A 71,259-nucleotide genomic window follows, 5' to 3' on the forward strand; every position below is an offset into this window, starting at 1 on the left:
AATCGATAATATATTTTTAATTATACTAAAAATGTCATCGGTTCCATATTTTTGCCTTTGGTTATACTTCTTCAATATTGATTACACAGTACTAATTTGTGGTTACATGAGTGTTCTATGTGGTTACAGGATAGTAGTTTGGTCTATTGAAAGTAGTATTGTTTCACGAATGTAAATTCGTGAGCTACTATTCAACCAAATGTTGGAAGATGATGTAACTTGATATATAAAAATCATTTAGGACAAAAATAATTGACTAACATTTTTAAATTCATTGAATTGTTATGTAGGTTATCAATGCATTAATGGGACTCTTTCAGGAGCGTCAGGAATCTGAACCAAATAAGTATTTTCTTTGTGTATTCATCAGGCCATGGCTGCTGGTGAGTTTTTGGTTGGAGTTTTTTTACTTTAAAATCATCATGTATATTATTATTGATCTTGTATTTTTTGTGTTTCCTATAGCAACATGCACAACAGAGACTCTGAGAATTTTCGGATAATATTCTCAGAGATTTTGAATTTGAAATTATTGCGGCAAAATTGGCCTTTATGCCCTTGTGTACAAATTGCCACTGGCACCTACTAGTGATGGATATAGAGAAGAAATGCTTCAAGTATTACTCCTCTCTCTTTCCATCCACCTACTATCTTGATGCACTTAATTTGGTATGCTTCCTTAACCCTGTACATATTGTTATGGTATAAATCATTGATAAATTACTGATTAATTGTAACAGAAAAATTAGATTTCTCAATATTTGGCTAAGCATCATAATCTGCCCCAAACTTTAGATTAGCCACTCCGATAAATTGATGATTGTCCTCAGCAAGACCCTACATAGATATCAGTTTAATATTAAATAAGCTCATTTGTACTTGTCATAAATTTTAATTTTGTGTTCGGTCACTATTTTAATTTTAGGAGCATTAATTGTGGAGTTTTTATGATATGCTATATGAAACTATTGCAACATGGAGTATAATTAGACATAGGATCGAGTGATATTATAAGGTTACGAGCTGAATATAGTGCACTCCTTATTCACAAAGATTCAAAAAGGGGGATTATCTGTGAGAAAATAATAGATGGAGGGCATGCAGCCAAAAGTGATAATGAAGTACAATTTTTAAGTGACAGTAAGTGTGCTTATCTAATTCGTGTGTTTAGTTATCTATATATTTGGTCCGATTATATATTTTTATTTTTCAGTTATATAATTATGTTTATGCATATATTGCATATTTTCAGTGGAGAAAAAGCCTGTTAATGATGAAGAATAGTTTGAGAAGTTTACTGCAGATGAAATGGAGAAAGGCCGTGAAGCTGCTAATTAGCATGGAGAGGGTGAGGAGACTGCAGCTAATGGGGATGGGGCTAGTACAATGGAGGATCGATTGTAATTTTTATTTGTGGATGGACAATCTTAATGTAACTTTTACTTGTGGATGAACAATTGAGATACAATTATGTAACTAATATTTATGTTTAATTATATATTACTTCTAAAAGAATTTATTGAAAGCTGTTCAGGTTACAAAGATTTATGTTAAGATAGTTTTTGTTGTTTTGTAAATTTGATAATTAGTTATGCAGGTCCATGTTTAGGTTACACAGATTTGTATTAAGGTTACATAAGTTTATATTTAGGTTACACAGGTTTATGCTCAGGCTATGTGCCGGGCCAACTGTTGAGTTGCTCTTCATGTCAATCGGTTGTCTGGTTATGTGTCGGGCCAACTGTTGAGCTGCAAGTTATGTGCCAGTCGGTTGTCTAGTTATCCATTTTTTATTATTGATTACACAGATTTATGTTAAGACAGTTTTTATGGTTAGGTAAACTGGTTACGCATGTTCATATTCAGGTTACACAAGTAGTATTAAAATTATACAAGTTTATATTCAGATTGCACAAGTCCCTATTTAGGTTACACAGATTTATGCTCAGGTTATGTGCCGAGCCAACTGTTGAGCTGCTCTTCGTGCCAGTCGCTTGTCTGGTTATGTGTCGGGCCAATTGTTGAGCTGTAGGTTATATACCAGTCGGTTGTCTAGTTATCCATTTTTAATTTTTAATTATACAAATTTATGTTAAGATAGTTTTTATGGTTAGGTAAATTGATTACGCATGTCCATGTTCCGGTTACACCAGTAGTATTAAAGTTACACAAGTGTATATTCAGATTACACAGGTCCCTGTTTAGGTTATACAGGTTTATGCTCAGGTTATATGCCGAGCCAACATGCCAGTTACTCTTCGTACCGGAGTCGGTGGTCTGATTATCCAATTTTTATTTTTAGTTATCCAGTTTTCATGTCTAGTTATCCGATTATTTTCTGGTTACATAATATAATTTTTGATTATATGGATACATGGTTTGGTTATACGAATTCAGTTCACCTGCAGGTTCAATTTTTAAGTTTTCATCTCTGGTTACATAGTAGCTGATTATTGTTTAAGCTATTTATATGTATAATCTACCTAGTTCACCTGCAGGTTATACAGGTTTATGCTCAGGTTATGTGCCGGGCCAACGTGCCAGTTGCTCTTCGTACCAAAGTCGGTGGTCTGGTTATCCAGTTTTGATTTTTGATTATCCAGTTTTGATTTCTGGTTATCTAGTTTTATTTTTTGGTTATACGAATCCAGTTCACCTGCAGGTTCAGTTTTCAGATTTTCATCTCGGGTTGCATAGTAGGTAACTATTATTCAAGCTATTTATATGTACAATCTACCTGCAAGTTCAATAAACTACTACAATCCATCGACAAAAGTGAATAAAGCACAAAAATATCAATAAACCATATGCAATTTGGTTACATTTGGATGAAAGGCTAAAAATTTGCAGTCTCAACAAAGTAATTGTATATACACTATATTTTTTTTATAAATATGTGAGTCTCAATAAAATAATTGTATATACATTATATTTTTTTCATAAATATATGAGTCTCAATAGAATATTTACACTTAGGCTTCAAAAATCAAGAAGGCAGCAAATATATAGATTCTTGATATATTGAAACCCTTCTTTGTTAAATGTTGAGGTGCATCCAAAAGAAAGTAAATCTGTAACAAATAAAAAATAATCAATTAGCTTCATAAAAATCTAACTTTTATAACTTCATCTTCTTCGTACATATGAGTATCAATAGAACATAACCATACAAACTTCAAGAATCAAAAGACAGCAAAAATATAGATTCTTGATATATTGAAACCCTTCTTTGTTTGGACAACTGTTGAGGTGCATCCAAAAGAGAGTAAATCTGTAACAAATAAAAAATAATCAATTAACTTCATAAAAAAACTAACTTTTATAACTTCATCTTCTCCGGGCATATGAGTGTCAACAGAACACAACCATACAAGCTTCAAGAATCAAAAAGACAATAAAAATATGGATTCTTGATATATTGAAATCCTTCTTTGTTTGGACAACTGTTGAGCTGCATCCAAAAGAGAGTAAATTTGTAACAAATAAGAAATAATCAATTAGCTTCATAAAAAATTAACTTTTATAACTTAATCTTCTCTGGACATATGAGTGACAACAGAACATAACCATACAAGCTTCAAAAATAAAAAAGATAGCAAAAATATAGATTCTTGATACATTGAAACCCTTCTTTGTTTGGACAACTGTTGAGCTGCATCTAAAAGAGAGTAAATCTGAAATAAATAAAAAATAATTAATTAGCTTCATAAAAAATTAACTTTTATAACTTCATTTTCTCCGTATATATGAGTGTCAACAGAACATAACCATACAGGCTTCAAGATATACTTATTCTTCAGCTATTGAGGCATTGCATGTCTTCCGATTATGCCCAACATTATGACATCTCCCACATTTAAGCAAATGAACTTCCTCTGGTTGGGATTCAATGCACTTCTTTTTAGGCCTTCCTACCTTTGGTTTGATTATAGGTGGTTTTATAATCAGATCCTCACGCTCTATCCCTGTAGGTTTAGAAATATCCACGATAGGAAAGATGGCATGCTCATACATTCTCCGATAAGCATCCACTGTGAAAAATTTAGATACATATGTATACACTGACTCATGCTTCCTAATTATCGTTGTACAATCATGTGAGCAAGGGTGACCATAGACCTGCCAATACCTATATGAACAAGTACGGGTGTTAAGATTAACTTCGTATAGGCAATCCTTGACTACTTCAAACCGCTCGCCATCCGAATATCAGACTGTAAGACCCCTTCCATCTTCAATGTTCATATTTATCAGCTCCTCAATCTTAGGAACTAGATATGTCTGCCATTTATGGGAGCGATCACGTCACTCATGCATCAACTCCATCATCTTATACCGTAGCATGTCTACCATAGGAGTTATTGAAAGCTGTCATGCCTCTTTCGCCGAATTGTTAAATGACCCCACAATATTAGAGTACATCTCCCCATATCGCTCTCCCTTAAATAGAGCATTTGATCAGTGATCAATATTTGAGCCACGTTCAATCCATTCACATGCCTTCGATGAAATCTCTCCTATGTCACTAATATAATCAATGAATTGTAATATCTGTAGTGCATAAGCTGCGCTATCAAGTAGGCTCAACACCTTTTCTCTTTGTGCTACTGACAACCCATCGAGCTTTTTCTTGAAATTCTCCTTTAGATGCCGCAAACAATAACCATGGGTAGCATCAGAAAATGAAGTCCTCACACCCTTTGTCAAGCCTTTTGCTCTGTTTGAAATAAAACATAATTGATGATAGTAAGGATCTTCATTGTTATAAATTACATCATGAAGTTTCTCACAAAATCAAACCCAATTGACATCATTCTCTACACTAACAATAGCAAAAGCTAGTGAAAACATCTCATTCTCAGCGTCAAGAGCCACTGCTGAAAGCATTACACCACCATATCTATTAAGAATATGGGTTCCATCCATGAACAATAAAGGACGGCATCCACTCTTGAATCCAACTAAACATGCATGAAAATATATAAACACCCTCTCAAAATGTCCATCTGGATACTCAAGTACAGATAAACTTTCTGGGTTAGTCTCAACCTGCTTCACCATACCATCGCAAGAGATCAAATGATGCATAATCTTCATCATGTAATGTGACTCTAACAACTTCTTTATCAATTCAAGCTTGCATGCAAGGAAGATGAATGTCAAAATCCTTTTGAATATCCTTCTTGATATCAATTGGTCTATACAATGGTCTGTTTCTAACTTTCTGAAGCACTATATCGACAACCTATATTTTTGATGCCTTTAGATGTCCGACCCTCCCAATGCCACTGCCGCAAGTATGCGTGTTACTGAATGTTTTGATTTTGAAAATCTCATGTTGCCCAACCCTTGATGCATGCAGTCGCCATAGATAACTTTCATTGATGCATTTGACAGTAACTCTTAGTTTATCATTCTTGATGAATTGATAATCTTTGTTATGGGCGATTGAATAATTTCTTAATACCTCCTTAAAATGAGTTGCATTTTTAAATAACTGACCTGCCTATTATGGCATTCTCCCATGATCTAGCTAATCGAAGACCGGATGTAGATGTAGAACCATGGGATGAAGCTGTGACTGTGAGAGCCATAGTCCCAACATCTTGTGGACCAAATATGTTATCAAAAATATGAAATAATTACAGTAGACAATAAACTTTAGATGAATCAATTAATAATAAAATAATTTAAAGAAAATATTTTTCTCCGACTTAATTAGACGAGTTGATTTTGATCTATTATTAAGGTTGATCTCCATATTGATCTCTATTGATGGAGACTTCGGTGCAATGTGAAAAGTAAGCATGCGTTGGACATCCTTATCATTCTTGAGTTTATACATAAAGTTTCTAAGGTGAAAAATGGATATTTCAGTATCAGAATATCTTTATCTATACCCCACCTACTGTATATCCCATCTATAATTTCATCGAATGTGCTCTCTTGGTTCATCCTCAATATGTTTCCTTCTTGTCCGTATTTTACCACCACTATATGATAATCCATCTACAATTACTTGCTTTATGAGTAATATGTAGTATAACATATTGATAAAGAGAATATGAAACAGGTATCAGTAATCCATCTACGTATCAAGCTATTAAATAACATAATAAATAAATACTTAAAAATATATTTAACTATTTATTTATATAATAAATAAAAAATACTATAAATAAAACAACGGAGATCATAACTTTTTTTTTTTTGTTAAAGATGAGTGGCATTATTTTGGAACCAACAAAACAAGGATAAAGATGAATCAGCTGAGACCGTGCCACGAATTCAAAGAATCATAGGATGAGGAAGAGATCGGAGGAAAAAGAAGAAAAACAGGAAGGAAAAGAGAGAGGAAAAAATAAAGGGCGTAAAAGAGCTATTATCACCTTAATTGCTAGTAGAGATAGAGTGAAAAGGGAGGGCGGCGGCGTAGGATTGGAGATATGGCGTTAAGAAAGGATTCTAGTTGAGGAAATTAGAGGGACGGTATTTGCAAATAAACAAAAAATCCATCACTAAGTAAGTCTCTGTAGGATTAATCTTTTCTTCTAAAACCGTCAAGGCCATTTCGATCATTTAAATGGACTTACATGACAGCATGTGGTAATAGTAAACGGTAGGAATCTAAAAATAAATTATTAGCAATCCAGAGATATTTTATTCTAATTAAAAATTTATTATTGAATTTTTTTTTTTTTTTTCCTGCACGACAAACAGGCGCTTGGTAACATCGGCAGGTGTCAAGTTGAATATGGCTTTACGGAGGTCGATAAAAGAGGCCGGAGAACTTCAATATTTGAACCTTTCTATGTATCTTGGCAAATATATAACATTCTTTCTGTCCACATATCAAACTACGAATTGAAGTGGCTTCAAGAATAATTATGAAGTGGATTGATAGAGAGAGAAAACCGTTTCGAGATATTCGCCACTTTCTTAGAACATTTTGGAAATGTCTAGCTCTTCAAATGATTATCAAGCCAATCACGTATATAGAGAAGGGAAACGTGGCACGGTGTTTAGAACCTTTCCGTCAAATGCCACAAAGATCCACTTGTTACATATCCGGAACTGTATGCTGTTGTATCCATGACACTTGTTTCTATCATCAATACCGATGGATTGAGTAGAGCATAGAATAGAAATTGAAGATCATACCATTACATGGTCTACTGAATGAATGAGTTTTATTTAATTTTTACAAGAAAAACTAAAACATCGAAAGAGTAGCTGGTAGAGTAAAATGGAGACTATAAATTTATGCTTTGATTTTAATAACAATAAGCTAATAACAAGGGCATTAAATTATCTTGGCCACCCTATGAAATATTGTATTTCCTAAACATCTCCTCAACAACGCTGAGCAAAATATGAGAACCGGACTATCCAAATATTGGCCCATATAGACAAAAAAGATTACTATTTTTCACGTTGAAATTTAATGAGTAAACTTAGAATCATTCATTAAGTGCGACATGGAGAACTAACAAATGCACCGCCAATGTATAAGATTTTGTCCCCCCCGCACCCCCAAACCAAAAAAAAAAAAAAGTGATAATTGCACTACAGTGCCGTGAGTTTTATTTTCTCCACCCATCATTTGGAGGGAGAAGATCTTGTATCAAGGGAAGAAGTGTATCAACGAAAAGCCTAAGTTACAAATCTCCCACGGCAAACATTTTTGCTCAAAAATGTTACCGCATAACGTCAAACGCCAGCACCATGCGGGGAAATTCTCCTCCACGTGTCCACATGGAATGCTAATTCCTGGACCGTATTTACCATCAAAAGGGAAGTAATTATGCAGAAAATCCAACACCTCAAGTCCTACACAGGTACAGATTTACCAGTGACGTAATTGGTTCTTTGATTGGTGAATCATCAGTCATAGGTGAAAATAATCTGGTGATCGCATTATCAACTCAACATCAAGAAAATAGCCATTTTTAACGTGAATTACAACTATCAAACGACACAACCATACATCAGAAACGATAGAAATAAAATAAAGCAAGATGCAGCGCATAGAACTTTTGACGGGCAGGTTAATTTAATTTACATCACGTTCTTGAATTTGAAGCTGTTTTAGTCACTTGCATCATAAAGAATTCACAGCCTTTTGCAGCAACATAACTTCAGATATTTATTGACCAAAACCCGTCCTTTTCATCATCCTGATAAACTCATCAGTATCAACTTCTCCATCACCTGCAACAACAGATGAATATCCCAGTTATTTCCAGTAGCCTAAGTGGATAAAAGGTCAAGCAACTGTACAGGACTGCAATTCTATTTGTTTCGCAGACCTGTGTTCGTTAGGATAAGCTACATATCACAATGGAGTGCAAGAAAACTTAGTAAGGAACTTCTTCAAACTAGTAGAGGAAGATACTACAATCTGATGGTGTCACCCCATGGCAACATAGAAGAGTAAAATATAATTACATTAGCTACAGGAAATGCATCTTATGCCTAAAATATTTAAACTCAGTATAATGGTACAGAGATCAAGATGAAACTCTGAATAAATTTGTAGAACGGAAACCTTCTCCAAAGAGCTTACAACTACTTGTAATGCTCAAGAAGGCAACAGAGTGGAGATCTTTACAGAGAGCTGTGCAAGAAACTGGAAGTCCATTTTGGGATGATGGTTAGAAAAGAGAAAGTCCAAACACTCAAATTTTAGGTACCTGCAATAAAGGTAGAGAGGACAACCTGCCCGTTTTGCAGGCAATAAGGAAAAGTTTTAACAAGTAGAAAGGCTATACAAAAATCTAATTTGGATCACAGGGAAGTAAAACATTGACAGGAGAGTTTCTCTTCCCACAAAACCCTGTATTTTAAAGATGAGATGATGAGGCACACACCTGTGTTTTTCCCCCTTTAAAATTTCCCTAGTTTGAGTAATGGCATACAAGTAGAAAAAGTTTCTGTTGCAATAGGGATGGTGTATGAACTAGAGATAAGATAAATACTTGGAGATACAAGATTAACAATGGTCTTCACTTTGGAATTATTTGAAACAGAACTTGACAGAGGCCTTCTTGGATACTAACATACGAAGTAGGTCAATGCAAGTGCTCATTCTATGTTGATGAATTTAATTCCTTAAAAAATGAGACGAAGATATAAAATATTTTGAATCTGTCATGCAGACCTTCAAGAATTTCAATTTGGGCAGCAGCAGAATGCTTATGCTCCTCTTACATTCATGAAGTTGATGTCAAGTAATTTTTCTAGTCTAGGTGGTTTCCAATACTTGCAATATGACTGATGTTTCTATCACCAAAGAAGACTTTCTGAGTGGATTGAAACTTGTATGGACTTCTTTAGCATGCAAGATCGCAGGGCTTGTAACATCTAAAAAAAGATATGGTCTTTGCAAAAAACGATAAGGTGGAGGTTTCACGAGCTGATTTGTATTTCCTTGACCCTGTGCTATCAAGAATGAGCTTTGACAAATGAAATGCACTTGGATCAGCTATTTCTTTAGTAATCTTTTTTTTAATAATTTCTTTTAGCAATCTAGTACCAAAAACAGAACTGTAAACGATACTAGCAATCCTAAATAAAATTACACATTTATGATTATTATTTTTCATGTGTGTTGGATGGTGGGGGGGAAGAGGTGCACTCAAGTGGCAAAAGGGAGCCAGGCACGTCTTGCATGACACTTCCTTTTCAGCTTACAAATGACATTCCCCTCTTCACAAGGCCAAGGTGGATGTGCAAATCTTCTATTGTTGCATGACATCAAGGCAATTCTGGAATTTTAAGGTCAACAAGCGCTAAACGAAATATGTTATGGGCATAAGCCTAACATGGATAAAAAAAGAATATTTGTCATTGATTGGTTACATTCATCTTCCTTAACTTTGGCCTTCTTTAGGAAACTGATCCTTTTTTCATCAATTAGGGAGCAGCAACTAAGAAGTGGCGAGGAATGTGCCACATAGATAAGAGGCTAGTTTTCCCAGATCTCTCTTTATTGTGATTCCTTCAGTTGTAGTGGAAGTGCAAAAGCACTGGAGACGATATGTTCATTAACATCCATAAAGTGACATAGGTTGGTTTTGTAGGGTGAAAATCTGAGACAAGAATTTTGTGTTTTCCCTTGTATTGCTATAGCAGTCTGGGATCAAATATTAGTTTTTTTGGTTAAGGCAACTATTCAAAAATGCAAGAAAAAGAAGCGAGCCTGGGATGCAGATGCAATAAAACATAACTTCAGTGTGCATGGATACCTTAAGAGCGAAGCTGCTTTCCATGTCTGCAAAAAGGTAAGACACATATAGATCCATATGTACATACATACATACATATAAATATGCATACATGTGTTTCTAGGGGGACCAAGCTTAGGAAAATTACACATCAGACCTACGACCTAGCTCAACCAATATTTAGCACATAGAAAATCTGGGCAGGATCAATGTAAAACGACATAGGAAAGTTGGCTCATGCTAAGGCACTAACCATGTGTGCTGAGCTTGAAGCACCTTATCTTTCTCTGAAGTTCCCAAACCTATCTAATAATTGCATAATACTTGCACTATACAAATCTGTATGTTATACCCCATGTACTTATGCACCGAATTCAAAAAAAAACATACCTATCCTTCTTCTACTTCCAAAATAAAAAATTGTTCGTATACTGTAGTTCATTTTCTTGCCAATTTAATAAACAATGACGGACATAATAATTTAAAATTTATATTTAATTAGTATTACTGAATGGTTTCATTAAGGAACATACCAATAGAAAAGAGTAAGAAGAAGATAAAACACAGCTTCAAATTCTGACTTACCCTAAGGTAAAACCATATTCAAGCATGTCTGCTGTATGGTTTCCAAAATACACATGAACGAGAATTTGATAAGGCAATGATTTATATACATAACCTCCTTGTGTATTCAGCAATTTAAAGTGGAACATGTGTGAGGTGTGATGCTTGTTTTACAAAAAGCTAGATCATTTCCAGTAGTTTTCGTTGACTCTTTGATAAGGAAAGAGTTTTGATTTTCTCCATTTTTCACAATTTTATTGTATACATTGAGCCATGTTCTTTCTACCAGGAGTCTATATAGATACTGTATAAGCATTATAAAGAGTCCTTATTCTAAGTCAAACAGTGTGGTATATAAATGTTCCCAAATACTATAGCAGTTTCTCTTAATTACACGCAGAGAGAAATAGAAACTAAAAGTAAAATTACTTTTTCCCCTCTCCGACTGGAATTCCATCCTCGTTGTTGGGGAAGCTCTACCAAAGCCATAATAAGTGAGCTGCTGATTTCTAATTAGTGAAGAAAGGTGAGATTCTTCTAATTATTTCTAACTAAGTGTTGCAAGTACTACCAATATTTCTACAAAGTATTGACACTATATCTTCATTGTACTTCCTAAAAGTTTCAGAAAAACATTTTAGGTGAATATGTTTGGTTGCCTGCGTAAGAGAGAAATTAGTCAATCATATTAAGTAGGTTTAGCATGATTTAAAAACAAGATGCACGAAAGCACAACACTAACCCGAGAGAACATCCAAGGATTCCACTGTAGATTCGAAAGGAAAAAATTCTCACCATTGCGGTCTGCTTCTGCAATCATCTCTCTGATCTCTGCAGGAGTGAAGTTTTCCCCCAACTCTTTGGCAACACGCTGGATATCAACATCAGATATCTTTCCCTGGAATAAGCCCCAAAAGAGTTATGACAATCTTGTGCAAGTCACATACACAAGCACCATCGAAGTTATAATAAATAGATAGAAGAAAGAGGGATTTAGGTATAGATATATAGATACAAGTGAGATTTGAGATAAAATTTTACATTGTTATCTTGGTCAATAATGTGAAAAGCTTTCAACAGTTGTTCCTCAAAATCCCTTTCTCCAATCTTAGCTGTCATCATGTATACAAATTCATCAAAATCAATTGCACCACTGCCATCTTTGTCTACCTCAGCAATCATCTGATTAATTTGCTGCAATAACGTAAGGGTGTTGTGTTTTAGCTTCAAGTCAGATTTCCATAATGCAAAACCAACTCAAAGTTCAGGTGTTGAAAGAACTGAAAAACATAAGCATTTAGCCAGAAGAAATTCTTGCAGATTTGATGATTCTCAATTCCACGTCATGCTAATATAGCCCAATATAATCAACATATCAAACCACACATGAATCAAGCGTGCCTAAAACATTCAGTCAGTTATGACCAGGAGTGTTATGTTGGGACAGTAATAGTTGACAACATTGGTTTAAGAACATCCACGAATTGTTGGAGCAGTCACAGCTTAACCAAGCTTAACCGTTTGACCATTAATAAAGAAAACACTTTTCAAATACTAACTTCAAGCATGGTTGTAACTCCAAATGCTTGATAAGGAGAAGCATGGATTTGTATAATTTGGATTATAAAAAACTGTGTGAGAAAATGAAGATTATCTTCTGCCCCTTACAAATGTATAATAAGCATGTTCTAAAATGTGCCTAGAATCTTATACACCAATACCAACAAAATATCAAAAGACTTATATAGTCACTAGTGAGACCCTTCAACTGATTATAAAGAAGAATGTAGCATGATTTCAGCTCATTTCACTTAATTTCAGTTCATTTTCTTCTTTTGACAAGGAGAAGCCTTTAAAGCACAGCCAGGCCTCTACAAGCAAATTTGTACATTTTATAATTTAAGTGCACCAAGCAGTAAGATTCTATTTAAACATTTGAACTAGGAATTCAAACTAAATGTTATCCAGAATCCAGTCAAACTAAATCAGAAAATAGCAGCAACAAAATGCTCTATCAAGATGCAATTGATGGAAGATCCAACATATGATCCACTGTCACTTATTAATCTTCCTGGATATTGCAGAGTTTGCAGCACATAGGATTTCATAAGTTTAGAACTATATCTATTACACCAATGTTGCTTAACAATTAAGTGGTGGCTTCAATATGGCAACTCATCATAATAATCAAGGCATCCTCTTGCAAATGGCCTCAGCTACGTACTACAGAATAGAAATGCACAATGTATAGCAGGACATGTCAGTAAAATATTGAAAATACTAAACATAAATCAAGACTAAGTAAAATATTCCATTTACTAAACAAAAAAGTAATATATCATAAGACATTTTCTTTGTATGAAGATATCATACATCAAAACCCTCGAGTGCTATGAAGTTCTAAGAACCCTAGTTGGCTATCATGTTCACAATCTAGATGTTATATAAATATTGCAGATATTGTAAGAAGCTTATATGCTGGTAGCATTATTTCTCGTGAAGAGAAACTTTAGTTATAATTCTCAAGGTCATCTTCTGAAATACTAGTAATAGCACAATTGTGAAGATATTTCCTTTTGCTATTGTGGTAAGATAGTTTGCAGATGATACTTGTTATTTGTACTTGCTAATTTGTGCAATGCCCATAGTATGTAGGTCCTCTGGACCTGGCCTTTTTCCACCTCAACATGATGGCTTTTACTCTTTTAGTGTTTTTATTTTCTTCTATGACATTTTGATGTATTGGAGGTGAAGTATCATAGTCTTTCCTCATTGCATGCTAACCTAGGTTCATGAAGAAGTTGTATCATTTATTCTGTTTCCTATGCATCTCTCCTGAATATTAACGGTGCATCAAGTGGGAAGACATGTCCAGATTAAGGAGATGATTGATCATACACTGTATTTCATAGGTTTCTGCTTGGATATTGTGAACTACGCAATATGCAGATTGGTTGATTTCTCAAGGGTTTCAAGACAAGGTGCCTACGTTTCCCATTTAATAACCTTGCATGGAGCGCAGACAAGGGTCATCTCTGCTTCAAGTATATAATTACTAAACCACTTATCATTGGAGGTGATCCGAAGAGCATAATCAAATGGATCATGGAAAGGTCTGCATTCCCACTACACACATCCATTTGAAAACGAAATAGTTTATAGAAAGGCACTTCCTATGCAAGATACAGAATGGATGCTAGTGGAAAAATAAATAGCCAAGTAATGGAACTTCAAGTAAATCTAGAAAATTGCTTCCTCTTCCCTGACTCTTGCATCATCTATAAAGTTTTCTGCAAAAATTAGTTTATCTCGTGGCATTTGCCATGAATATGTTGTATTGGCCTACAAATCCCTCTAATTCTTTTTTTTCTTTTTCATGTGCCCTGAATTGGCATGCATTAGCACAACAATTTACAACTTCCCTTTATATTTAACAGAGATTCTCCATCATGAATTGATAAATAAATAGAGAAATAAACTTATATAACTTTGTAAAATGACTTTGAACTTTAAGTATAATTAAAAAGGCACAAAGGAAAATAGATTTAATGACTTGAAACGGGGAGAAAGAGAGAAGACTTGTCACCTCTTCTGTCATTTCAAAACCCAAGGCCCTGCAAATAAAATATTGCAAATCAGTATTGTTGCACCACCCTCTACAATGAGATAGGATGTAAATTAGTTCAAAAGAATGGGGCCTACTGAATAGAACAAGGAATTATTACCTCATTGCAACATTCAGCTCTTTGGCATCGATAGTCCCTGTAAACAAGATCAGAAGGTTATATGACAGTGGAAGAGAGAAAAACGAAGAAAAACAAATTAACAATAATTCAAACAAAAGTCCGTACCAGAATTATCTGTATCAAAGAGTTCGAATGCTTCTTTTATCTCTTGCCTCTTTTGTTGACTTAAACCATGATGACGTCCTCTTGGGGTTTCTCTTCTAGACCCTATCCTAGACTGAACACTTGCCTACATAACAAACAATCATAAATTTACATCTACTCAAATAAGGCTAGGTAAAGAACATCTATGCTTGTTCTAATTACACAGCTTCAAAAGCATTATATAAATCAAATATTTTAATCTAAGTACAAGTGTAATTGTTACCTAGAAGTTGGCATGGGAGCCAATCTTCCCAGTGTTTCAAAGTGCGTGAAGTACTCCAAAGCATCTATATGATATGAATATTCAAAAAATTATATTTTATCAATATATCTAACTATGTTGAATATGAGTCTAAGTTAATGCTACTTCTTATCAATAAATCTGCATTTCGCACCATATCACACTAACAAAAAGAAGAAAAATGTATGATACTTCAATTGGAATGTCTGAAACAATAAGTTAATACTGTTTAGCATCTAAAATAGTTAAAAACTATAGAACTATATTAAGATGTCTTTTATTGGAACCTTCCAAAAAATTGTGTCAAGTAGCCACACTTATGGCTGATGTAAGTAGGGAACTCCATTTTTTGGGTGCCGGAGAGTGTCTGACTATGCTGCATTATGTCTGAGTACCCAAAAGTGTTGCCACTTCCAAAATCTTGAAATATGTATTTAGGCACTTCAGGAAACTTGAGAACTGAAATTTTAGTATCAGAATAACCATTGTATGCTGTACCATCCCAAATTGTCTGATTCGAGCATACCAAGCCATACTGGGGGCAGACTAGCACTGTTCCACCACTCAATTCAAGAAACTAATGAGCAAATGGGGGAGGGAGAAGGAAATATAGGGAGGGAGGGAGGGGGAGAGAGAGAGGGAGGGAGGAAGAGAGGAAGAGAGAGAGAAGAGGAGTGGGGAGAGAGCTCTCCGACTCCCTTTTTTTTCAAATGAAATAGGGACCGGAGGCCCCCCTTTTTATTTTTTTGAAGCGTTAAGTCAGCAACAAACTGCCCTGACTAACTTCAGTCAACACTTTGATAAATAAAAAAGGGGGCACCTTTAATTGTTTCTATTAGATGCCCTACTTCTAATGTAGCACTAGAAGCAACCAGTAGGTATTATGACCTAATGGACTACACTAAGCTTTGAAAGAGCCAATGGATTCATGGACAAGGATTACACAAGAGGTAGGTAGATTCACAGATTTAGAGGTTTTTGCCAGATTTTTTTATAAGTTTTTCATTGGAGACAGTATCAAATTTTAGCAACATTCTATCTTTGTAATTAAACAATTCTAGTATGTGTCCTTATTATTGGGTCCTATTTCTATTATGATTGTATATTGAATTTAACGATCGAATTTGGGGTCATGTCCTACATATGCTTCAAATACACTAAAATGAAGCATGGGATTTTGGCACAAAAGAGCGTCTCAGTGCATGAGGCTCTTGCTATTGCAACCTTTGAGGAAGGTCAGACATATGCAATGTTATCCCAACATGCGGAAAGGTTGCTTATATGTTTCAAAATTGTGTTTCGAGCTCGTGACAGCGAAGTCATAATTGAGCAGCCTTACCACTGCACCAAGGTTCACCTTCGTTTTTTACATTTTAATAAAAATTCTCGAAGAGATTTCTTTGAACAAAGGGTTCTTCGGTTCAATTTGCCTTCGATTTGTGTCTTGATCTCCAAAGTTTAATCCCGGCTCACTCTTCACAATGCATCCACTTTGATGTCCAACGGTACTATCACATGAAATCCCACAAGATTACATGGAAAAAGTGGGAAAAGAAGTCTTCAAAAGTCTTGCCCTCATGGTAAAAGATAAAGAAAATCAACAAAAGGGGATAAGCTTCCTCTCTTCTGCATTACACATGAAGACCTAATTCTTATAAATTTCAAAATACTACTCAAAGGGTATTTCACAAACATTGATACTTCACAAGAATAAATCTTCTCCAAAAAGATATTTTAATGACGTGAATCAATGAATAGAAAACTTGTTAATCAGTTTTTGATAAAAGGCACATTTGGATTGTTATTCATGCCCTGTCTTAATCCATCAAATTGTTATTGGGGGCTACCATGGTAAATTCATGAGTTATGCTTTAGAAAAAAATGTTGGTAATTGTTTCCCAAAGTTTAGTACATGATACATTAATTAGAAAAAAAGTTGAACTATTCTACGATGCATGTACTATTGTCCATTGCAAAATATGTAAGTACTTCAGAAACAAGGTCAAAATAACTCATAAAGAAGAACCACAGCGGGCAATGAGAGAAGTGAAGGCCGCCATAGCGGGTTTGGGGCTGTATCTTTCATGCAAAAGAATGATTGATTTTTTTTTTTTTGTGATGTCAACTGTTGGATTGCACATTACACATCTTTCAAAGTACAACATGATCTATGCCTGGAATGGAAGGAAGAGGTTGGAGCGCTTTGAAAGCTGTGGAATGCTCAATCTAACAGTTGACATCGTGAAAGAAGATCAATCATTCTTTTGCATGAAAGATACAACCCAAACCCAACCATAGCAGAGTGAGATAAGAGATTAAGAAAAATCAGCAGCATTAGAATTTCGCACTACCAACAAATGGCCTTAATGTGCAAGATCATAGAAATTGCAAACTACCAAAACCCATTTGCAAAGGAGACATGTCCCAACATGTGCCGGCATATTTCTCTTCGTGAAGTGTGAAAATTCTATTTTCACCATAACCATTACCTAATTGCAAAAAAACAATCACTACTCAAACTTCCTTTATTGGGATAGGTCCATGAAATTCAATGATCAAAAAGACCATCCACATTGCTGGATAATGCCAACCAAAATTACGAAATATCACTGAACCTCCCCATGCTAGGAAAGTTATAACACAGTAAAATCTAAACAAGAACCCAGCAAACATTTGGTTTATCTAGCCCAAGCTTCTTCAACCTATAGACAAAGCATTATGACAACATATGTACGTTTCACTTGGATTATTTGTCATGAAGAATAGCATAGAAACATAGGCAACACAAACATTTGCCATCAAAGGAATATATTGAACTTGTGATTTCTACACATAGGCAAAGAAATTATCTATTTGCAGTCAAAAAATATAGGCTTTACATCTTTTGTCACAATAATTGACAGTTAGGAAGCATTTATTTTCACTATAATCATCTAAATTCTACAGGAACAATTCCGATTGGCTCTTGTCCGTTTAACAGATAAGGCGAACTTTCGTCTTTGTTTCTATTGTTTATTATTGTTTCTTTTGCTTCTTTGTATTTGATTGCTAAAATTTGTTAGAAATACCAATATCAACTGCATAAATTGCGACAAATGAAAAGAAATGCACCCATAAATAGGAAGTTTAATCAATTTGTTCCAATCGGTACGAAGATGGTACATATATTCTTAGACCCAGCACCCAATTTAATCATCGCGACCCGAAGAATTAGCACTAATGGTATTTATAAATCCGAGCCCGAACAGATCATGAAAGTTGTAAAGCATGGTTAATGGATAGAAAGAAAAAGAATTGGCTAAACACAAAATCACACCTTCTGCATAAAATCAAATTCCTATTCAAACTAATAGGATTGGATTTCCCCCTTTAAAATCGGACGTGAAGGTTTCCTCTCATCGGGGTCCAAACCCTAATCCAAAAATTCTACACTTCCATCTAGTAGTTAATAGTACAGATTTCTAATAAGGAGATCGCTCCAGTTCCAATAACAATTTCAGTATAAAAAGAGAAAAACACAAATGAAGAAAAAGCGAGTTTAAAAGCAAAAAACGAATCAAAGAAATTAAGGCAAGGAGAAACGAAAGGAAACAACAATTGAATTGGTGGAATTATCGGAAAATACCATTGAATTGGATTGATCCGATTGGATTTGGGGAGGCTTTCTCTAGGGAATCGTCGACTTGGGTTCGCGCCCTCGAGAGTCGGTGATTCTCTCGCGCCTTATCGAATTTCGACAGTCTTGAAAGCTGGTTGCTTTTATCTCTCCGACCGGCAACCGACTCGGAAAAGAAAAACGGGTCGGGTCAAGAAAGCTTGTGCCCGCATTCACATCGGGAACCCGGTCAACCCCAGGACATTGACCGGACTGGATTGGACCGGAACTTACTAATTACCAAACCCAAGAGACAACCCAATTTTAGAGCATCATCACGCAGGGTTCGAGATATATAACAACCCTTGCATCATTTTTGGAGGCCCCTAGTTATGTTATAGAAGTATGTTACGGATAATACAAGTTAGGGCTGGGATTTATCCATCATCCAATTATCACAGCCACTATATGATGACAAAAATAATGTGGTACCTTTATACCCAAAAAAAAAAGTCTATCCAAAAAAAAAAAAAAAAAACAGAGAGAGAGAGAGAGGACAATGATCATCATCTGACCCTTTAATTGTTCACTTTTAGACACGGTTATGAAATGTTGTTATACTACGACTTTCTAAACTTTGCTATACTACTAATATGGTCGATCGAAATGCTTTGGTGCTCAGATCTTGTACTAGGTGCAAGGTGCAATGCTGTATGTTGGTATTCTGCACCAGAAATCCCTCATTTGCATTAGTCTCATTATTTGCTCCAATCCTCTCCCATCACATTGTATGCTAGTTGTGGGAGGTGCCGAAGTTGGGTCTGCACTCTGTAGCGTTACTTGATAGCCAAAAAACGAGTGTTACTTTCATAAAATCTATTTAGAAGCAAGACTGGGAAAATAACTAACTCGATGGTCATGATAAAAATATATTAACAAGCATAAAAGGAGACCGGTAACTGTGCTATTGAACATTGGATGATGGTCTTAATAACTCTGCAGTCCGATGCTACTTTGGCTAAATTATCTCTTTAATATTTTGTTGATTCGTAATTGAGATTTCGAATTTTTGATAATTTCTACTTTGAATAGGATATTTCAATGTATGCTTTGGAAATGGAACAAGGGAATGACCATCGTTAACCAATATTGCCTCTTTCTTTTTTTGAGAAAAATATTGCATCTTTTTCGTTCTGGTAGAGGCACAAATCATTGAGGAACTAGCAAGCATATCCTCCCTGAAGAGTACTGCAAGGTCTCAGAGGCATCTCATGCTCATCATTGGATTACAAAAAGAATGCAAGACAATCCACCACGCTATTGAATCCCTCACCACGTCTCCCTGGTGTGTCTTCCATCTTCTTCGAGATATTATACAATTAACTGGAAATTTGTTAGCCTCTGTTGATGTTGTCTCCTGTCTAGAAGCTGAGAAAAGTGTTCTGATAGCAAGTCTTGAACTTTTTCCATTATCATTATAATGAATTTTGACTCCATGGAGCCAGAATCTGAAAGCATATATAGATTAAAGCCAAATTATCTTAAATAATGTGTTAGAGGCATTCAGCTGAGAATCTGGATATCAGAAATAAAGGCTTGAGAGTCATCGAGTCTCTCAATGAATTAAATGCTATTTTCTTTGAAGAGCTGAGAAGCTGAAAACAAGTCAAGTCACACGACAGAAACAGTGATTCAACTACTAGATGGAGCTACTATTTCTCAAAAACCTGACATAGATACTGCGTATATACATTCTTAAGATGTGATTCCTTTTTGCCTCCTCCGAATCAATCTAGCGTCCCATAAGGTAGGATGAAGCAGGCAAATGACTCATTCAGATGATCAAATATTGATGAGTACAAGATACAACAGGAACAACCGCAACAACAACCTTGTGAGACTAATACTTCCTCTAATGAGCCATGTTGCAGCCATACCACCTAATTGTGACTGTGATCCATCCGGTATTTCTTTAGAAAACCGTCTTTGCTAACCACATAGCGATAGCCATTTCCACTGCCTGCTATCTTATGTCCTAAAAGCTTTTTGAATGGCTCCCCCAACTCGGTTTGCAACATCAGGGCCGAACAATCTAGGCAAGTTTGCAGCAAGATTGATTTCAATGGTCTTGTTCTTGAACAAACCGTCTCTTCTGAGCAAACCGGCCCTTTCAGTTTCTCCCAATTGTTTAATGCTGCTTGTGCATTTATCCAACCAGATTCTGATAATTTCCTTGGCAGCACTGTCAAGATGAACTCGCGTAGTAATCTCGTCCATTGTACTCTCTCCTTCTCCACAAGTGATATGAACTGAAATAGCAGTTGGTGATAGTACACTGCGTATGTAAAGAGAAGAAGAACGATATGGTGGCACCTGAGGTACATTCTCAGGTTCTTGCCTTGGTTTATCCAAATTGGTATTCTGGTGGAATTCAGCAGGTAATCAGGGTGTAGGACAAGATCTTTGCGAGGATGCAAATCCATAAAGAGGATGAGTGTATAAACTCCATAAGAACGTGTGGTGCATCTGTCGAAGTGTTGAAGGAAGGCAAATAGAGTAGTTATGAACCTGTCTTAGCTCAATACATTCTTTAGCTTCGTATAAATTGCTCAAGGCAAGAACATTGTAAGGTTATCGAGCTAAGAAATATGTTTTACTTTTCAGTTTATTCCATATATGGTTATGTCAAGAGAATTCCAAATGAAAATAGAGTCATATTAACATCATCCTAGAAGAAACTTTAAACTCAAATTAGTGTGCGATGTTAGAATACAAAAACTTATTCTTCTCTTTTTTTGTATATGAAAATTCATTCCAAAGTATGGCATTTGAACAATTGGTACATCACAGTTTAGAAATTTCTAATAACATTTCACTTTTGTAAGAGCTAATATTCGATGGATGGGCAGATGGATCAGTAGAGTAAAATTTTAGCAAGCACTCTTGTTGTGCTGAGATAAATGCTGGTGCCTTCTTTGTTTGGTAGTGCAAAGGGGTTCAGTGAACAGGAAAGAAATACTGGTGCCTTTTTAGTCAATGTCAGGCCGACTTGCGCGGCGTGCGTTGAAGAGGGAGCAATGCTGGATGAATGATCATGATCCCGTAAATCATAATTGTATAAAATTAATACAATAAATATATTTTTTATGTTTTTATTCATCAGGGATTTAGTTTATATAATTCTATATATATATATATATATATATAGTTCCTGCTACTCTAGTGGACAAACATCTCGCATGGCTGTCCTGATTTGCATGTTGTCCAGATAAAACTATGATCCAGATAATGTGGCAAATGCTTTTGGTGCTGAAGTTAGCTACTTACTACGATAATTAACTCAATGCTATGTAGCTTAGTAGCTAGCTACTCTTTCATTATTAGCTTTGTTAATAACACTATTCACTTTACATCACACTGCTGATTTCACAATTATAAGATTAATGATGAGCTATCTAAATTAGGAATTCAAATCATTAAACATGATCTATTCTAGAAAAGATACCTATAAATCAAAATTCATACATTTTAACAGTCTCTAATCTATGCATCAAGTCGATGCAAAACTAAATGATATAAGTTGCACTTGTATGACAAAATATATAATATAACACATAAATCAAAAATCCATTTTGTAAATTACAATCTTCACATCCTAGACTTTGATAACTAAATCATTTCAACCAGACAATGTCATGATACTAAACTATTTATTTTGACGCCTATTTGATGATTAGGTTAAAGACTATCAAAATATATAAACTTTGGCATCTAGCATTTTTTTGTTATAGATCCTGTTTTACGGTTTTAATCTTAACTTTTGCCAATCTATCATGATTTTGAATTGCCGGTTCCTTTTTTGTATGGAATCATCGTAAAGCATGCAGTCCGGTTCTTCTTTTTATGAAAAAATTAAAGAGGTATGTTGTGTATAGTTTATAAATGGAGGGAAAATCCCATGCTCATGGGATCTTTTAATGGCAGCGCTAACTATTGATTACCCCTTGAGAAGTATGAAACTGCAGCTGTTGATATCCTTGTCTGGTGCATTTTGAGCGTGGGAGTTGTCAAAGAAATTTGAACTTTTAAAAATACTAACAAGGGCACCCTGCAGGAGGGTATTTTGGAACTAGAAAAGGAGATTTTGAGAATAGGAATTTTTATGTTGTATACTGCCACGCGATTTTAGGCTTAGAACTTAGTCAAGACCTTTAGATGGCTAACATCAATATTTGTATAAAATCATGTGAAAGGCGAACCTGATGTTGCCTCTTTTACATTCTGGTATTGGGGGCAAATCGTTGAGGCACCAACAAACATATACATCTCATGCTTATATTTTGCAAGCTAATCCACCACCCTATTAAGATCCCGTTGGTGTGTGCGCCTTGATTTCCTTTCCCGCTTGATAATATTACTAGGATTTAGACAATGAAACGAAATCTCCATGACATACTCAACTACTTCAGGAAAACCCATTGAACTTCCATATGAGCGTAGATCTTTCACCATGGAATAATAAGACTTTACCACCTCAACAAGCTGGCTCCTTGATCTTCTAGCATAACCTTTTAGAAACAATACAAGAACTTTAAATTACATCAAGAACTGATTAGAAATAACAAATAGTAACAATACTACATGATTTTGACATTTTCCTCTAAATACTCGAAGCAAACCAGAGGGCAAAACAGAACCACAGTCAATAACAATTGAGATCTAGATGCCCTCCCCACTCACTGATCTGCAGGAGGATCTGCTGCTGCTGATATTTGACAGTAGACCGCATAGAAAGTGAAACTGAGTAGGTTGCACCGCATTTGGCATAAAATGAATTAATGATTTTAAGACCCTCTTTTCCTTTGCCTCCATATTAGCAAATATGAAAATGTTAAAAAAGAGAAGAGATACTTCAATGATTTTTCCCACATCAAATTTGAAAAAATTCAACCTCTTTTCCTAATTTTTTCTTTTACACATCACACACCCCCTAAGAGTCATATTTCTGAGTAAATACAAGCTACAAAGCTGAAGCAATGGTACAAGACCAGCCCATTGAACTTGGATGAACATACAGTGGTTATTTCCAAATGAGTAACAACTAGGCATGTGGTTACACAAAAATGACTTCAAATTTAGCACAGGGATTGCTCTCAATGTGTTTCCTCAGATCAGCATCACTGTCAAAATTAAATCTGTATAATGCGTGTCTTTGTGTAAGGCCAACTGGGTATATCTTATATATTTTAAGGTTATCATCTCCTCTAATGCTTTTTGGTCTTTCATTCTTCCAAATAGGCATATGGTTTAGTGATTTGAACTTGGTGAGGACTGCTGATTCCAATGCTTTTAAGGTCAAACCTCCGGACCTACAATAATCATCAAATGAAGACACACAGTAATTGAAGAAATTGTTACAAGGTTGCAGTAAATGACATCAGACTGACAGTAGTAAACACTGTAGGCATGATTCTCTTAGTAAAGCCGGTGAAGCTAATAAAGATAGAAACTATGATTAATAAATTTAAGAAACTATGAGTTCAAGAAAGATAAATGTACCTGAGGTAAAGTGATTGCATCTCGAATCGTCCTCTCTCTCTCACATACACATGGTACACAGTTCCTTTACTGCTGATGCATTTACAAGGGCGTTTTTGAAACTCGGTGGTCATTTCTTCTTTTTCTTGGATCTTTGTTGCAAGATGAATGCAAAGACGGCAAGATGAATGAACTGCTGCCATATCCATGAGTGCCTTGAAAGAATCAGATGGACCATCATACTTCCAACTGAAGAACAAGTAAAAATCCACTTAGGTACTTATATTAAGTTACAAGAGAAAATACAAGAGACCTCAAAATCTATTCTAAATCTTAAAATATTTCCAAGTGTACATGTTATTCTTGTATAGTCCACATATTCACGCTGGTAAAAATAACTTGCAAGTAGAGCAAAGACATGAAAGAAAGGAAGAAGATATAGATCATGCCTATTCCCCTGCAAGTGCAACACCCACTTGCTAGACAGTCAAGTAAAGATCATGCTTCAAGTTTGGAATCCTAATAACAATAAAGATGACAATGATTTATGAATGGCACCTCACTCGGTCGAGTGGATTTCAAAATACCAGGAAGTTGTATGAACAACCTGAAGTGAACGTCTGCAATAGGAAATGCAAAAAAAATCAAAATTCTAACAGCATACAAAGTGGTCGCCTGATAGTTTGGTTTAACAAGCAACAATATTAGAGAAAAGTTGGATTTGGCAATGTACTCCAAAATGACAAAAGAATAAACATTATGAGTTGAGATAAACACAGCACAGGCATGTTATCAAGGATTGAAATGACAATTTTCTTAAAAAAAAAAAATTGCGCTAAAGATTTTGAAGATCATTTTTGATATCCCTCAAAGGCGCATAAGTAAACCAACTCAACATATATCATTGTCCTTTTTTACATATTTCAGATGAATTACTCTAATACTCCAATGTACATATTCAAAGAAAAAAAAAATCAAATACTATGACATTTTACTCAAGGTATTTCACATGTTGCATTACCGATCTTTCTAATACTTTCACCAAAATTTCCATCTCTTTCCTATTTCTCTTAATTTTACCTCAGCATTATTTTAATACTAGAAGAAATATATACGGGAACGTTTCAACTAGAGCCAAAAATTATGAACACTGAGATACTAGATCTTGCAAATAATTACTTGAGCACTCTAGTTTCAATTCTAAATAATAAAACCACTAATTGATTAGAAGACAAGAGAAGACAAAGGAAAATGTAAAATTACTTTACTATGGGTAACTTTATCCATGCGACAAGATATCCAGTAATATGTCAAAAATTTGATAGTAGACTAAAATGTTGTAGCAACAATTTGCAAGCTATAAGATATATTACCTTACTGACTTATTGTAAGCATCAGGGTTTGATGCAAGGTATTTCATGGTCTTAGCAACTGAGGCAACATCAGCAAGCTCTTTGATATGCAAAACTGAACCAGAACAAGGTGCAAAATCTTGGATATTAGGAGCACCAACTACAACAGGGACAGCTCCTGCAAAAAATATTAATATTGGGAAAAAAACTAAGTAAAAGCCGCATTTGATTTACAAAAAGAAGCCATGCTAATGTTTTAAGTTTGAACTAAAAGAAAATAAAATTTGTATATCAAAAGAATAAGGCATACAATAAAAAGGATTTGTATATCAGAAGAATAAGGTATACACTGAAAAGACATACATTGTTTTCCTAATACTAGTACCAAGCAACTGAAATTTTTAAAACTCGAGAGTGTTTCTTTTACAAATGACTGCAGGTGGTGAAGATAAAACTTGCTGGGTAGTAGAAAATTGCCTTGGGTTATCAGGGCCCAATCCATATCACTTGAGTTTAGGCTTATGAAGTTATGATTATATCTACAGTTGGTGTCTTTCATTAAGGAATTATAGCAGGATCAGAATATAAGTTTAAACATACATGTTTATTTTTCGATCAAACTATAGGCTAACCTTCAGAGAGCTGTAAGTCAAGAGATTGTTTTCATCTTCCTAAACATGTTTCTATGATGGGCCAGGAAATGATCAACTTACCAGAAATGTTTAGGTTTACAAAGTACTCTTACACAGGATCTCGATGCATGCTAACTTTTCCTATTTGTTCTGTTTAACTGTTTTTGATGGCCGTATTTGGTTAAAATCCTGCAAAAGCAAAGTCTATGCATATAATTGAAGGAATTATTTTTTTCCACGAGTTTCTGACATATTAACTGTGCAACTCTTCGCAACATCCCAGTCATATTGGTAGAGTGGCACAAGTCTTTGCTCAAAAACCAATTGAATGCTTCATTTGTGTTTGAGAATATAGGTGCTATGCCTCTACTTATTCCTTTTCCACAGTCATCTTTTATCCAAAGAGAAGAAATTTGCACTTGTTCTTTCTCTTGTTTACCATGCAGTAGGAATTGGACTTCTTTTTTAGCTATTAAGGATCCAAGTAAGTCCAACATAAATTGTCCAAAGTCAATCTCTCTTTTCCTAGAAGCTATATCTTTTAACAAGAGGTTAATAAAATATAAGAAAATGAAACAAAAGAAAAATAAATAAAGGAAATAGGAAAACACGAAAAAACATATTAATGATATATAATAAACTTGAACAGGGAAGGGGCAAAGAGGGAAATAGCATTCAGCTAACATGGTTCACAGCACACTGAAGAAAAAATGAAGTGCTTTTCAAAACGTCAAGGATGACAGCTTGACCAAATGGAAAGGAAAAAAAACTAATGCTTGTTAAGAAGGAGCTGTAATAGTTCAAAACTCAGAAGTGTAAATTTCCAGAAGTCAGTAAGATATATACATTGGTAATGCAAGGTAAGAGCATACCTGCAACAAGGGATTGAAAGAATTTTTCTGTAACATAATCCTCTTCATTTGAATTCTCAAAAGCCAGGCTGAACTTGTAGTGCTTCAAAGTTTCTACCTTATCCACTATTGCACACACCCCAAATAAAAGTCCTTGTCAGAAAGAGTTTTAACTGTTTAGATAATATAAAAATATCAGTTAAAAAAATATGCACTGCTTGCAAATGGATGCTTCTTGTACACTATATAAATGTATGCATGCTTGAGTTTCATGATAATTAACCATCCAAAGATTTAAATTTCATCCCTCCATCTCAATTTCTTTTCTGTTTGATGGGTGAAATGAACATTGGTTAGCTTAAAAAATATTTTAAAAAAAAAAAAAAAAGATCATGACAGAGCATTTATCTACTTAAGAGAGGGTAAAAATGGTCCAGATACCAGTTACTGATATTCCTAAAAGGATTCCACTGTTTCAAGCCCCTCTTTTGATAGAGAATATGGCGTTTCATTAGCACTACACAGCATCGCTTGATGTTTTAATTTATTTCCAGAAAGGCATGTCCCTATCTCATGAAGATCTGAGAGGCTACCAACAGTGCATTCCAACCCAGTGATGATCATTTTTTGTCAATTCACTTACTGCCTCAACAAATTATTTTCCATTAAAAAGACCTCTGACTCATTTGAGGTAGAGTTACAATATAACCATAAAATATAAAATCACTAGATTTGGCATCTTTGGCTATTAGCATCACCTAAAGCTTTTTATGAAGATATTCATCACCCAAAAAGAAATCTTGTGTTTGACAACGTTTGGCCATAAGTCCATGACAAACCTATAAGTGATGTTTTTTCCAATAATTCCTTTCATTCCAAATATGGAATGGAATGGCATGACCCATAAACCAATGCTAAGATTTCTAGAAGACATACAGAAAACACAAGCAAGAGAAGAACAAATGAAAATATTAAAATTGCCAGCTGTAATGACCCACTGAATTGGCAAAGCCCTATAAGCCCCAATGGCAAGTGAGATAAATTTGAACAATGAATTTGTTACAGACCAGAAAATCCCTTACTGGAGCTAATCACTTCCAGATCTACAAGTCTCTTAAAAAATATGTTCCAGGAGGGTAGTAGAACATCTGAGAACCCTCAGCTTCCTGTTGAATGCTGATCAAAAACTACATCATAGACTCATAGTAATTAATTATTGTTTTCACCATTTCAGAGACTTCAGTTCGATAAAGCCAGGATTCTGTAACTGCAAGCAAACCCCCCACCACCCAACAAAAAGGAGGAGGAGGGTTTGGGGGTTTTAGGGAGGGGGGTGTTTGGAGCAGCGGTGGGAAGGAAAAGAATACATGCCAAAAACTTGCATATAATGTCTCTTAGTTTTAATTTTTGACACACATATGCAAGAAGCACTGCAAGAATAAAAAGGAATACTGCACACACCTTCTCCCTTCCGATTTTGATGACAACTACCATAAGAATCTATCTTGATATCCAGTTTTTCAAGCCTTTCAAGAGCCTGTAGACGGAAATTTCTTGCCCCACAATTTGAAATGAAGGCAGCTGCAAGAGCATCTTCAGTCTTCGGGTGCATGGGTGCCATGATGTCATATTCCGTCCACGAGAAATAGCCAACAGGTACATCTGATGAAAGACTAGTAGTCATTACAATGTTGTACCCTCTCCTATAAAACAAGATAGAAAAATCAGTTTCCAGTTGAACATTCGAAATCTAAAAGCAATTCAAAGATTACTACAGACCCACTTTCAATCATCTCTGAAAACAAACATGATGCGTATTTCCAAAAGAGACAGAAGCGCATATGCAACTGCAAATATTTAAACTAAAAAAATAAAAAAAAAATCTACAGTCTCTAGCAAATCAAGTGCATCTAAATATATTTCTATAGGACCTCAGTGTTGGTTAAAAAAAATTGAGAAACTATCATGATAGCAGAATGTAGTGGTGATCAAGAAGATGGCTTGAATTAGGGACGGATGTATTCATTATGTGCCCCCCCCCAACAAGACTTTTGAAAAAAATATATATATTCTTTTTTATGAAACAATATATAATATTTTTTTGTAAGTGAACTAAAACTCAAAGACAATTAATAATTATAATAAATATAAAATTTATTAAACGGTCCACATCTACAAGGAGTCTTTTTCTCTTCCTCTCTCTCTTTCTTTCCTATTCTCTCTCTCCATGTTTCTATGCTTCTATCCTTTCTTTACTCTTTTGTCTTTTTGTCTTCCACTACAAATTTACAACTACCTAACACATCTCTTTCTTTCTCTTTCATTCTCTCCCTCTCCAAGTCTCTTTCACTTTCTTTTGTCTTTTCATCTGATCATCTCCTTCACAAAGCACTCTACGAGAACACAGTAGCAGAATAAAACAGAGATTCTTTTACAGAGATTTTAGAGTTATATAGAGATTCTTCGAGGTTAGTTTTCTTCTCTTTTTTTTTTTTTTGTTTCTTTCATACTTTTAATATTTCATTGCTCTAAATTCTATGTTCTTTTGTTTACCATTTATTATATGCTTGATAAATTGAATATTTATCTAAATTTGAATGTTTATCTATTTAATCTGTTGTTATTTGTTAGTGCTATGGATTAACTTTTGTCTTTGAGATTTGTTGTATATATATATGTATGTATGTATGTATAGAAAATAAAATTCAACAAATGAGAAAAGAAATTTGTATGGTACAGAGTTTTTTTTTTTGTATAAATTGCGATTTGGTGGTTTGGTATATAAATATAAGACTTTTCATATATTTTTATCATTAAAATGTGCATTACATTTATTTATTCCCACTATTCTTTATATATAAGCACTATATAAATTTTTAGAATAATTATGATTACCTACTTCGGCCCCACCCCCCACCCCCACCTCTAAGTTCTAATCCTGGATCCATCCCTGGTTTGAACAATCTCCTGACTAAAAGATCAGGTCTAGGAGACAACCCTCATTATTCATGTTCTTTATTAGGAAAACTAAGACTAGGACGTGACAATTTGAACAGCGAGTAACACCGACATAATATGGTGTAGGGATAAAGATGAAAGTTCTCTGTACCATGAAAATCAGCAAATTACCACCCACCAAAATGAGATGCTTGACATTTTATTCTGATCAATACTTCATCTCTCTCTCTCTCTCTCTCTCTCTCACACATACACACAACAATTTGCATGCCATGATGTTACGTATACATACTTTAAGGATGAAAGATGAAGGTTTTACACCAGACCGATGTTTGGAATAGTGGAAAGCATAAATCTGTTGGGCTTCTTGCTCTGATGGCTCTGACCCTAGATATTATACAAATTAAATGATGATAGTTTCCCAAATAAATAAAACCTCAAACTTTGATGATTGATCAGATGTTAGAAATGATCAAAATGAGCAGGTAGGCACCCATTGAGTTGAAACTTTCTCAACCTTCTATATAGTTATCCCAAGCTCCCAACCATCAGAAGTAATAAATAAAAAAATGAAAATCGATAACAGAAGAACTGAAGAAAATTGTAGTTGCTGTAGTAAAACCTCGTGCCTCTTATCCAAAAGGCAATAAATATTTCGATTTTCCTCCAGCAATTGCAGTAAGACTCATAAAAAAAAAGGCCAGCAACACAAGCAAGTTGAGATGGCAAGAACCAAGTTTATGAGGTTCAGATAAATGAACACAAACTTTATACAGCTGAATTTAAACTTCATCTGACTTTATTGCAAAGAATGGTGAATAAATGAGTTTATCTAAAATATTTTCACCTAAAGCACAAAAGGATATTTGACTTCGATAAGTGCTTACCCACCGTCTTGCCACATGGATATTGTTTTGTGCATAGTAATGTGATGATTCCATTGAGCGGAGGACACTAGCTATTGCTGGATTTTGAGGATGTGCAAATGTAGCATCAGGCTCCTTGTTTGCTCCAGATCCAAATTTACAGCCAACAGAGCATGAAGCCCAATCCTGAAAACAAAATAAAATAAAATACAATAAAATAAATAAGGAATTTTATGACAAAAAAAAAAAGTGAATGCAGATGTGCAGCAAGTAATTTAGGAGTTTGATTTTTTTTTCTTTTCTTTTCTGGTGAACTTGGACATTATGGCTAAGAATGCCAAGGCTTTCATAAAAGCACAAAATGATCAAAGAGTCATGGATGAGTTTTTATTACCAATTTACTGCTTACTATAAAAGATTCATATGTTTACAAAGTGGAAATGGAGTGTCAAAGCACAGATTTCTATGTACTGCTCTCTTACTGTGAAGGAAAATTAGATCATCATGAGTCAGCAATTAACATACACAACAAATGAAAGAAGTCCATATTTGTGTTCAGTGGCTCTGGTGAAAGAAGGTTAAAAGAAAGGCCAGATGACTCACTATGGGCATATTTAATCTTGGTGTAATCTTAATTGCAAAATGTAGTTAGGAGTCACGAAAGGTTGTAAATAGCTAAAGGATTCATCTAGCTCTGCTCTCAAGTGCATGGTTGAATTCAAGGATTCAATGGCACTTCCCTTGCAAACTCCTAGAGCTTACATTGGCAGATTATGAAGTATGGAACTTCAAGGGAAAACTGGCTAGGCACTCCGACATTAGCAGAATAGAAATTCAAGTAAACCAAAAAACATTTTTGATATTTTTTGGGTTCAAGACCCCGGATCATTCACCAAAGCCACCAAATGGAAAAAAGGAAACATCAATTTTCATCTCCAGTTATGGCCATCAATGCTCTCCCCGCTAGCTGGAGTTCTAGTTGCAAGTGTTCTATTATTTCTAAGGAGAGTCATCCTTTGTTGGTATTGCACAAAAAAAACTGGTACACTCATTTCATTTCCTTGATACTAAGGTAGCTCAAATGAAAATGAATAGCAACATATATGTTCATAATTCACTGAGAATAACAAAATTCTAAATATTTGATCCCTTATGCAAAGCATACAGACCTTTTTCTAGTTTGTCAGTCCTATTACATGAAGATAATGGTAATATTAGGGAAGGATGTCATTTATAAGATATTACATCCTGCTTGAAAGAGATTTACTTGTTGAATTGCTAGCTTGCACTTAAATAAGCATTTGCTTTCTTAAAATCCCTTAATGGATAAGTTCTTGAATTGAAGATGCGTGCATGGTCTCTGATGTTGGTAAGGAGGTTGGTGGAAAGATGCCAAATAAAGTATCCAACTATTAAAGAGAGACTTACACATATGCTAAATTCAATTTGAAGTGACTACTGAAGTTACCTTCTAAACAAAAAAAGGTTCGTTGACATCAAAGACAGGAAAAAATTCAGACAAAGCATATAGAACTGGTTCCAGAAATTCCCTTAGTCTCCACATGTTTGTCCTTTGGTCACCCAAAAAAAAAAAAAAGGCCCTTCTATGACTAAGTCTATGTTATCTCAACACCTAAAGATTCTCTAATGCCTAATATACCCAGGATACAGGGAATTAAGTAGAGGATCCTAGTATTACTTATGTCATTTCCCATACCCATACTCATTTCATGTCAAAAGCAGGCATTATGGGTACAATTGATGGGTCCATGTAACACAGCCTAGTTATGCTTGAGTATCAAATGCATCCTGTGCCATTTAAGTGAAAAGTTCACAACATTGATCATGATTTGCATATTATACAAAATATCGACTAGCTTAGTAATTTCCAATCCATGAATCATATCAGATTATCATCACCATATTGATTGCAAATAACATCTCATATAATAAGTATTATTCACAAAGGAACCAGCATGACGCATCAGCATGTAGCATTTAATGCCTATATAAGTGGGCAGCAATTATTGTTGGCCAATACCACAACAGCACATATAAGACTTCGCAAATCAGTACCCTTGCAAATAAAACTATCTATATGGAAAATAATAAGCATCATGCTCTTAGAAACAAGAGAAAGAACGAGAAATCGCTTTTGTTCACAAGATCACTTGCAGATTTGTAGAGCTAAAAATATAGAATTATTAGTTATTATTAAATGAAAAATCGACATATACGAGTAACATGTTAGTAAGCCAAGGGAAAAAAAAAAAAAGAGACATTCTCTGTAATCGCAAACTCGCATACACCCATAACCACTTTATGCTGATCCTAAACAAAGCCTCATCCCCAAAAGTCCAATCGTCATATTTTCTGATCACAACACCATACAAAGTCTTGATTGAAAACGCTTCTAAAAGCATATTAGTATGGTACTCCAAACGGAGCTATAATCATCAATAACTACGAGATTCTCAAAAATCTATACTATGAGAAACACTCGTAATTCATAGAAGCTCAGAACACAGACACAACCTAACCGCATATTTCGAATCAAACATAAAGGAGATGGATTTGAAGGAAAAGGAGCGACCTGTTGCTCGGCGCCGGCGACCACGATGGGGTCGATCCGGAAATCCCGAGAATAAGCGACGGCGTCCTCCCGCTCCAGCCAATCCTCGCATCGACGGTCGTCATCATCCCCACCGTCGTCGAGGGGTGCGGAGTCGGAGGGAAAGTGGAAGGAAGAGGTCCAGCGGCGGACCATGGCGGCGTTCTTGCCCATGTCGAGGCGGCTGAGGAAGGTGAGCTCGGCGACCACGACGAGGCCCACGAAGAGCGGGAGGAGGCCCGTCCATCTCCTCCGCTGCCGCTGGGCCCAAGATAGATCTCGCATTGAGGATCTCGCTTTCTCGTCCGTTTCGTCACGGAGAGAGAGACCGGAAGAACAGCCCTCTAACCGTCACCACCACTCACCTCCCACATTCCGGAAGGTTTCGTAGGGTTTGATAGCTTGCGGGTTCGGTAAGGGGTGACGTAATTTTCAAGGCTGTTCTTTTGAGAATAAGAAATTTATCCAAAAATATATATATATTAAATAATATTTTTTAAATAATATTTAAATAAAAAATAATTTATTTATATGTTTATGTATTAAAAAATAATTTAAAAATTTATTGCATATATTTTTTTGCATTACTAATTTTTTGAAAAAATTATTATAATATATCGATATTTCTTATAACTAGTTTTAAACCCACGCATTGCACATGAGTTCTAAAACTAATTTTTTTATAAAAAAAATATTTATTATTTATAAATCAAAAAATATCATCCATTCAAAATGTTAGTGTTGATTAATATTCTCAACTATATATATGAATAGATTTCATACTTTAATAATATAATATTAATATTTAATATTTTTTATTGAGTATTAATAATTGTTTGAAAGAAAAGCTTGAAAATGTAGAATGTTAATATTGATTGATATTCTCAACTGTATATATGAATAGATTTCATGCTTTAATAACCTAATATTGGTATTTAATATTTTTTATTAAGTATTAAGAATTGTTTGGAAGAAAAGCTTAAAAACGTGGCCTATGGAATATTAATTTGTCTCTAGATAGCATTTATAGATAAGAAATGGTTGCTTATGTGGATAGTCCCAATGGTTCATAAATTTTTTCTCACTTTCTGTTTATATATATATATAAAAGATACTTTTTATTATATAAATATTATTATATATAATAATATAGTATAATATATAGAGAACTAGATATAAATCTCCAGCTCTATTTTCAACTTAAAAGCAGCTCTCCAAATAAATTTTATGTAAAAATACCTACCCATTCCAAATATAAACCAAAAGCAACTATTCTCTTTCGACTGAAATTATCTTTATGTCATTATACCCTTTAAAATACTACAATATTACATTATTATAGTACGGTATTTCTTTATAATAAGATAGTATTATATTATACTAATGTAGTATTCTTTTATAATAATGCAGTACTACTTTATTGTAATATATTAGTATAATATTTTTTTACAATAAAATAGTATTATATTATATTAGTGTAGTATTCTTTTATAATAATACAATGTTGCTTTATTGTATTATATTAGAGTAGCATTCCTTTACAATAAGATTGTATTACATTATCATAATATAATATTCTTTTATTATAGTATTACTTTACAACAATGCAGTATTACTTTATAATAGTGTAGTATAATTTTATAATAGTATAGTATTACTTTATAATAATATAGTATTACTTTTATTATAGTGCAGTATTATTTTATAATAGTATAGTATTACTTTATAATAATGTAGTATTGATTTATAGCTGCAAGGGCAATTAGATTATTTCATCCTATTTAGATAGTTATTTTTAAGTTATATTTTAAATGAAAAAAATTTTTACTTGAAACTTAAGTGGGTAGTTATTTTTAAGTTTAAACTCAATTAGGTATTTTTCATTAATTTTTTTATAATATATTATATTTTATATATTATAATATATAATATTATATAATATATATTCATAAATATAGATTATATACGTTATATAATTATAATATAATAAATTATATTATATATAATAAAATAAAAAATATTATAATAAGGTATATACTATTAACATATATTAAATAATATATTATTACATTATAATAATATATGATATTAATAATATACTATAATAATAAAATACTATAACATTCTATTATAATAATATATTATGTTAAAATGATAAAATATTGTTATACAATAATAATAAATTACATTATATCACATATAAGATAGTATTATATTATTATATTATTATTATAGGGTTAGAGGTATATTAAGAATGAAATAAAAATTTTATTTTTCAAGTTGATAAAAAAATATCCTACCCATCTCCTAAGTGGATAAATAATTTTTTCCTAGTTTATTGGTAAATACTATCCATAGGAGAATAATTTACCCACCCAAAAAAATTTAAGAACATTGATAAGTTGATCAATGGAAAAGTTTATCAATTTTTTTAAAATATTTATCTACTAAAAAAATAAGCCCCAAAGTAGAGTTTGGTTTGCAACCGAAATCGGAATTAGAATAGGAACATATTCTCTAGTACATTTGGTTGGTGATCAAAATTAGGAGAATATGAATTAGATTTGAGAGACTAAAACATTCTCATTTTTCTTAAAATTGAAATAAGAATAAAATTTCTCCGACCAAATAGTTGGAATGAAAATAGTTAGGATGAGAATTATTCATTTTTATTCCCGTTCCAAAATCTAACTCCCTCTAAAATCACAATTTTTTTGTATAGAAGGGAGAGCTAAACTGAACTAAAACTTGTTATAAGTTACACCACAATGATCAACCATTAAAACATTATCAAACTACTACAGTATTAAACAATTTGCACTCTTACCCAGAAAGAAAAAAAAAAAAAAAATTGCACGAGGAAGATATGATTATACGCTAGGTGTAACAATGGAAATTTTGGATGTTAGCATCTGTATTTTGTATTTTATATTTTGCAAACAAGACCAAAAATTCATGCAGAATGTCGTTATTATTGGTTCTTGGTTGTCAGGTGAAACTACTCGGAATAAAGAAACAAAGTTCATTATCACAAAATCTTGGTTCAGAGAATACAACGAGATTCGATTAAACAGGGCGTTGGCCCTTAGCTTAACCCCGTTATATCTTTTATGGATGCTGTCATGTCATTGTCTTTTTGGAGTTATTTGGTTGCAAGCAGCCAGTAATCTTCGCTACCTAAATCTCAAAGATGAAAAAATTTTCAGAACAGCGACCTCCAAAATCACCAACTTTCTGCTCTTCCTTGCGTCCAAGATTCGAACTGGTCTAACTAATTTTAATTGCATTCAAGCTTAATAATTTAACAGGGCATGTAATCCGGAACTTGTCTCTAAATTTCTTTTTATTCCTTGACCTGTTGTCATTGGCTGCCTCTGAAATCTAGTTGAAATTGAATGCAAGCATCCAGTTAATCCGAACTCAATTGTAACCATAAAATTCTCAACATAAAGCCAGACAGTCCAGCATTTCCTTCCAAAAGATACCCCAAGCCATAAAGTTAACATGCCAGAAGAAGAACAAGTCCGGTACATGAGATTGTTCATGGACCAAGAACAAGATTTTGTCGCACCCAGAAGTTCTGCTGTCCCATCAAAACTGAATTCCTGGAACATCTCATGAAAAAGCAGTACGCTCTTAGCATGCATTTGGCTTCTCTTAGTCATTATATCACAGATACCATGATAAAGCATATAATCTTCCTTCAGGACAGAGATGTTACAGTAAAGAGACTGAAACAGAATGCACCATGATTCTAAATTCAGCACAAATAAATGTAAGAAGCATCGACATCCAAGAATCAAATCATTTGAATGGTCTTAACTAACTTTTCATTTCAATTATAAAAGAACATCTAATCATCTACATATTTTGCAAATAACAATTCATGACAGGTGTCAGCCGCAGGCTGTAATATAATACTGAGGAATATTTCATCCACTAGACCAGCAAACAACATACAATAAAGCTACAAAAAGCATCATGATTTCAATACTCAAGATCTCCAATCTTATACACATATCCACACATCCTATGGACATCTGACAAGAAACAGAAAGGGATAGGCGTACCACCAGCATCAGCTACCATTCCTTAACAAATTACATATATATTATTTGAATCACAGCAACAACATTTTTTTTTTTTGAGAACTTGGAACGGTTAGATAACAGCAACCTAAAATCTACAATTATAATTTCTGGAGAACTCATAACTATTCTTCACGTCTTCGTCTCCTGAAAGAGACTATCTTTAAATTTCGATGCAGTGCTTAACCTGTTCAATTATCTGCACTGCTCCTGTATGATGGCTTCTGCCTCACATTAGCTGACATTTCATTTCCTGGTGTTTAAATGATGGAGGCACAGGTTCCACAGGTAGAAAACTGCTTGTCATTTCTGATGTTTTACTGCTACATGCTGCATTTCCTTCATTTGGACAAACACGAATCTCACCAGAACTTGGTGTTGCATATGATTTCCCAGATGGAACGACCTGAAAAGGATCCAAGGAGCAGATAAATGTGAGAAACTTCCACTAAGAAAAAAATCATTGTGCATATACTTTCAAGGTCCATGGCAAGAAACAAAACCAAAAAAGTTGACCAATTACTTGATCATTAACCAGCTGATCCGAAGCCGCTGTCCTTGGCCTTTTTTTCCTGCATGTTGTACTTGATTGCTCCCTTTGTTCCAACTCATCATCAACAAAGTTCTGATCTGATACCTCTGTAGAAATTCTCATATTTTAACCTTTCTGAAAATGTGTCAAGTAAAATAAAAATGAATTGGAGAAACTACATGCATCTTTAGCTCACCCTTTTTTCTTTTGCATGGTAAGTAGATATTGCATTATCTAAGTTGGAAGCAGCACATGTGTAGCAGATCATCTGGTTTAATTCAATAAATTATTGGAAGTATTTATATTTGAGCGGTATGATGATGCAGAAAATAGACTGGAGGAGGAGCCAGATCTAGAGTCAATACAGTTGTTTAGAGCATCATCTAGACATTTCAAACATCAAGGTAATAAGGCTATGGATATAGGGGTTAGATCTATTGGGATGGGTTGAGATTTACGGGATGAATTTCTTTTTTGAGTAAAATTTTGTTGTCCTTGTCTTTATACATATCACTACAATAAAGTGTGTAAGACTAATCCTCCATGCAGATCCATCGCGACCAGAAACCCAATAGTCTCGCTGATATTTTTTTAAAAGTTCCCATATTTACTCTGGCAGCTGATTTTGAGGTGGAACTCTCATAGATCTTCTGAGACTGAGTAATGATCTTGGCAGATGATCAAACATGAGTTTAGAACTGTGTTAGGAAACATAGGTGCAAGAACAGGAGATTCAATTTCTCTTGCTTTAAAAAAAAAAAAAGGAAGAAGAAAAGAAGAGTCCAAGCAGAAGCAAGAGGAGGAAGAAGAAAAGGAGGGGGAGGATTAAAATGAATACATAAAAAGTAACCCGTCTAAAAGGATTATTTGAGATGAAACTAGCGGGTGCTTGGTTCGAGACCAAAATCGAAATTGGAATAGATTGGAATAAGAATCGGAATATGACCAAATCCACCGAAATGTTTGGTTCATGACCGGAATCAGAATCAGAATGAAAATTTGAATCCATAAGGGAGAGTAGGGATTGAGTTTTATGTAGATTAGGTCATTCCCATTCCACCCCGAAATCGAAATCGGAATGGAACTCCCTCTAACCAAGCAACTGGAATGAAAGTCACCCATTCCGATTCCCATTCTAGACCTCAATTCCCCCCAACCAAGCACCCCCTAAAGTAAACACTGCCTAGAGGCTTATGTTGTCTTATGCATCATAGCAAGGCTCACATGGTTCGCCTTGAGGCTCACCAGTGAGACCATTTAAGAAGGCATATGGATCATGTGAAAAAACCCAAGTAAAATGCACACATTGGTCTTATTTTATGATCTAAGGAGAGGCACACAAATCAAACTATAACCATCTCCAAAACAATCACAAGGAAATAATTTCTTATATTTATTTTTCACGATTTTGTATCTGAGCATACTTGTAGTCAAAACTTGATTATTACAGCACTTCCAATATCAGTTTTCTTAGATTTCTATGTAATTCTGTCAGAGAACTGAATTTCTTCGAGGCTTATACCTTAACCCTGGCCACAATATGTCACCTTTTCTTTTCAAAGGAGGATATATGTAGAATGAGGTTTTATTAGAACTAACGACCAAAGGATATTCACTAAGTATTCAACTTGTTATCTTGAATCTTTTAGTAGAAAATGGATAAATATGGTAGAATGTCTCATATGATTCCACAAGGTAGATGAAGACTCTGACAACATCAAGCTTCTCTGTTCTACCACAGATATATGCAACTGACTCATGGAATAACAAACAAGACAACATTATGGTCGACAAATTATGCATAATTATAGAACTTAGGATAATTTAGAATGAGTATTTAAAGATGAAAATACTAAGGTACACATGTGATAAAACAAGTTGGATAACTTGTAATATGTTAGAAGAAGCTTAAGCATCGCAGCAGTTGAGGACAAGTGATTGAGAACTGATAAGAATGTTGGTACCATTGCCAATAATAGAAAAAGGGAGGAGGTCCAGATGAAGAGACAAGCTTGGAATTCAGCCATATGGGATGAAGAGATGGGAAAAATGACCAAAAGATTCATCACTGAGCAAAAAAAAAAAAAAGCAGATTAAGAAGATCAAAAGGCAAATCCAAGTTTTGCCTAAAGAAGCATAAGCAACTTGGGCAATAGCCCAAGTCTGAAAGGTGTTTCCTAGGAGTTTGACCTGGGGAATTATTCCACCTTTTCTTTGAAATCAATGGTGGTCCCACTGCCATTCTCAGATAAAGGTAAGGAAAACAATAGTAAAAAATACGAAATTTCATAAATCTCCAAACCTAATAATTTCTGCCACAAGAAACTCATTCCGTGCTTCTTATACACAAATCGTGAAAGGAACAAGATGATTGTTTTCTTGAAAGAAAATTTACAAAAAAATATGACCCAAAATCTATCCACTGGGCTCTTTAAACTAATTGATAGCCTTTATGCTGCATCACACAAGATTCCATGTAAACCTAAATGCAATTTCTCAGCGGTTGGTGTAATTAAAATCCATACATTCGTAAAAATGAATATCAATGACTGTTGCACAAGGAGGCTTGGATTTTGTGCTAATGCAATATCAATTTCTTCTGTCTACGTAATGTCATTTTTCCTCATTTTGCATGCCCAACTTGTTGCTCTTGCACTTGAGCTACTATTCATGGATATTCATTATTATTTGTCATGAGCAGGACAACTGCCCTGTCAAAATCATTGCTTGCTTTAGACATCATCACCTGAGCCTTTTCTCGTCAAATATGTCATTGGATAAAAACCATGAATCAACTTAAAGGATGCTAAATAAATAAAAAATTTTAAAACCAGTTGACCTGAAATCAACACTTCAAAAATTGGTACCAAATTCGCAGCTAAAGCAAATCTAAGCATGAGAGGAGCTTGCATGAAACTTGTACCGCAAGATGCCAGGTCTGAAGGTCTACTTTATAGGTTACAGCATAAGAACGCAACAAAGGAGCAACCTGCCAAATTCACCTAGACTGGAAAAAGTACAGAAGAAGGGGAACAGAAGATGATAATTTTTGATGTAGGAAACTTATATTCATCTCAAGGGCACAAATAAGCCAAAGAACCATATGAAAGGCACCACAAGAATCGACATAGATCCACTGAAAAGTAAGAACCATTGGTGCTGATTTGATGGCAATCAAAATGTAACAATAAAAGTTGCAACATCACATTAAATATCAATTTAAACCATAATCATATTGTAATGCTGATTCACCAATCATATCAACACCACCAAAGCACAATCCTCTCCCTCCTCAACATTTCTTGACATTTCACATATTAAGTAAGAAAATTCATGGCCGAAGCACAATTCTCTCCCTCATCGATATGGACAACCCCACCAAAGTTCAATAGAAAAGAACGTTAATGTCTAAATATAATAGTTGAAGATAGCTAATTATTTCTTACCAACTGTTTTAGCTTGATTACTATAATAGTATCAAATATCCAGATTCTATGTATATACTTCCTTCTGCCGTTAAAGGTTATTCTCTGCTGAGAACAGCAATAGTGGTAGTCTGGTAGAGTCAAATAAATAAAACAGCTAACATCCTGTTTTAGAGCACCTTTCATGACTCTTTTAACACTCATCCAGAAGTATTGGTTATTTCTTGCTTCCTCACGTTGTGTATCTTACTTCTCTTGGAATTAGTACCATGCAGTTTTCAGCACCACAATCAAACAAATAAACTTGCTATGAAAATAATACATATAAATTATAATAAACAAGGAAGGAGATAAATTATTGCACAAATTTTGATAAGAAATCAGTTTCTTTGACATGTTATACATATGTATATGTGTGCATCCACACACATACCTGTGCGACTGTAAAAGCTCTAAACTAGGCTCTTGATGCAGGTATCTTATAAAGAAGATCATCCCATACAATAAAATCAATCAACAAAAATACAATTATAACAAAAATTATCCCTGATCAACCTTCAAGACAGACCGCCAGAAATGGCTGGCCAGGTGAGGTTTGTTCTGATACAACTACAGATTGCATCTGATTTTGAAAATGTAGTTCTTATGGATTTAATGTTCAAATTTAATCGCATGTTCTCATAGACACAGCCATAGTCTTCCTCTTTGCTACTCTTCATAGCAATAACTAACAAAACTTTCAGTATGAGTAACGCAAAACATTTGTTTGTATGAATAAGGTGATACTAAAGATTAGGAATCCTTTAAACTTTAAACAAAAAGTCAGCTTAAATAGAGTCACTAGGAATTTAATTTATTAGATCATGTAAGAAAACCTGCAGTAAGTATCGTAGAACCTCCGACGGTTTTGCAGTATCATTTTTATTATGGTGGATTCTATCTCCTTTTTTCTTATTTAAAAAAAACAATCATGTTTTCCTTCATTTTCTGTTTATCTTCCTAACAAGATAATCGTGCTTCTCACAATACTAATGGTATCAAACACTAAGAATTCCAAGTTGAGAGGTCTCTTTTAGGACTGCAAGGCTCAAGGTTATACTGGCTGATCTCAGATAAAAGATAATAGCTTTATCTCAATTTTTTCTTCTTAATGAATATTATTAGGAGTCACATTTTGAGTTGAATCCACCATATATTCTCATCTGAATCAGGCAACTTCATCTTAATTTTCATCCTTCTAAGTGGCAAGACATTGCTGAATCTTATTATGATTTAACTATAGACAGATCCTCAAAACCTTAGGCAAAATAGAATCAGTACCTTTTATAAAGTTGAAGAAGTAATAGAGAGCCCTAGAACTACAATGCAGGATGAGAAGGTCAAGCCAGATAAACCCATATCAGCAAATACAAATTTCTGGCAACAAACCACATGGTCTGGATATTCTTTAGACAAATATCAACTACTCTGTTGAAAGTACAAGATTCAGCCATAACTTTTCAAGAAAGTTTGAAGCCGGGGACCATTTGGCCTCCTCAGATGGGTAGTAATAAAGTGATGCAGTTGGACATCACCATCTCACCAACTCTAAAACTGAAGTAGCAAAACACATTTGTGGAGGTAAGGAACAGCCAGTCACTGACCAATTAAGAACTTATGTATCGTTGGTCTATTATAGGAGATGTTTCTTTTATGGAACGCCACCATAACATTGTTTCTGATCTCTGTTCCCCATCATCTTAAATCTAAACATGTTAAGTTTTCTGATTCATCACCATTATAGGGAAATATAGCTCCCGGATTTTTACATACTCAGAAGTCAGAACAATAGGACTTTCCCGTGTACTATAGCCATATAAACAACAACAAACAAGTAGTGCACAACAAAGTTTACTTCCTCCATCTCTATGGCAACAAAGTATGAAGCTACAAATAATGAAAGGCCTCATTAATATTCCTCCCTCACAGATAGACAACTCCAACAATTCCTTGAGCATTGGTCGGGCATGCTGAAGTCATAAATCTCTTGTCCACTCTCCTATTACTTGACTCAAAAAGGATACAGGTTGCCAGCCAGCATGCCTCCAGCACATGATGCTTCTTTTTTGATGAGACCAGCATATAGTACTCCAATTCTCATTAACACACCCATCAAAATAAACTTATATTGTATCTTCCCCTTCTCTTACATGGCCTACCTACTCTCTTATAACAAAGGTTTGAACTATACCTAGATGAACTTGAAGAACCACTGCATGCTATTACTCATTCATCTAACCGCAATGTTCTCCTACACCCCTCATCCTCGTTTCTCATCCAAAGAAATCCAAATCCTCAGCCTCAATCCTTTAATTGCCACAATCAACTCCTATTCATTAGCTGATCCTATAATTGCTTTAATCCACATCCAGAATTTTCTTCCATTAAATCAAAACATACACTTGAACAGACTATCTATATGCATACTTACTACACCAACCACTCATACCAAGACTGAAGAAATATCTGGTTGAACAGCGGCCCAGAATTGGCTGCCATATCATTGGTAGGCCCAAAACTTATACCAAGACTAAGGAAATATCGAAGAACCTCCTATCTTCAAAGAATCATATCCACAACATCAAAAGCGGAAGAGGTGGGCAAAGTTAAGCATAGAGGTAAACGGGCAAACAAAAGGAGAACCCATTATAAAGGGAAGTAAGAGGGCGGAAGGAGACAAAGTCTTACCTCAATTATGGTTGCTACCACCACCATCCTTACACTAGAATGCTCTCCACTACTAGGAAACAAACTCTGGTAGACTTTGAATCTACCCTGCCCTCTGAGAACTAGTATGCATCCCTATATGGAGACCTGCAAATGTACCCGGCAAGGAAAATACCTGCCCTCTCCATGAGAAATGTTATCATCCTAGAAGAAGGAATAGTATAGTGCATAGATATAAGGGACCAGCACGCTTTCATGACATCTATTTATAGAGAAGAAAAGTAGACAGAAATGGCAGGTAAGTACTTTCTCATGCTTGAACTCATCAGAGACGAAGCTTTGATGGGATATATGGCTAGGAAGAGTAGAAAATACTTACAGCAGGAATTAGATTTGCTACCGCCGGTTATTAATGGTTATACTGGTAAGGAAAATTTACAAGAGACTAAAGGACAAATAACATTATTTGGAAATATAATTCCTCTTGATTATGATACTTTAATCTTTAAGAAAACAAACAACCTTATGATTATATGAAATTTCTCTTCTTTTATAATCAAATGCACTTTTTGAGAATGCAATAGTTATTATCCTATCAGTGTCATTAAATTTTGGTACATTCAGTAGTATTTGGTATTGCACAACAAATACACTAAAAGATATTACAAAATAACAAAGATTAAAAAAGAACTGTCCAGAAAAATACGAGAAAAATTTGAAGAAATTAAGGATAAAATTGAACATCAAAGCTATTTGTGTCTGACTGCAGAAGGAAGAAGGACAGCCACAGAAAAAAGTTAAAAGGGGCACCTGTAGTGCTGCCCACAGAATCTTGAAGACATATGTGAGGGCAAGATAAAAGCTGCTTTCTGTTTATCGCTTCTCTTCCATGCCTCTGAGTTGCTACTTCAATTGATTGTGTGGCTAAGACCCTATCATCCACCTGGTCTGATGTAAGATGTGTCTCTTTGCCAATGGAAGGTGATCTGAAATGCTGGATCCATGGATTTGAAGACAAAGAGCAAGATTCATTCTCAATGTCTTTGCATCTTTTAGCCCTCCCAAATTTTAGGCTCTCCCAACAGCCTCTCTGCAGGACCTTAAACTGCAAATTTATATGTTTAAATCAAGGAAAAGAATTAAAGGTTTTAGGAATTGCTAACAGATTATAGAAACAGGAGGAAAAAGTACTTGTCAATACCTGACCAGATGTCAAGCTATTGGCATTTGACACACATGGATTTCTGTGTTTTTGTGTTCTTGACAACAATCCAAGCAAAACCTTTGAATTGTACTTTCTTCTGTATAACTGATTAACAAATGATGCTTCTATAGAACTAAGATAAAGATTGTGCTTCTCATCTGTCCAACCAGTTGACCGAGAATCTACCACCTGAAACCCCTAACAAAAGAGAGCTTGTGAAGTACATTACTAAAACCTATTGCAATGAAGGTAGCTACTCTAAATAAAACTTATTTTGAATATTCTTAGAAATGCTAGTAAAATATATGTAACATTGTCAAATAAAATCAAGAAAAAAATAAATTCTTCCTCACTGTATGTGGTGATGATGACACATACGATCTAAGGTAAATAGAAAAGGAAAACAAGCTTAGAAATTCATAAAGTCTTTATAATCTTCACTTTATAGCACAGTATGTTACTTAAAAAAGTTGCTCTGCAAAAAAAACAAAGTTTCTCGGGAGTAACAAAAAGTCTAGTGGAGCAAAATGAGTACGATGGTTTCAAAAGATGAGTGAATACAAAGAAGCAAATGAACACTCAATAATTCTGAACTCTATGACAAACGGTAGACTTAGGCATCAAACTATCAAAGCTTATTCATCTCCATTTAAAGCATATTCTCTAAATTATTCTTCCAACCAAGCAAGTTTTTTTCTTATTTATGTTACAGTGTGTGAAGAAAGAAGTGCTCATGAAAGAGATATTACAGAATTTCATGATATCAGAAGATAAAATATATAGAAAAGTAAATATTTAATGGACAAAAGCTAACACTAGTTTCGAAACCTAAAAAAAAAGGAATAAAGAAAAAAAAAGAGAAGTACAAAAAGTTCTATATGATAAATGGAAAATAAAAGCTTCCGCAAAAAATATAAGCCAATCTTACAGAGTGATTTCTCTCCATGGAAAGCACATTATCTGCAAATGGAAAAACTAATACAGAACTTCAGTGACATAAAGGGGTGTCATCTACCAAAATAATGCACTTCACTGAAGAGTTTCTCTAATCAACAAGGGCAAAGAGTAATTCCAGACAATAATGAAAACAATAGGAAGAAAGAGTCATAAGTTCACGATGATAGGTGGAATAAAATATGCTTGCAGAAAGAAATTGATCCCTTCCTCCCTTTTCACAGCAGATAAAGGATGAGGAAGACTACTGACCTCTAGTTTTGTTATAGAAGATGAGAAGTACGACAGAGCCCGATGCCCAAGAGAAAGACACTACAAGCAAAATATCTAACTCAACGTACAAAATACTTAGTCCTAGAGAATGAGGGGGAAGGTGGTGTGCTGGTATATGTAATTGTTCGGCCCCATATGTGGACTAGTTTAAGTAGCTGAATCCTTAATATTCTTACTTTTAACTCTTGTCCAGCTGATTTTGAGAATCTTTTTTTATAATACTTATTAAAAGAAAGCTCCAAGAAACTTCAATCCCATGTAGAATCTACTTAAGGATTGTTTTATCATCTAAACAAGAATTAATATCCTTGTATTTTTCAACCTATTATATCGGATACAGCCTCTTCAATTTTCTTCTTCTTGCTACACTTTGTCCCGATCATGCCTTGAGGAATGGCAAAAGAATTGTCCCTACAGATTGCAGACTTGTTCTCACCCAACTTCCTGCAGATTTTCAAAGTTATCTCACCCAAATTTCGGATATGAGGAAAAAAAGGTCAGGTTTCAAAGTGAATATAACATGGTTGTGAGATTTACCTACATCATGAGATCCAATTAGGATCCTAAATATCCAATCTGAGAGGAAAATATTCTCAAACAGCCTTAACAAGTTTCTTAGGGTCATGGAAGGATACCAGTTAAAGTTGACAGCGGTTGTTTTACAAGGCTTAACATGATGAAACCAACAGCAAGCACCAATCTTCTTACTCCTACTGATGAATTAAGCTCATTTTTATTCTAAAAATACTTCAATCGACAGCAAGACCCTGAAACCAAACCCCCGCCGCTCACTGCGGCGCCGCCTTTCGAATAATCCATCAATTAATACGACAGCAACAGATCCACATATACAAGAAGAATAAATCTTTCCCACAATGAAGAAACCCATTACAAAACAACAAAACAACCACTATCTTTTTATTTTTATGATGCGAAATGGAGGAATGGAGACACTTCCCACATGATTTATTAAAAGATAAAGAGGTTAATTACATAGTAAGTTGCAAAAGAAACCACTATCAACCAAATTTTCCTCTTCAAAATCCTCAGAACAAAAGCAAATCTAAATCAAAACAAATATCTAAAACAAGTACACATTCTCACGAGACCCAAAAAGGAGAGGAAGGAAGACTGCATCAATTACCTTGCTCCGGCTCTCGATCCCGGAAACCTCGGCCTTAATCGGCCGATTCGACGAGTTATCATCCATTTCTCCTCTCAACCTACCAATCTACGTCTCAACCTTGGAAAAAACCAGAAGACCAAGCGAAAGAAACGAAACCAAAACCTCTTGATTTTTAGTGCTCCGAATCGCCTCCGATCAAGAACGGAGATTGAGGGGTATTGGGGCCGAGACATTTATCCGGCGTGGCACCGCTTTTACACGTGGCGGCGAACATAATATCTTGGCTAGATATTTTTGAGGTGCCAAAAGATCTAAGGTACTGTAATGATGACGTGGCAGTTGTCCAGCCCCGCGTACGTCCGGTTCCTGGATTTTTTCCAATTTTCCGTCTTAGCTGTTATCCAACCCGTCACAATTTTGATTTACGACAGTAATTTACCATGCCTTGAGCGTTATGTTTCAACACACAGTTAATGCAGCCAAAATATAAAAAGAAAAAAGAAAATGTGATTTTTAGAGATGTTGCGTGTGGAACTTGCTATATGATTCTTTTGACTAGAGCGAAGGTGACCTCAAGCCACTACGATGACAGATATTTAAATTCAGGATTTCGTCTAGGAATGGATTTAATCCGTCCAATCCACAAAATGCTTCCAATTTATAAATTGTTGAAGGCCTATTTTCTTTTTTAATTAAACTTGTGCTGGTATTTTGTTAATCTTCTTTAATATTAACTTTTGATTTTCTATCATATACGGTGTAGTGTATCTTAGCGTCATGCTTAGACGAGGGGATGGAGAAGAAGTCAGTGTTTAAAAATATGAAAACTCCTCACTTGGATTACTGATGATCTAAGTGAATTAACAACTCAGGCAAAATTGCGAGTTAGTACAAAATGTGAATATATGCAAATCATATGAATGAATTAAAAATATATAATATGATATCCAATGAAGATAAAGTAATAAAAAATATAAATATAAAGTATTAAATAATAATTATATAAATTTAAGTGTGTATCGTATAGATGAATATGTTTATTTCGATAAATTTGATTGAATTAGGACATCAAATCATTTAAAAACTTGGCTGAATTATTGAGTTAAATTATTTAAATTCTTTATTAAATCATTTACTTGTATTTAAGTGATCCAATAGTCCGCCGGGCTAGGAACCTACCAATATGATCAAGATCAAGTGATTTTTTTGTTGGATTGCCAAGTTTTTTTTTTTTTGATAGAAAGGAAGCCAAGCTAGCATTAAATAAGAAACAAAGTACAAAGACCCAAAATAGACAGTGTCATCTCCAGTTTGGATTGCCAAGTTTTTAAGGAAGCAATGGTATAAAGTCTAGGAGTTTTAAGAACATCCTGTGCTAGGTATCTGCGAATGATCCGTGAGAAGAGATAACCATTTCAAAATAAGCAAAACTAATGCAAATCTCATGAATCTATATGAGCCGGCCGAGTTATCTAGACTTTGGTTCCAAACATTGGGTGTCTACTTCCTAATCTTAGCCTTTTGTTGTGGTTGCTGGAATATTTTTTTTTTTTACATATAAAAAATGCTAGAGCACTAGAATAGAGAAATATACCTCCTCCAAAGAAAGTATCAATAAAAAAATTTGTTCAACTTTTATAAATAGAAATATTATTAACTTGATCATCATAAATCTCAATTCTTATCACATTTGTTACATTAGTTGTAGTTTGAAAAAGGATCAGATGCATCCACTTACTTTATGCTTTGTAAAAGCTAAATATTCTCACTAATTGGCATGAATTTTTGACTATCATATTACATATCTTGTTAACTAGGAGAAAACTCTAGGCAATTGGTACCATAATCTGATGTCCCATGTCCTTAAAACTCTTCAACCTATCGATAACTAGGCTATTTTTATATTTCAAAAAGCATGTGCAATTACAACACTATAATTTTCACGTTATGTTTATAAAATATTATTTTCATATATAATTATATTTTTATAGTTCTACGTGATATTGAAAAGCTTTCTTTCGAACCCCTGGGAGTTGACAGATGCATAAGATGCAAGACACACTTCTAATGCTTTTGTTTCTCTTAATCAATCAACAAAGACAGAGTCCAAAAAAAATATACTCGCAAAATTCCCCTAACGTAATAACTCCTAGAAGAAATAATATTTTGCACCTAACAAGTAACTATCTGATACACATCAACTTGAAGCATCACGTACGTGCATTTTATTATTGCTTGCTTTGGGAAAAACACAATACAACCAAGAAAAGCGATTTTATCATGTTTGTTGATCTTGCATCCAGAGGGGGAAGGTCTTTGTTTTCTTCTATTCCTTTCATTTTCTTTTGCCAGTGGAAGTTCACGAACGCTGACGCACTGAGCATGCAACCACTCGGGCCCATTGCCTCAACCTTTTCTTCACCCGTTCCGGGCTTGCACCTTCAAAACCAACAACAGAAAAAAAAAAAAAATGTCATATTAGATTATAATCTGGACATGCTCAACATACTACGAATAAGAATCATTCCATGCCGGTAACATTACAATTTATAGCAAATGCTTGATTCATTGTGGCACATAAAAAATGAAGTGATGTACTCTGAAAGATTTACCACAAAATTATTTGAATAAAGAGTTTAGACGTCAAAATAAAGAGAGTTTTGAGTTTGTTACCAAAGATTTGCCCAGAATACATACACATATAATGCATTAGGAATTTATTGGCAATTATCAGCAAAATAATGTCACACTGCCCAACTCTGGTATCAGTATTTTTCTCCAAACAGATGGCATACCATATGGCATGAAACAATGAGTGCAGCTCACAAGATCTCCAATATTCGCGGCAAGATTTTGATGTGGACTATTAATTAATGATTTACGAGCAAAATCTGTTAACTGAATCCATATTTTAGATCATGTATAGAAGATAATTTCAACATTGACATTTGTTATTATCTGTAGCATTTTCGCTTCTCGGACATACATACCCGGGGAGATTATGGAGACAGGGGAATCGGGTGGGGACCCATCAAATGAGGAGTCAGACCCTGACCCGGATCCGACAACTGAAACGTGATACTGCTTGTGAACCGCATAATAGAGATCGAGGGCAGGGAAGGTCCGAGCGAGCCTGGCGACGATAGTGGTGCCATCGTCGCCGGAGTCGAAGGCAAACCCGAATCCGAGATCCATGCACCCGCGAAGCTCGTCGACGTCGTCGTCCACGACGCTCCGGCCAACCGGAGCTCCCCTCAAGCGGCCATGCCGGAGGCTCTTCCTGCGAAGCCAGGCCTTGTCACGCGCCGAGTCTCGTGACCGGTGTCTCTTCTTGACGAACAGGACCTTGGATTCGGGGTCAGCCATGGTGGGATCCCCCTCACTCTTGGTCTCGGTGGCCCTGAGGGAAACGGGAGCCTAAGAGGCTTGGTTTCTATTTCTTTCTTTGTTGAGGGTGGAAGAAGGGCCGGAGAGGGAGACACAGAAGGGAGTCCGGGGGAGCGTTTTTAAGGGCTATAGATGGACGAAAAAAAAGTGCTAGGTTAGTGGTTTGGCGTAGGCCTTGGCTGGATCTTGGTTGGTCTTAGCTATGATGTCCTGTCTCCCGTCCTTTCCTTTTCTGTTAAAATTAAGTAAATGATAAATATTGGATATTTGTGGATGTCCAACCTGTTTGCACAATTGCACTCCCTTCCTTTTCAAAAATTATGTCCTACACAGTATAGATCATATGATTGTGCATGCGGCTAATCACAGCCTTATGTTTCTATAGATCTTATTCATCATCGAGCGCACATCTCGATGCACGAGCTAGAGATAGGATTAACATATCTACTTTGGGTCAATGGGACAACAAATACAACATTTTGGATTTATTTTATTTTTCCTTACAAATTTATGGGGTCATCGTGTTTTAACAATATAACTTTATTTTCAAGAATAATGGATTAATGTACTTCTGCAAGATGAAATAATGAGATGTTCCATCGATATATTCTCATTGATCATCCAAAAGCGATACTGTAGTGGATACCGTCTCAACCTTTCTGGGGATGTATTTACAATCATTTTTGTTAGTTATTTCAATAGACATTATGATCATAATAGAAAGCAATATAAATAATAATATAATAATAATGACATATGTTTATGACACTAGAAACAAAATAATTGCTTTCAATTAGTTTAGGCATTTTAATTACTAAATAATAGAAATCGACAAGAAAAATTAAATTTGAGATATTATTAGTCAAAATCAAATTAAATTTAAAAAAAAATAACAACAATAACAACAACAACAACAAAGCTACTCAAACAATGATCATTTTGTTATAATAACTATCTAAACATACTATGCATCATATAGTTGCTTATTCTATTGCCTTCTGATATTTTAATGATAGAGAACGACTTTCCAAAATATCGTATGCATCTTAGAAAGAATTTTTTTATATATAATCTTATTCTAATGTATATTATTAAAATATTAAAATTATTTGATTATTATTAAATTTCTACTTGGCTGAATGATACTTTAAATTAATTTCTATAAAGAAACCATTTAGGATTTGTCCAGTTATTCTCAAACTATCTATTGATATTGTAATTATTTCATGAACTAATCATAACTAATTCAATTAACTTTGATGAATCATGGATTAATGATACTAAGTTACCTTTTTAGTTGGGTTGGCATTCTATTATTTACTATTCCTGTCTCCCCTAAACTAGACATTATTCCATGAATGTTTCAATAATCTTATATACATTTCTAATCTTTGTTATTTTAGTTTCATCCATTTTTAGTGAACATTTGTTTTCATTTATGAAATTTGAATGTTTAAAGCAAATTGTTTCTGAGTATCAAGCTTGTGATACGATATTTTTTGGGTACATGAAAGGTTATATTTTACATATTCCTAATTTAAATATTCTGCATGTGATGGACATTCTCCTATAGTGGTCTTCCATAATATTAATATAGCCAAGGCGATTACTTGTATGCTAATGGCTGTCGGCTCGTTTCCAACTCTCCTAGTGGGAATAACCAAACCACCATATTACCTAAAAAAAAAAAAAAAAAAAAGGAAGAAGAAGTGAGGGAGGGAGAGAAGAAAAGAATTAATGGAGTATGATGCATGGTGCCTCGTGGGCTAGACAAATTTGGGCTGCCTATGGGTTAGGCGAGACAAAGCCATGCAATCCGGTTGATTTTGAACATATCATCCACTTAATCCAAAGCTCACAAAATAGTGCCTTGTGCCTTATTTCACTGTCCCTAGGCTAGAAAATGGTGATCAAAAGATGACGCTGTTGCAAATAATTCTAGTGCCTGCATTGATCGATGGATCTGGAAATTGCATTAACTTCCTCAAGTTTAAAATATCCCCTCGAAGATAAGCTGGATCCGGATATCATGTTCTGAAATTCTCATTACCATATGCAACTCTCATGCCCTGCTTTAGCGTCCGTAGGCTAGACAAACTTGGGCTAACTATGGTGTTAGGCTATTTCGACCATATCATCCACTTAATCAAGAGCCTATGAAGTAACTTCTGATGCCCTTATTGTGCGTGGACTAGTGAGGTTTGGGCTACCTATGGTGTTATGGTAGGGTGGCAATGCAATTTGGCAGACTTCGAACATACCATCTACTTACTGTCAACTCCTTGTAGGAGTCAATTGGATATCCTTCAAAGGACATGAGAATATTTAGGGCTTGGCTGGTTATTTCTATAGGAATAAATACCCCATGGTAGCTTGTGAGCTTGCTAAAGTCCTGCCCGCAGTCTAAGTAAAAATATTTAATTATAGTCAAGCCATTTTAAGCTCAATGTCATGGCACTTATCCATTTCAAGTTGGAAATGGATCGGGCCTATGATCGAATGAGTTAGCGATTTTTGTGTCGGACGCTCCACGAGTTCGACTTTAAGGACAGATGGATGGACCGAATCATGGACTGTGTAGAGGTTCCAAGTTTTGCCATCCTAATCAATGGCGCTTTGACGGACATCTTCCATTCAACGGACAATATTCCCCAAGGGTGTCCTCTCTCCCTCTACCTATTTTATTTTATGCGCTGATTCTATGTCTCGCACTCTTTGAGCGATGGTTCAGGGGACAAAGCTGGAACCCTACTAGTCTGTCTCTAGAATTCAGTCAATTTCGCATCTTTTCTTTGCAGATGACTGTCTGTTCATTGGTCAGGCCTTAGCCCGAAACACGGGGTGCTTCACGACTATCATGGAGACCTACTACTGGATATTGGGTCAGCTAGTGAATTTGCAGAAGTCTATCGTCACCTTTAGTCCCAAGACGAAGGTCTAGATGAAGCAGGCGATTAGAGACAGACTGAAAATTCCTGAGCAAACTGGGATCCTAACCCATTTGGAGGTTTCCATTATGGAGCAGAGATTTCGGAGGGCTGACTATAGGCCCATGGCGCTGCAGATCCATGATCGTCTCGAGGGCTGGCAAGGCAATGTCCTCTCCATGATGGGGAGAACTATCCTTATGAGATCAGTCCTGAGCTCCATCTTGATCTACCTTCTAGCTAACACTATTGTGCTATGTGCTTGTCTCCAAGGCCTAGAGCAATAGTTCTAGAATTTTTTATGAGGTTAAAGACAGGACGGTCAGGGGCTTCATTTGCTCTCCTGAGAGGTAATCTGTCAGTTCGTGCATGACTGGGACCTTAGGATCTAGTCCCTGCTAGTTAGGAAGGAGACTATAATCGTCAGACATGCTGCGAGATTCTTCACCCAATCTGATTGCTTGTGGAGCAGGGTGATCAGGGCTTGGTATGAAGTTTGGAGCCCGAGGTCTGAGATCCGGAGTAGTCATGGTTGCTTCTTCATCTGGAGGAAGATATGTATCCACTCTCCTGAGGTGATGGCTCGGGTTAGATGGCAGATTGATGACGGAACTTCAGTTGATGTGAGCCGGGATGTGTGGCTTTCCGATCTGCCCCTATCACGATAGCCAATCTATGTTAGCACGGAGGTGGATGACCATATGCGGGTCTACGACTTGATTACGATTGATGGTAGGGTTAGAGGACTCAGGATGTCATCCATCTTTTTGGCAACTTGCTGGCGGATAGGATTCTTGCCATTTTGCTTCCTGTCTATCGGAGCCATGATTTGAGGGTGTGGGGTCGGTCTTACTGCCCTAAGATTCCTGCTAGGAACCTCGCTACGATGAGCATGCCAGTTTCGGAGAAGAAGATCAAGGATGCTTGGATCTGACGTGCGGTTGTCCATCCCAGGGTCAGACTTTTTCTCTGAAAGATTGTCTGGGATCGACTACCTACTTAGATACTTCTCAAAGATAGAGGCATGAAGCTTCCTGCTGCCTGTCCGATCTGCGGACTGGAGAATAGTCGATAGAGCATGCCTTGCTTCATTACCCGAGGGCATGTCTGATTTGAAGGATGGCAAGGAGCCAAATCTAGGGGGCTAATAGTGGCCCATGGCTTTTATCCTTTCTGGGTATGGTCCATCAAAATATGATCGAAGGGTCGTCCTGGGATATTAGGATGGCTTACATTGTTTATCAGATCTGACTATCCAGGAAAAGCTTGATTTTCGAAGTCGAGTTTTTGTCTGTGCAGTGAGTGATGGAGAAAGCTCGTTGCTTAACTGAGGAGTACTGCCGCTTTGATATTACTGCCATGTCCCTGACACCATGAGTTTCTGGGACTCTCTTACTGCGCTTGCAGCAGCTCGAAAAACTCTTTTCATTTTTTAGGAGACCCCACCCTTAGAATTTGTCAAGATCAACTTTGATGGTAGTGTCAGGTATGGCAGAGATGGTGTAGGCTATGTTATCCAGGATCCGAACATCAGGCTTTTGGCCATTGGGCGATCTGATATCTTCAACCCATCTGGGGTGGAGCTCCATGCTGCTTGGGCAAGCATCAGCTGCGTGAGACATGAGTTGCAAGCTGAGAGGATTTTCGTCGAGGGTGACTTGACCATGATTATCGATTAGATTTGGAATGCGGCAAAGCACTTGAAAATCCATCCACTACTCCGTGATTTTTGGAGGTCGATCCTGTCACACCACCATATCGTCTGTCCGATATGTATTTCGAGAGGTGAACAGTGCTGCAGATTGAGTTGCCTCTTTTGTTGCCGAGTACTCTGAAGATTGGACTTAGTGTGAAGGTGATGACTGCCCTCGGATCTTGTGAGATATTTTGTATTCTGATTCTCCAGATTGTACTTATATTAGAATGGTGTGATAGCTTGCTTGTACCAAAATAAAAAAAGAAAAGAAAAATTCATGGAGATTTTTTTTCTCCTTGCAAGATTTTGGTTGATGGTATTGCATTGATATGGGCCATGCTCAAATATCCTGCATAATCCATGGATCTAACAAAAATTCAGTCCAATCCTACTGGATTGCCAAAATTATCAGTTCAGCTCAGATATCATCAAGCAACATCCAACTCCACTACTTCTCGCTTGCAGACCAAATAGGGAACCTTAGTTACATCATTCTACTTTGCAGAACTCACCAGTTTGATGCCTCCTCAACCTCAACCTAATTTGGTCGAAAATAAATTTGATGGTCTATAGAATTAGAGACTATTTTGGATGACTGGGCGATGTTAGAGCATTACCACTTGAAACAAGCTGCGCACTCATCGTTGAGATGGTGGCGGCTTGCGCCGCCTTTCGCATGCCATATCACACCAACGAGCCCCTGGAGACTAGATTGAAGAAGATCAAACCAACGCCGTTTATTGGATGAACAATCGTCGCTCAACGTGTTGTCATCCCCACGTTTCATATACAGATCACATGTTCTACCATATCAATAAAAAAAAAACAATCGGCTCACGATGCAGCTGAGCTGATTTGGCCTATGGTGTGCTCCCAGAGGCTATGTGGACCGGGCAATGCTTTTTTCTCCTCACCATCATGGCTGATAGAGGCACCAGCTCATTTTCTTACCAAAAAAAAAAAAGCGACATGGTAAGGATAATTTTACCATTCCCATAATTTTTTTAAAAGATAATCACTTGTAGACAAAATTCTATGTCAACCACGTCTTTATATAAAGACAGCAATGTTATAAATATCTACATAAAAATTAAATATATAAAAATTACTTTTAAAATTTATATTTATTACACTTGTTGAGGTCTTATATCCAATCGTACATACCCCATCTCCTCCACCCAACGTGAGAAATTGTCCGCTTTGGAATGGGGCCCGGGCCTTCGACCCGGTCAGCACCCCGCCCCGCACGATTTTACTCCGCAAAAGGCACCTCACGTGGGAGAGGAGGAGTGGTAGTACTTAAGCAGTAGAGTCCCTTGATTGTATCCAGTATGGGACTTTCGGGTTCAATGCCCCCGATGCCCATCCCACAACAGAGCCCCCCAGCAAGGGAGGTCTACTGCGCAGGTAGGGGACGGGATCCCACAGACGGCGCCAATTGTTGAGGTCTACTGCCCAGTTATACACACCCCATCTCCTCCACCCAGCGTGAGGAATTGTCCGCTTTGGAACGGGGCCCTGGCCTTCGACCCGGTCAGCACCCCGCCCAGTCGTACACACTCCATCTCCTCCACCCAGCGTGAGGAATTGTCCGCTTTGAAACGGGGCCCGGGCCTTCAACCCGGTCAGCACCCCGCCCAGCACGGTTTTGCCCCGCAAAAGGCGCCTCACGTGGGAGAAGGGGAGTGTTAGTACTTAAGCAGTAGAGTCCCTTGATTGTATCCGGTATGGGACTTTCGGGCTCAATACCCCCGATGCCCATCCCACAACAGAGCCCCCCAGCAAGGGAGGTCTACTGCGCATGCAAGGGACGGGTTTCCACAGACGGCGCTAATTGTTGAGGTCTACTGTCCAGTCGTACACACCCCATCTCCTCCACCTAGTGTGAGGAATTGTCCGCTTTGGAACGGGACCCGGGCCTTCGACCCGGTCAGTATCCCGTCCCGCACGGTTTTGCCCCGCAAAGAGCGCCTCACGTGGGAGAGAGGGAGTGGTAGTACTTAAGTAGTAGAGTCCCTTGATTGTATCCGGTATGAGATTTTCGGGCTCAATGCCCCCGATGCCCATCCCACAACAACACTTATAGTCAATAATTTATAAAATCTTCGTATACATTCAATCAATTTAATGACATCAATAAAATTATTTATATCATTAAAAATTAAAATTATTTTTTGGCAAAGAGAAAAGAAGTATCTATTCCCTTGCGTCTTTGGATGGCTGTTATGTCGTGATTATTTTTAATTTTTTTATATATTTAAATTTTATTTAAGCTTAACTATTTGATTCACGTTCTGTTAAATTATGATTCCGAGGGATGGATAAAATAAATCTCAAAAACATGAGCACAGTTTTTTTTTTTAATCATTGGGTATAAATATAACTTCCACCTAAATTTAGAGTAATTTTTATAATTTATTCAAACACCTTTTTATCCTTAAAAAAAAAAAAATCCATACGATGTCATCGACCTTATCACCACCGCCCATTGCCATAATAACTGGAATATGCCAGTACCATGCACATGGTGTGGGTACAAGTGACCTTTCGAGGGAAGCCCGGTGCACTGTCTGCAACTTTATTTTTTCACAATACAATAAATAATATAATAGAAAAAGAAAAAGATAATAAGAAAGTAAGGGAAAAAAAAGAGAGAAAAGGTCGCCACGATGCTTGGGGACTGGGTTAGGGAGCTCTTTTCCCGAATAATACAAAAAAAAATTTTTTTACCAAAATATATTCAAATCAAACTTATTTACCAAAGTGATGTAAGAGAGAAAAACGTCATTTTGAATGGCGTTTTTTCCCCTGCCACGTCACCTCCCATTTCCACGGTGGCATCGTCCCAAAAAAAAAAAAAAAGAAGAAACGCCATTTGGAATGGCGCTTTTAAAAACGCCATTCCAAATGGCGCTTTTAAAAACGCCATTTTGAATGGCGTTTTTAAAAACGCCATTCAAAATGGCGTTTTCCAATTTTCCCACCCAAAAATAAAGGAAAAAATCGTGAAAAAATGAAAAATTATGTTTTTTAAAATTTAAAATTAATAAATAAATTAAAAATTTTAATTTTGATTGAATTTTAAAATATAAAGATTTGAATTTGTAATTCATTAAAAAAATAAATTTAGATTTTTTATTTCAAATTTTTTTTAAAAGATGTCCAAAAAAATCTTAAGAAATTAAAAAAAAATTATCATAGAAAATAAAAAAAGAGAAAAAAATATGAAAGAAATAAAAATTTGAAATTAAATTGAAAAACATCATTCGAAATACTTGTCTTCAAAATTTTTAAGAAAATTAAAATTTTTAAAATTTTTAAAAAATAAAAAAAAAGAATTATAATGTAAAAATAAAAAAGAATAAAATTTTAAAGATAAATTGAAATTAAAATATTATTTCAAATTACTTTCTCAAATAAAAAATAATAAATTAAAAAAAGATTCAAAAAAATTTTAAAAATAGGCTAAAAAAATTTTATAAAAATAAAATAAGTCTTTAAAAACGTCATTTTGTAAATTGAACTTTAGAAAAAATAATAATTTTTTAATTAAAGAAAAAGAATACGTAATAGAATGCTAAAAAGAAAAAAATGGAAGAGAAATGAAATTATAATTTCAAATGATAACTATTTTAAAATAAATAAAAAAAAGTATCATAGGAAAATAAAAAAATAACAATAAAATAAGAATTATAATTATAAATTTTAAAAAAAATTAATTTTAATTTAAATTAAAAATTATCATTTAAATTATTATTTTCATTATTTCATTTAATTTATTTCATTAAAAATTATCATTTAAATTATTATAAAAATTATCATTTAAATTATTATTTTCATTATTTCATTTAATTTAACGGCACGCAAAATTTTTGACTGCGACACTCTCTGTGTCGATCCCTTGACTTTCTTTTGGTAATTTTTATTTTTTAAATTTTTTAAAAAGAGGAAGAGAGGAAGAGGGAGAGAGGAGGCAGCTCACCGTCGTGCTGTCGGAGAGACGCCGGAGAAGGGAGAAGAGGAGGCAGCTCTCCGTTTAATTATTTGTTTTAATTTATTAAATTTTTTAATGAGGATAGTAATTTGAATGATAATTTTTAATTTAAATTAAAGATAATTTTTTATTTTAAATTATAATTTCTATTTTATTACCATTTTTTATCTTTTATTTACCTTTTTTATGATATATTTTTTAATTTAATTTGTAATTTTTATAATTTAAAAATATAATATTAGTTTTCTTTTATTTTTATGATATATTATGTATTCTTTTCCTTTACTTAAATTTGTAAAGGAAGAAGGAGAAGTTCGAGAAGGGAGAAGGAGAAGGGAGAAGGAGGGGAAAAAGGGGTTTGGGGAGGGGAGAGAATGGCGTTTTCTCTTTTTTTTTATTTTTTATTTTTTTTAATATCTTTACTTATCTATTTGTAATTTTTTAATAACTAAATTTAATTAAATAATAAAAATAATAATTTAAATGATATTTTCTAATTTAAATTAAAATTAATTTTTTTTAAAATTTATAATTATAATTTTTATTTTATTATTATTTTAATATTTTTTTATGATATTTTGTTTAAAATTTATTTTAAAAATTTTATCATTTGAAATTATAATTTCAGTTTTCTTTTATTTTTATCTTTTTAGCATTCTATTACGTATTCCTTTTCTTTACTTAAAAATAGACTTATTTTTTCTAAAATTCAATTCAAAGAGCAACATTTGATATATGGGGGATGGCATCTGGGGGATGTACGAAGAAGAAGACGCTGCCATCTGTAGATGAAAAGGCGGTGGCATCTGTGCAGCATCAAATGATGACATATGCGGTGATGGCATATGTGAAGCATATGGTGACGGCGTATAACTCATATCTGGCGCCCGAACTGCTCCATACCAAAGCGCACAGGTATGTGGATCAACACCAATCGCCACCAATGTTCTGAAACCTGTTCTCTCCATCTCCCGCAGTATCTGAATCCGCTCGTCCTCATCAGTCGTAGATAAAGCACGACGAGCGTCCAACACGAGATCCGACATAGAATAAGTCTATAAAATAAAAATAGAACAGTTAGTATAAAACAATCAGTATAGTGTACAATATAAAACAAAAATATAACACAAATAACATGAAGTAATTTTCGTAATCTTACCAAAAGACGTACAGTAGAACTCTCGCCCTCGTATCCAGAAACTTCATACTGAGACTGTCCAATGACTCGCACCGTAATGCTAAAAAATCAAGTCATGTAGTCATCAGTATATGAACGGCCTCTCAAAATAGAATCACCATGAACAATGTGATCTCGACGTGCATCCCAAATATCGATGTACTGTGCATGTCTGATACGCCAGTCGATACGAACTCTCCCTCGTCGATCAATACGATGAAGTCCCTGACTGGTATCAAACTGCTCTGGACCCACAACCAATCGAGACGGAGCCCACCGCCGGGAGAGACGGGGGCTGAGGACCGCCGTCGGGACGCGGGGGCCCGCCGTGGCCATCGGGATGCGGGGCTCGGCCTCGAGAAGTACGACCCGCCGACATAACATTTTCTCTCCTAATGTTCTGAGACACGTTCGAGTATGTGTATCCATATGCACAAATCATAATATCCAATAATTTAAAATTAAATAATATAAAATAAAATCAATATTTAATATTATTCAATAGAATCAAAATGTTAAATATATCACAAAAAATAGTACAACAAAAATGTAAAAAAACTAAATACAAATACAACAAAGACTAAGTCCCACAAGGACGTCGCGGCGCCCGTGGTCGCTTGGACCTTCTCAGGAAGGTCCTCGCCGGCTGCTCCTGCTGTGATGGCTCCTCTCCTATATCAGTAGAGGAGATCTGCTGATCATGCTGCTCAGGAATAACTGATGCTGTCGGATCATCTACGGACTGAGAGACCCGTTCAACTCTCTCATCTGGATACACGGATGGACCTGAAAAAAAATATCATACTCATGTGGCCAACTGGTACCCGGTGATGGCATCTGGGGGATGTAGGACGAAGAAGACGCTGCCATCTGTGGATGAAAAGGCGGTGGCATCTGTGCAGCATCGAATGATGACATATGCGGAATATGCGGTGATGGCATATGTGAAGCATATGGTGACGGCGTATAACTCATATCTGGCGCCCGAACTGCTCCATACCAAGGCGCACAGGTATGTGGATCAACACCAATCGCCTCCAATGCTCCGGAACCTGTTCTCTCCATCTCCCGCAGTATCTGAATCCGCTCGTCCTCATCAGTCGTAGATAAAGCACGACGAGTGTCCAACACAAGATCCGACACAGAATCAGTCTATAAAATAAAAATAGAACTGTTAGTATAAAACAATCAGTATAGTGCACAATATAAAACAAAAATATAACACAAATAACATGAAGTAATTTTCGTAATCTTACCAAAAGACGTACAGTAGAACTCTCGCCCTCGTATCCAGAAACTGCATACTGAGACTGTCCAATGACTCGCACCGTAATGCTAAAAAATCAAGCCATGTAGTCATCAGTATATGAACGGCCTCTCAAAATAGGATCACCATGAACAATGTGATCTCGACGTGCATCCCAAATATCGATGTACTGTGCATGTCTGATACGCCAGTCGATACGAGCTCTCCCTCGTCGATCAATACGATGAAGTCCCTGGCTGGTATCAAACTGCTCTGGAATGTCCTGAGTCTGACCAAACTGCCGCAGGACACGATCGGGAAGATGCCACTCTACCACATCAAAACAAATAAGTGGCACCCTAGCAGTCCATATGTCGTGTCCAAATGTACACATCTGCGGCAGTATAGCCAATATCCCATCTGTATATGGCTTCCACAAAAACTGATATAATATAATTAAAATAAAAAAAATTAATATAAAATTATAATAGATTATGAATACTGTAAATTGATATTTGTAAAAAATTCAAAATTTACTCGTCTAGATGTATCAACTAATGTATCCAACTGGCATCTATAAACCCGTGCCACTCTTGTCGATACGTGATGAACGTTGAATGCAACGTTCCATCTGTTTCACAGTGTACTAATATTAAATAAATTTAAAATAATAAAATTTAAATAAAAAAAATATTTCGATACCTGTATCCTAATGGTCCGTCTAGTCTGAATGGAACATCAGGATCCTGCTGCTCTGATGGCATCTCAAGCAACTGTCGTCGTAATGGACTGATAGTCGGCATACGCTCCCATACCCAAATCTGCAAAATTTAAAAATTAAATAAATGATATATCGAATATAAAATATAATTAAATATTAAAAATTAAAAATTTTAATTCACGTACCTGTAATAATACAAGATAACCGCCAATCTCGCTCTGATCAGCATAGGAACCCCGACACATAGCTCGGTATAGACAAGCTAGTACTGCACTGCCCCAACTGAGTCGACGAGCGAAATCTAAATCCTCTAATAATGGCAAAAACATCAACTTCATCTTATTCGATGAAGTATCAGGTAACAAGACACCACCTAACAATCGCAGCACCTGACCCCTAACATACTGCTGCACCATCTCCTCTGGTGCATCATCCGCAATATGAAAATGACGATAACGATCATCCAAACACTCAATCCTGAGTCGTGAATGATCAAAAAAATGTGCGTCGGGCTCAAACCCTAACAACCGCAAGCACAAAGCCTGCCACTCCGGAATGGTAAGTGTGGGATCAAGTCCGGTAACTGGATCTCCATCAACTGGTAGTCCAGTAAGGATGCTGACATCCTGTAAACTGATGGTCGCCTCACCAAATGGAAGATGAAATGTGTGTGTCTCTGGACGCCATCTCTCAAGCATAGCAGTAATAAGACCAACATCCATCTGTATACGACCGATCCGATATACTCCATAAAATCCCAGATATCGTAAATAATCTAACACTCTATCTGGGATGTCCTCTGTCCTCCAGAAATCTGCATCGGATCGTCGTAGACGAAGATGTCTGGACTCCTGCAAGAAAATATACTAATTAGATAACGTACATGATTTTTAAAATAAAAATTTAAAAAGTAAATAAGATTGTAATGCTTACGCCGCCATCTAAAATAGTCTGTGATCGATGGTGCTCCTGCAATGTAAGAATGCTGCTGTCTCGGGGACCGGGATATCGTGGATCGTAAGCCATAATACGCTGTCTCAAGCAATATTATCACAGATGTATTAAAAAAAATAGATAATATATTTTATATTTTTTTTAAATACAATATTATCACACAATACAACTTAAACACAAAATTCAGTTCATCCCAACATATTAAACACGAAATGCGTGGCTCGCCGCCGGGATGCGTGGCTCGCCGCCGGGATGCGGCGGCCAAGGAGAAGGGAGAGAGAGAGGAAGAGAGAGAGAAGGGGGCCGGGGGCCACCGCCGGGACGCGGGACCCGTCGCCAGGATGCGGGACCCGCCGCCGGGACGAGCGGCCCGCCGCCGGCCGTCTGTGGCCGGCGGCCAAGGAGAAGGGAGAGAGAGAGAGGAAGAGAGAGGAGGGGGCCGGAGGCCACCGTCGGGACGCGGGGCCCGCCGTCGGGACGCGCGGCCCGCCGCCGGCCGTCTGTGGCCGGCGGCCAAGGAGAAGGGAGAGAGAGAGAGGAAGAGAGAGGAGGGGGCCGGGGGCCACCGCCGGGACGCGGGACCCGCCCCCGGGACGCGGGACCCGCCCCCGGGACGCGGGACCCGCCGCCGGGACGCGCGGCCCGCCGTCGGGACGCGCGGCCCGCCGCCGGCCGTCTGTGGCCGGCGGCCAAGGAGAAGGGAGAGAGAGAGAGGAAGAGAGAGGAGGGGGCCGGAGGCCACCGCAGGGACGCGCGGCCCGCCCCCGGGACGCGGGGCCCGCCGCCGGGACGCGGGGCCCGCCGCCGGGACGCGGGGCCCGCCGCCGGCCGTCTGTGGCCGGCGGCCAAGGAGAAGGGAGAGAGAGAGAGGAAGAGAGAGAGAGAGAAAGGAGGGGGCCGGGGGCCACCGCCGGGACGCGGGACCCGCCGCCGGGACGCGGGACCCGCCGCCGGGACGCGGGACCCGCCGCCGGGACGCGGGGCCCGCCGCCGGGAGTCTGTGGCTGGCGGCCAAGAAGAAGGGAGAGAGAGAGAGGAAGAGGAGAGAGGAAGAGAGAGGAGGGGGCCGCGGACCACCGCCGGGACGCGGGACCCGCCGCCGGGGCGCGCGGCCCGCCGCCGGCGGTCTGTGGCCGGCGGCCACGGAGAAGGGAGAGAGAGAGGAAGAGAGAGAGAGAGAGGAAGAGAGAGAGGAGGGAGCCGGAGGCCACCGCCGGGACGCGCCGCCGGGACGCGGGACGCGCCGCCGGGACGCGGGACCCACCGCCGGGACGCGCGGCCCGCCGCCGGCCGTCTGTGGCCGGCGGCCAAGGAGAAGGGAGAGAGAGAGAGGAAGAGAGAGAGAGAGGAAGAGAGAGAGGAGGGGGCCGGGGGCCACCGCCGGGACGCGGGACCCGCCCCCGGGATGCGGGACCCGCCGCCGGGACGCGCGGCCCGCCGCCGGCCGTCTGTGGCCGGCGGCCAAGGAGAAGGGAGAGAGAGAGAGGAAGAGAGGAAGAGAGAGAGGAGGGGGCCGGGGCCACCGCCGGGACGCGGGACCCACAGCCGGGGCGCGCGACCCGCCGCCGGGACGCGCGGCCCGCCGCCGCCAGTCTGTGGCCGGCGTCCACGGAGAAGGGAGAGAGAGAGGAAGAGAGAGAGGAGAGGGGGCCGGGAGCCACCGCCGGGACGCGCGGCCCGCCGCCGGGACGCGCGGCCCGCTACCGGGATGAGAGAAAGAGAGAGAGGGGAAGAGGGAGAGAGAAAGAGGAAGATGGAGAGAGAGGCGGGAAGAACTCACCGCCGCCGAGACCTCGCCGCCGTGCCGCCGTGCCGTCGGAGAGACGCCGGAGAAGATCAAGAAGGGAGAAGGGAGAAGGGAGAAGAGGAGAAGGAGAAGGGAGAAGGAAGAAGGAGAGGGGAAAAGGGATCTGGGAGGGGAAAACGCCATTCTCTATGGCGTTTTCCCCTTTTTTTTTATTTCTTTTAATTAAAAAAATATTTATTTCTTTACACTGTATTTTTTTTTATCAAATTTTAATTCAAATTAAAAATTAATTTTTCCACCCATTTTTTTTCCTTCATTTAAATTATTTTTTTAAATAATAATGTTTAATTTAATTTATTAATTAAAATATTATTTTTAATTTCAATTACAATTTTAATTCTTATTTCTTATTTTTTTAAGTCACATTGATAAAATATCCTAACAAAGAAATTGTAATTAATTTAATTTAATTTTATTCTTTTATGATATATTTTTTCTAATCTAATTTATAATTTCTATATTTTTAAATTTTAATTTTAATTTTTTTTTATTTTTATATTTTTTATATTCTACTAGTATTTCTTTTTCTTTTATTTAAAATAATTTTTAAAAATTTATATTTAAATTAATTTTGTTATTTAAAATATAATTTTTAATTTCATTTACAATTATAATTCTTATTTCTTAAAATTAAAAATTATAAACTTTGTTCTTCAATTACAATTATAATTTCTATTTTTTTCAATTCTTTATATTTTTATAAAATTTTTTAACCCTATTTTTAAAAAATTTTTGAATCTTTTTAATAAATTTACTTTTTAATTTCCGAAAGTAATTTGAAATAATATATTTATTTCAATTAATATTTAAAATTTTATTTCTTTTAAATTTTGAATTATAATGCTTGTTCTTTGATTATTTAAAAATTTTTATTTTTTTCAATTCTTTATCTTTTTATGAAATTTTTTTAGGTCATTTTTAAATTTTATTTGAAAATTATTTTAATTAAATTAATTTTATTCTTATAAAATATATTTAAAAAATATTTTTATTTCAATTAAACATTAATTTTTTTTTTGGTTATAAATTTATAATTGTTATTTTTGGTGACTTTTTAAAAATTTTCACTTTTCAACTTTTTTAACTTTTCATAATTTTTTTACTTTTTAATGTATTTTTTTATCAAAATTTATTTCAAATTTACTTTTTTAAAGTCACCTTTATAAAATACCCTAACAAAAAAATTGTAATTAATTCAATTTAATTTTATTATTTTATGATATATTTTTTCTAATCTACTTTATAATTTCTATATTTTTAAATTTTAATTTTAATTTTTTTCCATTTTTATCTTTTTTATATTCTATTAGTATTTTTTTTCTTTTATTTAAAAATTACTTTAAAAATTTATATTTAAATTTATTTAGTTATTTAAAATAAAATTTTTAATTTCATTTACAATTATAATTCTTATTTCTTAAAATTAAAAATTATAAACTTTGTTCTTCAATTTCAATTATAATTTCTATTTTTTTCAATTCTTTATGTTTTTATAAAATTTTTAAACCCTCTTTTTAAAAATTTTTTGAATCTTTTTAAAATAAATTAATTTTAATTTCCGAAAGTAATTTGAAATAATATTTTTATTTCTTTCATATTTCTTTCTCTCCTTTTTTTTATTTTCTATGATAATTTTTTTTTTATTTCTTAAGATTTTTTTTGACATCTTTTAAAAAAAATTTGAAATAAAAAATCTAAATTAATTTTTCTAATGAATTACAAATTCAAATCTTTATATTTTAAATTTCAATCAAAATTAAAATTTTAATTTATTTACTAATTTCAAATTTTAAAAAACAAAATTTTCTAATTTTCCATTCAAAATGGCGTTTTATATTTAAATTAATTTAGTTATTTAAAATATAATTTTTAATTTTATTTATAATTATAATTCTTATTTCTTAAAATTAAAAATATAAACTTTGTTCTTCAATTACAATTATAATTTCTATTTTTTTCAATTCTTTATGTTTTTATAAAATTTTTTAACCCTATTTTTACAAATTTTTTTAATTTTTTTAAAAAAATTTATTTCTAATTTCGAAAAGTAATTTGAAATAATATTTTTATTTCAATTAATCTTTAAAATTTAATTTCTTTTTAATTTTCAATTAAAATTCTTTTTCTTTGATTACTTCAAATTTTTTTTAAAAAAATTTTTAAGATAAATATTTCGAATGATGTTTTTCAATTAAATTTCAAATTTTTATTTCTTTCATATTTCTTTCTCTTTTTTTTATTTTCTATGATAATTTTTTTTTTCTTATGATTTTTTAAATTAATTACAAATTAAAATCTTTATATTTTAAATTTCAATCCAAATTAATTTTTTAATTTATTTACTAATTCCAAAGTTTAAAAAACAAAATTTTTCATTTTCCCACGATTTTTTCCGGTGGGAAAATTAAAAAACGCCATTTTGAATGGCGTTTTTAAAAACGCCATTCAAAATGGCGTTTTTAAAGACGCCATTCCATATGGCGTTTCTGGATGTTTTTTTTTTCCTTCGGACGATGCCAGCGTGGAAATAGGGGCTGACGTGGGAGGAGAAAAAACGCCATTCAAAATGGCGTTTTTTCCTTTTGCATTAGTTTGGTAAATAAGTTTCGTTTTGATATATTTTGGTAAAAAATTTTTTTTTTCGTATTATTTGAGAAAAGAACTCTGGGTTAGGCTTGGTTCTCCCAGTTAACGAGGCGAAGAATTGACTTAAAAAAAGGGCCCACCCCAGCACAGGGTTGGAAAATAGACACTTTTCGGAAGTTTCTGAGGAATCGATCGTTTCCTTTGATCAGCTTCACGAGATCGCGGACTATAATTCGATAGCCTCTCTCCTCGACCCTTATCAGCACTTCTAGGGTTAGGGTTTTCGAATCTCTCCGGCGATCTCCGAATCGAGAAAGGAGTGAAGAAAGATGTGGCACGAGGCGCGGAGGTCGGAGAGGAAGGTCCACGACCTGATGGACGCGGCCCGGAAGCGGGCGCAGCGGCGGGCGCTCTTCCTCGCCAAGCGGCGGGGCGACCCCCAGCAGTCTCTCCAGATCATCGGATCTCGCTGCCGCGTCTACCGTGACGACGGCCTCTACCAGGCCACCCAGGACCAGCAGGGCCTGTACGTCCTCCTTCCCCCACCCCCCATCCCACACCTCTCTCTCTCTCTCTTTTTTTTAAAAAAGAACTAAGGTTTTCCCCCATTGATTCGTTATGTGGTGTTTGATTTTTTTTTGGTTTGATGCCTGGATGTGTGTCTGAAGGTTTAAATTTCTTGGTATGACGGTGAATTTTTTTGCTTTTTTCTTGATTTTATATCCTATCCGTCAATGAAAGTTTCATCTTGGTGATGCACAAGTGATTTCTCGTATATAATCGATTGATATTACTCCCAAGCCAAAAACAGAAATTTGAAAAGGTGTTGATTGGTATAGGTTTGATTGTGTTTGAATTTGGAAATCTTTTTCTGTTATTATGGATTGGCTTTCTAGATTGTACCACTCTGTTAATTTATTTCATGTTGAATTAAAGGGCAAAGGAAGAAAAAACACTCATTCTTAAATTTGTTTTGATTGTCTCAGTAATCTCAAACAAAATGCAAATAACGCTATCCTACTCCAGACAACAGGGAAAAAGAAAATAAAAGACCACTTTCAGAAGATGATGATGATTCAATCTCGCTTCAATGTGTGATTAAGTTTTGACAGGGCAGGCAAGGACTTGCGCAGAGCTGTTAATTATTTCTGTATGACCCACTGAGATAAAGAATTTGTCGATTCATAAGGCAACAGATCATGTTAGTCTCATTGACGACACTCTTATTCCACCATGCCTTAACAACATCTTTAGCAAAAGAGTATTGCTTGTCATCAAGCTTTGATTCATAACACACATGACATACCACATCGAGGTTGATTTGAGTGGCATTTGTTGATCAGGATCCATTTATCAAATCCTTTCAAGGTTCTTGTGTTCCTAAGTATAGAATTGTATCATTCACCACAAATTTTCTGTAACTTTAAAGAAAGAAAAATTCATTCATTTTTTGAATTCAATCCAAGCTCTGAATGCCACATGTGGCATTTTGTTTATACTTTCTGCATTCTCATGTCAAAAAAAAAAAAAAAAAAAAATCCTGTCTCGCCAAGTGTCTCTATCCCAAGTAATTTCTATCTTATCATTTTCTTAATTGGTATTTGGTAGCGTCTAGTTTGTGAATGCATGTATAAGACACTCGCATATGAGGGTGTGAAAACACCAAAGAGGACCAGTTGGTTGGATCCCTTATGTTCCAGGCCAATACCCAAGCAGATGCTTAAGGAGTTAAGTCTTCAAGTCATAAGATATGCATTTCTATGCTGCTCTATAAGAATAAGAATAAGAAGAATGCAGAATAACATAAAGAAGAAGGCAGCAGCACCAGCACTGATGCCACCACAGTAGTAAACAGGCCAGGCTGGGGGGCTACTGCCAGCAAGAAAAAGAGGAGGAGGAACAATAAGAAGAAGGTTGCAGACTTAGGAGCCTGCAGCACCCAGGCCAGCAGCCAGCAAGCAGGAGAAGAAAAGGACACAGGAGGAAGAAAAAGGCAACCAGCAAGAAGAACAGAGGGGAAACAAAGTGAAAGGGAAACCTGGTGGAGCGAAGAAGAGGTGGCAGCTGCAGAAAAAAGAGAAAAAAAAAAAAAGACATAATACAGGAAAGGGTGGTGGTCATTCAGAGGCAGTAGCAGAAGAAAAAGAAAATTCAGAAAAAGAAGAATGGCAATGACAAAAAAAGAATATGAATCTGACCAAATGAAGACATTCAATTGATGAATATGGTGCTCTCATTGGTGCTCTCATTGCATGGATGACAGCCCAAAACATTTATTATAAGAAAGTTTCTTAAATATCTTAATTTTGTTGGAATTTAGAAAACCTAGAGAGGATTATTTGTGTAGTTTTTATGTCATACATGGGGGAAGAATTGTTGTTACATTATCAAATTTTGACTGAAATATAATGAGTTTGAGTAATTTACCCCTGGCATAGAAGTTGTATAACAAGTAGCTTTAACATCAGCAGTACCTCATTCTTTCATGATGTCTGAGTGCCATCATTTTCACATGAATGTATTGTGTTAATAAGTGTATTTTGGTTTCTATTACAGGATACCATGGAATGGAAAGCAGGATATTTTGATTGACAGGTATATCTTTTAACCTTTTAACCTTTTCATAAATCATGATAGCTCTGACCTAATTCGCTACATTGGTGGGCAGATTTGATGGTCGTGCTTTGCTTGATTTCATTCGAGACTCTAGTTCTAGGCCTTTTCGAGTTCAAGAGAAGACCGAGGAAGAAGAAGAGTTAGAAGAGTTTGTTAATTTTGAGCGTTACCGGGATTTAATTAAGCATCGGCGTAGAGGATGTCGGTAGTTCTTGATTTTTTTTCAAAAAAAATTGATATTAGTGCTTTAGGAATTTTAATTTTCCCATCTAATTCCAATATCTGCGGGTGATGCTTAAATTTTCTCATTGTCAAGACTGTTCTTTTTTTTTTTTGTCTAATTACATAACAGTACTAAATTATCTAAACTCTGTTCATGTGCAAAATAATATCTATCTACAGTTACTGATGAGGAAGGTTTGCAACATGTTCACCAAGAATTGGAGGCAAAGGCTGTTGTTCCCTTTGCTTTGGAGAGGTACGGATGACTTCTTTCTCTTGAAGATTTTGATATGA

General features: G+C 35.8%; 7 protein-coding genes across 14 annotated transcripts in view; 1 reads left to right on the plus strand and 6 right to left on the minus strand.

Annotated features, from left to right (window-relative positions):
- Positions 1-7,891: 7,891 nt before the first annotated feature.
- Positions 7,892-18,704, minus strand: LOC105041364 (probable calcium-binding protein CML13). 2 transcript variants are annotated; one of them, XM_010918311.3, is made up of 7 exons: positions 18,547-18,704; positions 14,642-14,765; positions 14,516-14,552; positions 14,377-14,404; positions 11,832-11,984; positions 11,586-11,688; positions 7,892-8,211 (listed from the first exon to the last, which is right to left on the minus strand). In XM_010918311.3, exons 1-7 carry the CDS (start codon positions 18,547-18,549, stop codon positions 8,147-8,149), a joined length of 513 nt encoding a protein of 170 aa, XP_010916613.1. In that variant the 5' UTR covers positions 18,550-18,704; the 3' UTR covers positions 7,892-8,146. The 2 variants fall into 2 exon arrangements, with proteins under 2 accessions (XP_010916613.1, XP_010916612.1); XM_010918310.3 differs by having other exon boundaries at positions 11,533-11,688.
- Positions 18,705-20,544: 1,840 nt separating this feature from the next.
- Positions 20,545-23,028, minus strand: LOC105041580 (red chlorophyll catabolite reductase 1, chloroplastic). The gene is given in 5 exon segments (XM_029263762.1): positions 20,545-20,951; positions 20,954-21,013; positions 21,016-21,052; positions 21,054-21,084; positions 22,973-23,028. Coding segments are annotated over 5 exon segments (591 nt in total).
- LOC105041363 (glycoprotein 3-alpha-L-fucosyltransferase A) lies at positions 22,797-33,733 on the minus strand. 3 transcript variants are annotated; one of them, XM_029263479.2, is made up of 7 exons: positions 33,307-33,732; positions 30,739-30,899; positions 28,351-28,592; positions 26,911-27,015; positions 25,428-25,584; positions 24,076-24,303; positions 22,797-23,084 (listed from the first exon to the last, which is right to left on the minus strand). In XM_029263479.2, the coding sequence occupies exons 1-7, from the start codon at positions 33,607-33,609 to the stop codon at positions 23,075-23,077; spliced, it is 1,206 nt and encodes a 401-aa protein (XP_029119312.1). In that variant the 5' UTR covers positions 33,610-33,732; the 3' UTR covers positions 22,797-23,074. The 3 variants fall into 3 exon arrangements, with proteins under 3 accessions (XP_029119312.1, XP_010916610.1, XP_073110269.1); XM_010918308.4 differs by lacking the exon at positions 22,797-23,084 and adding an exon at positions 23,425-23,885; XM_073254168.1 differs by lacking the exon at positions 22,797-23,084 and adding an exon at positions 24,613-24,674 and having other exon boundaries at positions 24,135-24,303; positions 33,307-33,733.
- Positions 33,734-37,286: 3,553 nt separating this feature from the next.
- LOC105041362 (cold-regulated protein 27) lies at positions 37,287-47,860 on the minus strand. Of its 3 annotated transcripts, XM_073254170.1 has the most exons (6): positions 47,651-47,797; positions 46,208-46,239; positions 45,277-45,468; positions 44,886-45,180; positions 37,936-38,051; positions 37,287-37,818 (listed from the first exon to the last, which is right to left on the minus strand). In XM_073254170.1, exons 2-6 carry the CDS (start codon positions 46,223-46,225, stop codon positions 37,642-37,644), a joined length of 798 nt encoding a protein of 265 aa, XP_073110271.1. In that variant the 5' UTR covers positions 46,226-46,239; positions 47,651-47,797; the 3' UTR covers positions 37,287-37,641. The 3 variants fall into 3 exon arrangements, with proteins under 3 accessions (XP_073110271.1, XP_010916608.1, XP_010916609.1); XM_010918306.4 differs by lacking the exon at positions 46,208-46,239 and having other exon boundaries at positions 45,277-45,477; positions 47,651-47,860; XM_010918307.3 differs by lacking the exon at positions 46,208-46,239 and having other exon boundaries at positions 47,651-47,857.
- Positions 47,861-49,831: 1,971 nt separating this feature from the next.
- LOC105041361 (uncharacterized) lies at positions 49,832-51,213 on the minus strand. Its single transcript, XM_010918305.4, has 2 exons — positions 50,623-51,213; positions 49,832-50,071 (listed from the first exon to the last, which is right to left on the minus strand). The coding sequence occupies exons 1-2, from the start codon at positions 50,996-50,998 to the stop codon at positions 49,992-49,994; spliced, it is 456 nt and encodes a 151-aa protein (XP_010916607.1). The 5' UTR covers positions 50,999-51,213; the 3' UTR covers positions 49,832-49,991.
- An 11,338-nt stretch (positions 51,214-62,551) lies between these two features.
- On the minus strand, positions 62,552-63,959 carry LOC140856302 (serine/threonine-protein phosphatase 7 long form homolog). Its single transcript, XM_073253412.1, has 4 exons — positions 63,714-63,959; positions 62,966-63,631; positions 62,762-62,880; positions 62,552-62,690 (listed from the first exon to the last, which is right to left on the minus strand). The coding sequence occupies exons 1-4, from the start codon at positions 63,804-63,806 to the stop codon at positions 62,552-62,554; spliced, it is 1,017 nt and encodes a 338-aa protein (XP_073109513.1). The 5' UTR covers positions 63,807-63,959.
- Positions 63,960-68,279: 4,320 nt separating this feature from the next.
- LOC105041360 (uncharacterized) overlaps positions 68,280-71,259 on the plus strand; it is a 10,384-nt gene continuing 7,404 nt past the window's right edge. Inside the window, exons 1-4 of one of the 3 annotated variants that reach the window (XM_010918302.4) lie at positions 68,280-68,653; positions 70,684-70,722; positions 70,796-70,944; positions 71,146-71,221. In XM_010918302.4, the coding sequence (XP_010916604.1) occupies positions 68,457-68,653; positions 70,684-70,722; positions 70,796-70,944; positions 71,146-71,221 (461 nt within the window). In that variant the 5' untranslated portion in view covers positions 68,280-68,456. The remainder of the gene's footprint in view (positions 68,654-70,683; positions 70,723-70,795; positions 70,945-71,145; positions 71,222-71,259) is intronic. The other 2 variants (XM_010918303.4, XM_010918304.4) reach the window with 2 other exon arrangements.

The sequence above is a fragment of the Elaeis guineensis genome, chromosome 3, assembly GCF_000442705.2.
Source record: "Elaeis guineensis isolate ETL-2024a chromosome 3, EG11, whole genome shotgun sequence".
Taxonomy (NCBI): domain Eukaryota; kingdom Viridiplantae; phylum Streptophyta; class Magnoliopsida; order Arecales; family Arecaceae; genus Elaeis; species Elaeis guineensis.

Excerpts from the sequence above, each read along its gene's own strand:
- LOC105041364 (XM_010918310.3), bottom strand. Across the intron at positions 14,553-14,641 it reads CTTTGATACAGATAATTCTG|GGACTATCGATGCCAAAGAG; the intron begins GTACGGACTTTT and ends TCTTGTTTACAG. Across the intron at positions 11,985-14,376 it reads GTTTTGAAATGACAGAAGAG|CAAATTAATCAGATGATTGC; the intron begins GTGACAAGTCTT and ends ACGTTATTGCAG.
- LOC105041363 (XM_010918308.4), bottom strand. The coding sequence starts at position 33,609 with ATGCGAGATCTATCTTGGGCCCAGCGGCAGCGGAGGAGATGGACGGGC. Across the intron at positions 30,900-33,306 it reads TCGCCGGCGCCGAGCAACAG|GATTGGGCTTCATGCTCTGT; the intron begins GTCGCTCCTTTT and ends TTTTGTTTTCAG. Across the intron at positions 27,016-28,350 it reads TCAAAATCGGAAGGGAGAAG|TGGATAAGGTAGAAACTTTG; the intron begins GTGTGTGCAGTA and ends TGTGTGCAATAG.
- LOC105041362 (XM_010918306.4), bottom strand. The coding sequence starts at position 47,716 with ATGGATGATAACTCGTCGAATCGGCCGATTAAGGCCGAGGTTTCCGGG. Across the intron at positions 45,181-45,276 it reads ATAGCTTGACATCTGGTCAG|TTTAAGGTCCTGCAGAGAGG; the intron begins GTATTGACAAGT and ends ATAAATTTGCAG. Across the intron at positions 37,819-37,935 it reads ATCAGCTGGTTAATGATCAA|GTCGTTCCATCTGGGAAATC; the intron begins GTAATTGGTCAA and ends GATCCTTTTCAG.
- LOC105041361 (XM_010918305.4), bottom strand. The coding sequence starts at position 50,998 with ATGGCTGACCCCGAATCCAAGGTCCTGTTCGTCAAGAAGAGACACCGG. Across the intron at positions 50,072-50,622 it reads TGTCTCCATAATCTCCCCGG|GTGCAAGCCCGGAACGGGTG; the intron begins GTATGTATGTCC and ends TTGGTTTTGAAG.
- LOC140856302 (XM_073253412.1), bottom strand. The coding sequence starts at position 63,806 with ATGGCTTACGATCCACGATATCCCGGTCCCCGAGACAGCAGCATTCTT. Across the intron at positions 63,632-63,713 it reads AGACTATTTTAGATGGCGGC|GAGTCCAGACATCTTCGTCT; the intron begins GTAAGCATTACA and ends ATTTTCTTGCAG. Across the intron at positions 62,881-62,965 it reads GTTATCTTGTATTATTACAG|ATTTGGGTATGGGAGCGTAT; the intron begins GTACGTGAATTA and ends TAAATTTTGCAG.